Source organism: Dipodomys ordii, unplaced genomic scaffold (genome assembly GCF_000151885.1).
Source record: "Dipodomys ordii isolate 6190 unplaced genomic scaffold, Dord_2.0 Scaffold16, whole genome shotgun sequence".
Lineage (NCBI taxonomy): Eukaryota > Metazoa > Chordata > Mammalia > Rodentia > Heteromyidae > Dipodomys > Dipodomys ordii.
Genome location: NW_012267232.1, coordinates 7,724,995 through 7,797,083, shown reverse-complemented (window position 1 = coordinate 7,797,083; position 72,089 = coordinate 7,724,995).

Sequence of the window (72,089 nt, the reverse complement as noted above, 5' to 3'; positions counted from 1 at the left end):
CTTCAATAAGTTTGATTAAGAAAGCTTAAGATAAAAATCTCTGTTTATATACAAAAATTTAAGTTATAATGTGTATTATGTCTTCATTCTTTTTAATATAACAATAATGTATTTTAATTTTTTAATCTGTTTTACCATTCTTACATATTTAGTCAAAATTTCCTTAATTTCTTATGTAAATTTTCCAAAAATAAGACTTTCATCTACATAATTTTTAAGAATTGGAAGAGATGAATACAGGGTTCACTAAAATTAAATGAACATTCTGATAAACATTTTTATAGCATTAATTATATTTGTAGTGTTTTATCTCAAATATTATTTCCTAACCTGTTAGCTCCCAAATTTGAGCAAATCTTAATTGGATTAACATTGACATATTAGTATAATTATGAATTAATTAGCATATTATTATTGTTTGAATAGATATTTAATTTCTCAAAAATATTGAGTACTAAAATACTGATTACTAGGTATCACTTTAAATTTATGAACTTGTTTTTTCTTTCTACATGTCATCAAGTGACTATATTGAATTAGAGGTATAAGTTGGTGGTAGAGCAATTTTCCAATTCTTCCTGGTTTGATCCCTAACACAAGGGGGAAAATAAACTAAGACACAATAGCTTTGGGTCATTAAACAAAGTCACACATTTTACTATTTGAAAAGGAGATATAAATATGTATATGGTTGTAGAAATGCTTTGCATGTACTCAAGAATTTTTAAGACTGCTAGTTCCCAAAAGATGCATGCATATGACAGGAATTCTCCAGTAAGCCATCACCAAGAATTTCTCTTAAATTAACATTATTTTATTTGGCTATATTTAATTTCTAGTGTTGAGAAAATACTGGAAAACTGTGGTATTAAATTGCAAAGCAATTGGATTTGTATTTTTAAATCAGTGAATAAAAAAAGTAGTTTCACAATGCCTTGCTCCATAATATGAAAGAAAACAATGAAAGGAAGATGTGAATGGCCATGAAAATGTTTGAATGTTTGCAGAAAGGAGGTTTTCACTTGTTTTGGATTATGCAGTCTGTAAATACTAGATCTATAAAGACACAAAGGGTTGTGTAAATATTTTTGCCAGAGACAGAATTGGCTGGCTTTGATGTGCTTATTTTAAAATGCTAGGAAGTCTTAACTGCCAAATACTCATGCCAGATTTGAATTTGGCTTTTTCACTGTTAAAATGATAAACAGGTTTTTTTTTTTTAACCTCCTGTTCATCTGCTCAGATAGCAGAGAATCATGGCCTACCAAGATAGTTTCATTTTTTTATATGACTTTATGAAGCCCCTTATTATTAAAAATAGAACAAAATTTCTTTACATGAGAATCAGCCATGTTTTCTTTAACTTCCAGTTCACAAACATGGGAAATTCCACTTTAATCTAGTGGTCAAACACCCTGTGAGATGCATACACATATACATATACATGTATATGCATATACACATATACATTTTTACTATCCTAAAATTAAATCTTTCATTTAGAACAAATTAAAACTATAAAAAGTAGGTGCATCTTAGACTTTATGTTTTCCAGAAGGAAATCATAAAGATTTGTTTTTCACTTTATAAAAAAGATGCGACATTTTGTTTTGGTTATCGTTTTAGAAACTTGCTTAGGAATTTTAAAACAGAAAGGATACTCGAATGGCTCTAAGTTAATTTTGTTGATCTAAAATACTAGTAATAGTAAATGTACATGTTATATAAATACCAAGGAGATTTATCAATGCCTTCATTTTGTAGTTGTTTTTTCTCTTGAAGAAAACAGATCAAATTCTAAGACATAGCTATATGCTGTAACTAAGTATTTATTATTATTATTATTATTACTTTTCCCAATCTAGGGCTTGAACTCAGAGCTTGAGATATTTTTGTTGTTGTTGTTCAAGGCTAGCACATTTACAAATTGAGCCACAGCTCCATGTTCTACTTTTTGGTGGTTAATTGGAAATAACTATTTCATGGGTTTTCTAGACTGGACTTGTTTCAAAGTGTGACCCTCAGATCTTAGCCAATTGGGTAGTAGGATTACAGCACAAGCTATCAGTGCCAGACAGAGTTTTACTTTTTTTCCCTCTAATATTATTGATAATTCTATTAAGCTGGCCACTATCATCAAATATAATTTGCAAACACCTTTTTGCGTTTTAATGGTGTTCTGAGCCTCAGCTATATACTGAAGGCTAGCATTTATACATCCAATAGTAAAAATACAATTATCAGTCATCAGGGAGAGGACTGTGTCAAGGTTGCAGAATGTTGTGTACAGGCTATCATCTGACCTCACGGAAGCAAGTGTCAAAGTGCTCTAGCTGACCCAGTCAGAATATCCAGAATTCTGATTGTCCTAAAGCAGATGTGCGTCACTGAAATACACAAATAACATGGAATCCAGCTGAACAAAATTGTTTATCCAACATTAAGCAACTGATGAGTAGAATTTAATTGTGTTTATTTTTTAATGTTGTTTGTAATATTTTAATGGTCTGGTTTTATAAATAAACATAGATATATTGTCTCAATTTAGTATCTTATGTTTTTGAACATCTTACCTCTCATTAGCATTAACTAGTTGTACAGGAGAGTTTCATTTGGACATGTCCATAATCAGTTTCAACAAACTTCACTGTTCTATCTTCACACATCTATGTAAAATATTTGACCACTTTCCCCCTCCTTGACTCTGTCAGTTTACCCTTTTTCCTTCCTCCTCTCATTCATCTCCTCATCTGAAGACCTGTTTAACATGCCTATCATTCACTTGAAGTATAAATGAATTGCTCAGAGATGTTTCACCGTGGTTTTCCACTTGTGCCTCTGTACTACTTCAATCAGATTGACTCATTCTTTTCTTTTTGCCCACTTCATTCCCAGATGCATTATATTCTCATATTGTTATCCTCTAAAATTCTCTTTTCTCCCCTTAATCTAATTCTCTTGAATAGCCCCACAGTAACAAACATGTTTATATGTACACACTTATGATATGTAATATATCCTATATGTGTTTACATTTATGTCTTTCAGTTCCCACATCCACATATGAGAGGAAACATATGACCTTTGTCTTTGTGGACATGGTTTATTTCTCTAATCATAATGATCTCTGGTTCTATCCACTTTCCTTCACAGGAAATAATTTCATTTTTCTTTATGCTGAATACTACTCCATCTTGCATGTACAACGTATCTTCTAGATCCATTTATCAGCTTTTGGGCTTCTGAGATGCTTCCATAGTGAATAGTGCTACAATGAACTTGGATGTACAGGAGACTCTATTACATGCTGACTTAAATTCCTTCAGATAAATTCCCAGTAGTAAAATCCCTGAATTGTAGAACATCTCTATTTTACTTTTCTGAGGAACCGACATACTGATTCCCATAGTTCTTTCCCTAGTTTACACTGTCCTCGAATTATGTATGAATGTTTTTATCTTCACTTCTTTACCAGCATTTGTTGTTGTTTGAATTCTTAATGATAGCCATTCTGACAAGTTAAATGAAATTCTCAGTGTTGTTTTAATTAGCATTTTCTCTGTGGCCATGGATGTTGAGCATTTCTATCTCTATCTCTTACCTAAAATTCAAAATGAATTTTGGTAATCTTCCTTAGGGAAAGGAACTCATTTGTAAGTTTTCAAAATAAGTCAGTGTGTTTTTCTGTTTACCAGTACATGAAGGGATATACTGATTGGGTAGCTAAATCACACCTGAAGTATCACATTTGAGAATAAACTTGACAATAGACTTGGCAAGCCTGTGGTTAAAAATAAGGGATGGCCCGGGGCCAGTGGCTCATTGATAATCCTAGCTAATCACAAGCCTGAGGTCTTATGATCATGGTTTAAAGTCATGGGCAGGAAAGTCCATGAGATTTTTATGTTTAATTAATCACCAAAATGTCAAGAATGAAACTGTTATTCAAGTGATAGAGAGCTAGTTTTCAGCACAAAAGTTCAGGGACAGTGCCCAGGCTCTGAATTCAAGCCCCAAGATGGGCACACACACACACATACAAACACACACACACACACACACACACACACTCACACACACATTGACTTTCTGGGTGGCCTTGTTGCTTTTAGTTCATATTGATCAAATTTGGAAACGCTTTCTAATGGGGCAGATGGAAATGTCACAGTTTGGGGTAATATTGCTTTGACTTGATATCTGGTTTTTCAGGTCCAATTTTTACCACTGGCAAAAAGGTTATTTCTTGGAAGCCAAAGGGCATTACTAATTTTTTTAATTCAGTGAAAAAATAACGTACCCAAATTTGTAACACACAAATACTGAAGGTGAAAGATGGCAAAAATTTTTTGATTTTTTAACTTCAAGATGGAAAAGTTAATTAAGAAAGGCCTTTCCAAAGCCCATCTGATATTTCTTATTAATAGTTTCAGACAAAATTTTTTGACACTTATACTTGATGTGTATTAAATGGCTTTAGATTTGTTTGGGTGTTTAATTGGAGACAAAAGACTCATGGAAGACAGGTACTGGTGGTTCACAGCCATAATCCTACTTAGGAGGCTGAAATCTGAGGATTGTAGTTCAAAGGAAGGAAAAAAGGAAGGAAGGAAGGAAGGAAGGAAGGAAGGAAGGAAGGAAGGAAGGGAAAAGAAAGAAAGAGAAAGAAGAAAGATAGGAAAGAAGAAGCAAGGAAGGAAGGAAGGAAGGAAAGAAGGAAGGAAAGAAGGAAGAGAAAAGAAAGCAAGAGAAAGAAGAAAGGAAAGAAGAAGCAAGCAAGGAAGGAAGGAAAGAAGGAATGAAGGAAGGAAGGAAGGAAGGAAGGGAAAAGAAAGAAAGAGAGAAAGAAGAAAGAAAGGAAAGAAGAAGCAAGCAAGGAGGGAAGGAAGGAGGGATGGAAGGAGGGAAAGAAGGAAGGAAGGAAGGAAGGAAGGAAGGAAGGAAGGAAGGAAGGAAAGAAGGAAGGAAGGAAAGAAGGAAGGAAAGAAGACAGACTCACAGACTTTCCTGCTCTGGCTGACTTTAAACTGTGGTACTAAGGGCTCAGCCTTTTTGAATAGCTAAGATTACAAGCTTGAGTTACTGTTTCAATGAAAGTTATTTATTTTTAATTTAAACTTTTTCCTTATTCTTAAGCAAAGTTTTTATTTGGTAGAATTCTGTTTTTTTGGATATTTGGCAGTGATTATACGATCTTGTAAAGCTGGCTGCTAAAACTTGGTCCATAAAAATCTGATCTGCCATTTTTATATTACTTGCTGCTCTGCTGATGTTGCATGCCGTCAGAACTCAGCTAGTATGAAAGCTGTCACTAAAGCTAACACTATTTCAAAGTACTCAGAGAAGTTCCAACTAATCCCAAAGGACTTTATTTTAAGAATGCATCTCTTATTTAATCCTTGAACTTTGTGAAGAATTGCTGGAATAAGATCAATCATTTCCTCTGTAATTTCATTCTCATCCTAGTCTTTTCATAAATATTATTTATAAATTTTATAAATATTGACTGTTTCTACAATGATATAATTTCAAATGCAACATGAGCATGAGTTTGAGAACAGATATTTTCATTTTAATAATAAAAATATTTGTATTGCTATTAATGGGAAAAATATAAATCAATATTCTCAATTTTCATCAACCTCTTAATGCCCCAACTTTTAAATAAGAAAATAAAATTTAAAAATATATCTTTAAAATCATAGAAAAGCTGCAAGCCAGTGGCTCATGCCTATAAATCTCAATTATTTAAAAGACTGAGATGTGAGGATTGCAGTTTGAAGTCAGCTCAGGCAGAAAAGTCCATGAGACTTGGCTCAAGTGGTAGATTGTGAGCCTTGAGCAAAAGAAGCTCAAGGACAATACCTAGCCCCTGAGTTAAGTCCTAAAATTGGTACATACACAAAAACAATCACAGAAAAGTCTCATTTTTCATTCTCTATTAATTATAATCTCCAATTTCAATTCATTTTTCCTTGAAAATGAATCTGTTAAGTGCTGTAATTTCAGGATACTTATTTTACACTATAAGAAAACAAGATCTTTTATTTCAACAATTATCTCAATACAATTGCCAAAATTTTAGATTGAGTATTGCATCAAATTAAAAAAAAGAGCAGTACTATGATTGAGTATTGAATCAAATTAAAAAAAAAGAGCAGTACTTCTTTGTATTTCATCTGACAATGGCCTGTGTTATATCATAAAAAATGTACCTACACAGATAATGCAACATCAATCATATCATATATATATAATATAGTATAAATAGGCTTATTAGTCTGCAAAATGTTAAGAATTTTCTTTTTCTTTTTAAGCTCCCTAATCATAATTATAATAAACTTTTTTGTGATTATAAGAATGCAACAACAGTTCCATTATATTTTGCTTACTATGAAAATGAGGGTTAAACTAACTTCAAGGCCACTGAAAACAAGGACTTTTGAAGTTATTTTCATAGCAAAACAATATCTAAGTAGTTAGTTTTAATAAAATATATTTGAACCAATCTGTCGGTGATTGGAGAAGACAAAGACCTGCTGGTACATGTGGGTACTCTAACTTAAAGGGTTGGCAACCTTACATTTTTGTGCCAGATGGTGACACAGGAAGACATTTGGACTTGTAACCAGTCTTTGGCAGTAGCTCAACTCCCTCTGTCTTTACTGCTATTTGGAGTTATTGCTTCATTCCTGGCCGCAGACATAAGCATGACTGGCATCAGTCTTGGATCACACAAAGTCACCATGGCCTCCAGTTTACTCTGTCTATTTTAAACTCTGTGATTGTAAACAAAATAACAAAGATCATTATTCTGAAGAGAATAATTTTTAAACATTTTTATTCTAACTGTAAAGTCACATAATATTTCATGTGTCATTTAGTAAAATCCTCATCAAATGTTTAGTGCTTATCCTGCCACTTCAGGATAAGTAGTTTGACAACTACAAAGGTAGGAAACTGAAGGTAGGAAACTGACTACATTATGCAAGCATAGTCTATCTTTTTTTCAAAAACACAGTCGATCTTGTTTTTCTAAATTATATTTTATTATCTTTAAGTAGTTGTAGAAAGGGTTTACCATTAATCATACCAATTTACAATTAAAATGCATATTGATTAATACCATCTCTTTCATCATCCTTCCCTATCCTTCTCAACACCATCCAGCCCCTCAGTTTTCATAGTTTCATAGGATTGAATATTATAAGTGCATTCTCTCCACCTTCCTCCTTCATTCATCTATTCATTCCACTTGGCCTTCTCCTTCACATCTCAAGTACCAAGTTCTTGATATTCATTTTGTTAGACTGTGAGTTCATTTTTCTAAGGAGTTACACTGTTTGAATTCTTCCCTGCATATTCCATATTTCACTTAATATGGTTGTGGAAACATGCATGTGTATTTACTTATATAGTTATAAGTTAGATATAATGTCCATATATGAGAAAAGACATATTTCCTTTGTTCCTCTGGGCCCGATTTGCTTCACTTAACATAATTTCTTTGAAAATGATCAAATGACCTAATATCATTCTTCTAATGGACGAGTAAACTTTCATTGTGTGTGTATATATAGATATGTATATATGCATGAATTTATATATATATATGAATGTATGTATACATGCACCTATGTGTGTCACATTTTCTAATCATTGGCCAAAAGCAATAGAGAGTAAGAAAGACAAAGTTGATCTTGAGGTTTCTACATATAATGGCTACTGTCATGTGGATGAATTTTTTAACATGTATGAGAGTTTTAGAAATACAGTCACTATAAGTAATCAATAAAATAAAAAGGAAATAACAACTTTTTTATCAAGGACTCATTGTGCACTCTCCAATGTTTGGCATGTCACCTTAACTACTCCATTAAAATTTCCTCCAAACTTGTACTGACCTTTATAGTGTTTTACCTTTCCATTGCTTCCCCCATTTAACTTTCAATCACCAATTTCATATGAAAAATTTCTGAATAATGAGAGAGAAAAATGATAAAATTCACATGAAGGAACTGAATTTAAATAAAAATTGTATGTGTCTCTTAGGAAAAATGAGCCAATGGTAAGTTTTAACTCTAGTTATTAAAAAATTCTGATTGAATAGTTTGGGTGACATATTTTCCCCCAATTAATTAAGATTCCACGTAAAATTGCAAAATGGAAGAATATCTTGTTTTTGTTTTTATTTTTAAGTTTTATTTATATATTTATTTTTTACAAATACAAACCTTTTTTCCTTTTTAGAAATATGATGTTCTCATAGGGTGACAAACGTGTGTTTCACCTAACATAGAGATGAAATGAAAGCAGTCATCTAATCCATTTTACACCTAGAAGCTAGACAGTTATTTATAGAAGGTAAGCAAGAACATTATGCTCACTAAAACATGGCAATGATGGTTTTTGCACTTGAAGAAAATTTCTTATCATTCTATACAGGAGTTCACATAGAATTGTGCTTTTTATTTCTTCAACCTTAACTCATAGGAAAAACTTAAATCTTGACTGAAGTCATACATAATAAAAGAATGAGATATATATAACAACTAAAACAGAATTTTGCCATAGAGGGATTTTTTTCCATAAAGTAAAACAACTTTTTGGTGCAAAAACCTCCAGAACTGAAAATTATTTACTCAATATGTCTTCCTCAGGAGAAATGATCCCTCTATTAGCATTAATAGGTTTCTTACCTGGATTCACTAAATTTTTTACGCTTTGAAGTTCATTTAAAACCTCCAACTATTTCTGAAAACTCTGTTTCTAAGGAACTTGGCTCATGATAATCAACTCTCTACCCAAAAACATGTTCCACTTAACTTTTCCTTCAGAAGCAGTGCTCAAATCTGTTAGAGCAGGTATATCTTTTAATGCAGTAATCAATAAAGCATGGCTTAATCAATAGGTTATTTCGGTGATGATTTAGGAGCTTACATTTTAAACCCAAGTCATAATATTCTACTTCATTTTCCCTCTCTCTCTTTCTCTTAATCTCTCATTCAATGCCCACCATACATCACCATCTATATATTTCCTTTCTAAACTTTTGTTATTTAAAGTGCTGTATTTACTTCATTAATTATTTACCTTTGGTTTTCCTTCCTGTAATTGTCAGAAACTTATGAACTATCAGGTTATTATCAATAAAGACACCTTTAATGGATCAAGAGGTAAATAAAAGAGAGAAAGAGAGAAAGGAAGGAAGAAAGAAAGAAAGAAAGAAAGGAAGAAAGAAAGAGAGAGAGATTGGGAAAAAAGGAGAAAGGGAGGGAGGGAGGAAGAGAATGGAAGAAAGGAAGGAAAGAAGGAAGAAAGATGGAAAGAAGGAAGGAAAGAAGGAAAGAAAAAAGGAAGGAAGGAAGGAATTAAGGAAGAAAAATGGGGGACAATAAAGAAAGTGAGAAGGGAAGGGGGTAGAAAGAGGAGAAAGAAGGAGGGAAAGAGGAAGGAAGGAGGGAATGAAGGAAGAAAAGAAGAAATGAGTTAGTTTCTTGCACTAAATACAAAAGATATAAAATATGACAGAAATCTCAAAGAAAAGAGAAAGATGGAGAGGAGTATCTGGGAGCTAAGTGGAGGAAGATGGCAGAGGAGTAGCTGGGAACTAACTGAGCTCTCATGAAGAAGCCAGTTTCAGTGTTCCAGTGAAAAATCGAAGACTAGAGAATCACACCAAGTGTGCCATCATAGTACAGATAGTTTGGCCAATGAGGAAAAATTCAGGCAGCTTGTTTAAGGAGACAGATTCAAGCACTTACAGGTGATCATGGCTGGGGCAGCGGTAGCTGCTGCTTCCACCAACAGAGTCTGGAACAAAGGCGCCAGAGATGGAGTGAGAGTGGCTTTGACTCACAGCCAGTGCAAACCAACAAGGAGCAGAAATCTTCATCCTGCTGAGCATATTTTGACATAGACCGCTGATGGTCTGAAAACCAAGGGAAAGGTGTGAGTACCCCATGACATAATCAATCCTTCTCACAGAACAGGGTTTGGAAGGTAGCCTCTCCTCTACCACCAGAGAAGAATACCATCTTTGATACTGGGCCAGAGCAGCTAGCATATAACTCAAGTCTTCAAAGCAGACACTGACTGAGCTATTTTTGAACAGGACAAAGGAACTTGACCAGCATGGCTCAGCTCCACCCAGGGGGAAGTTGCCCCTTCCAAGTGGTGGAAGCTCCATCCAGGGCAGTGCAACTTTCTTCATGGAGTAAACAGAGCCAGAGGTGGCCCCACCTTTCTGCAGCATGGACAGCTCTCCCAGCTGCAGAAGGTTAAAAGAAAAACAATTTGAATCTGGATATGGCATCAATCCTGAGAGTGGTCCCAGTCTGGGCTAAAAGAGTGTCTCAGGAGCTAGCCCCTAGGGAAAAGCTACTGATAGCTGAAAGGCCACAACTCCACCCACATTCAAGCTCCCTGGCAACGACTCCAAGCTAGAGGAAGCAGCCATCTCCCTCTTGTGTGATACACAGAGCAGATTGCCCTTCCACTGAACTAGTCTAGAGGAGGGTCACAAATTCTCCATGCTGGTAAGAAGAGCTTCAGTCTGCCTGCTCAAACAAACTGATTTAAGATATAAACTAAGCCACAGGAAAATCAAACACAACAAGCAAATCAGAGACTACACCAACAGACTAGATACAGACAGACTAGATACAGGAGACTCAAGATCCCCCAGATAAATCAAAGAATTCTTTACCTATTTTTTTAAAATTTTTTCTTTGTTTGTTTTTTTTCCCCCTTTTTCCCTTTTGGTCCTGTTTCTTTTTGTTTGCTCCACTTAATTGCTGTTCTGTTCATCCCCAGATACACACCCATCTTTGATTATTAGGCCTTATCCTTCATTCTGCATTCTTAAATCAAACATCAATTACTTAATTCAAACTTAATTCCTTTAATTGTAGTATAATTTCTTTAAACACATATTTTTTAAGCTTTTCATTTTAATTTTTTTTTATTTTTTTTCCTTTTTATTTTGTTTCTTCTGATTTCTTTCACCCTTTTTACTCTCTCTGAATTTAGGTCTTAGTTATCTTCCCTCTCTTCCTTTTTTTCCCTACATTCCTTATCTTATTTTCTCCTCATAACTTGCCTTATTCGTATTAATTTCTGGGTCTCTGACACCTTATCTATTTTCTTAGTCCATTGAGCACTAATGGTTTGTTGTTGAACTAGTTTGTAACTGTACTCATTTTGACCATGCCAAAAAATCTGTGCAATTGCAAATTTATTTGTTCGTGCTTGCCTTAAAATATTGTTTTAGTGTGTAATTGGTTTTACTTTCATATTCAAATGGGCAGAACAAGCTTGAAAAACACATGAAAAATGGCAGGCCTAAGAACATCATCTGCTGCTCATAATAAAATGTCAACAGAGCAGTTAATGAATAATCCAGAGAAGAGTTCTCAAAATGATCTACAAACACTACTGGTAAACATGTTGAATGTAAAGATTGAACACCTGCAAAGGGAACTGTGTGAGTGTGATAGAGCAATGCAGGAACATGATGAAGCTAACCATAGATTAATAAAGGAATTGCCTGAACATGAAAAGAATAACCAAAAATTAATAGAGGAATACACAAACCTAAAGCTGGAGGATTCCATGGAGTCTGCAAATGGAAAGCTGAATGCATTCCAACAGAAGGAAATGGAGACCAATGAAAATATAGCCACTCAAATAATTAATTTGAGAGTGAACACTGAAAACCAAGTGAATGAAGTCCATACAAAATCTGAAACAAAGTTCCAACAAAGAATTTGAAACCTTCAAATCTGACCAAGGAGGAAGGAAAGGAAATTAAAAAAAAAGAAATTGGAAAGTCTTGACAGTAGGATAGACCAGGCAGAAGATCAAATCTCTGGGATTGAAGATAGCCTACACATTACAAAGAAAGAACAAACAAGCATTCAATACAAATTCAAGAACTATGATAGATCCATTCAACAGATAGAAGACACCATCAGAAGGGCTAACACAAGATTAATGTAAGGGCCTAGAGACAGAAGCTAAAGGTCTAGGAAATTTATTTAGCAGAATCCTAGCAGAGAATTTCCCAAATATGCAACAAGTTAGGCCCATTCAGATACAAATAGAGCATAACAGAATAGGACATTCTACCATCACATTGTAATCTACACAGGATCAATAGAGACCAATGAAAGGATCCTTAAAGCTCCCAGGGAGAAAAGATCAACCACCTATGAAGGAAAAACAATCAGAATAATCACTGATTTCTCAACAGAGACCATGAAAGCAAGAAGAGCCTATAAATCAAGAATAATGTACCCAGCTAAACTCTTTCATAATGAAGCAACAAATAAAAACCTTCCACAGCAAAGAAAAATAGAAACAATATATCTCTACCAAAACCACCATTACAAAAGATACTTAAAGATGTCCTACACATAGAAAACCAAGAGCATGATAAAGACCAAAAAACTAGAGAATATAATCATAGTAAGATATATAATTGTATAATCATAATAAGAACCCAGTAGACACAGCCCCTGAGAAGGTGGATAATATGGCAAGAACTACCAAACACCTTTCAATCCTAACTATGAATATTAATGGACTTAACTCTCCAATAAAGCAACACAGATTGTCTAGTTGGACCAAAAAGTAAGATCCTTCTATCTGCTGCATACATTCTGAAAGTGAAAGGCTGGAATAAAATCTACCAAGCAAACAGCCCCCATAAACAGGTGGGAGTTGGAATCCTAATATCAGATAAAATAGATCTCAAATTAAAGAAAGACATTACATACTAATAAAGGGATATCTCCTGCAGGATGATATAACAACTCTAAATATCTAGTCACCAAATACAGGAACACCCAAATTTATCCTAAGAACATTACTTTTCCTACAATCGCACATAGATTCAAATACATTAATTGTTGGGAACTTTAATATGCTACACTCCCCACTAGATAGAACAACATGGGAAAACTCAACAAACCTCAGACATAAACAACTGTATAGACTAACTAGACTTAACAGACATCTACAGTATAATCACCCAGCAGAATGAGAATACATGTTCTTCTCAGCAGCACATGGAACATTCTCCAAAATAGACCATATTTTAGGTCACAAAGCAAATCTATCCAAATTCAGAATCATTGAAATTATTCCCTGCATTCTCTCAGACAACAAGTGAATAAAATTAAAACTCAATTCCAAAAGCCACCAAAGAAAATCTTGTAACACATGGATACTGAAAAACACACTGTTGAATCACCAGAGGGTCATGTAAGAGATTAGAAAGGAAATTCAAAAGTTCATGATATTTAACAAAAATGAACATATGAATTACCAGCTCCTCTGGGATACAACAAAGGCAGGGCTCAGAGGAAAATTTATAGTTCAAGAGTTCCTACATCAACAAATTGGAGAGATCTGAAACCCACAATTTAATGACACACCCAAAGTTCTTTAGAAAAGAACAGGTAAAACCCCAATGCAGTAGACAGAAACAAATAATTAAAATTAAATCAGAATTAAATGTATTAGAATCTCCCAAAAAGTATAATTTGAAAAAAATTTACTAAATTGACTGACCCTTATCAAATCTTATCAGAAAAAGAAGAGAACACACCCAATGAACAAACTCAGATATGAGAATGGAAACATCACCACAGAAACAACCAAGATCCCTAACATTATAAGGGAATGCTTCTCAAACATTCATGCTAACTAATTTGAGAAGCCAAAGGCAATGGAAGAGTTTCTAGCAAATATTGATATGACCAAAATAAACAAAGACAATTCAAACCAATTTAACAGACCCATATCTGGTATCCAAATAGAAATAGCAATAAGATACCTCCCATCCAAGAAAGACCAGGACCAGATGGATTCACAGCTGAATTCCACAGGCCTTCAAAGCAGAACTCCCACCAATACTCCTCCAACTCTTCAATAATGCTGAAACTAAAAGCTGACTACCAAACTCTTTCTATGAAGTCATCATAACCCTCATCCCCAAACCAGATAAGTATTCATCAAAGAAAGAGAACCTTAGACCCATTTCTTTGATAAACATCAATGCAAAACTTCTCGACAAAATTCTGATTGAATGACTTCAAAAATTCATCAAAAAAATCATAAACTATGATCAAACATGATTTATTTCTGGGATTCAAAGCTTGTTCAATATACACAAATCAATCTAATTCATCACATCGACAAGATCAAAGATGACATGATTATCTCAATAGATTCAGAAAAAACATTTGACAAGATACAACACCCCTTTTATGATGAAAGCTCTGGAGAAACCAGGAATCCATGGAACATTCCTCAATATAATAAAGGCTGTGTATGACAAACTTACAGCTAGCATTATATGTAATAGTGAAAAGCTAAAGCCGTTTTTTCTAAATTCAGGAACAAGACAAGGATGACCACTCTTTCCACTCCTCTTCCATTTAGTATTAGAATTCCTAGTTAGAGCAATGAGACACAATGCAAACATAAAAGGGAACCAAATGTGTAAAAATGAAATAAAACTCTCCCTCTTTGTAGATGACAAGATCTTGTACTTAAAGAACCCCATGGACACAACTCCCAAGTTACTCAAATGGATTAGAAACTTTGGCAAAGTAATAGAGTATAAAATTAACCCACAAAAGTCAATGGCTTTCTTGTATGCCAATAATGAGAAGAGGGGGACTGAAATCAGGAAAGCAAGTCCTTTTGTAATAGACACACAAAAATATAGGTTGTCCCATTGTAACAATGAGATGTACAACACACTATGTTGAAAAACAAACTTTACAATTTAGGTAGGGGGTTGTTGTGGAGGTGGGAGGGAAGGGATGACAGGGGAAACTCAAAGGAGGAGTCAACAATGCTTGATAAGAAATGTACTCATTACCTTGCTCATGTAACTGTAATCCTTCTGTACAGTATTTTCACAATAAAAAAACTTATCAAAAAAATAAATGGCAATACTGCCAAAGGATATTTAAAAATTCAGTGCAATACCCATCACAATTCCAATCTCATTCTTTAGTGAAATAGAAGAAGCAATCAAAAAATTCATATGGAAGAATAAAATACACTGTATAGCAAAAATAATCCTTAGCAGAAAGAACAGCCCCGGAGGAATAACAATACCAGACTTTAAATGCAAAGACAGAGCCAGAGAAATCAAAACAGCTTGGTACTGGCACAAGAACAAACCTGATGACCAATAGGATAGAACCAAAGGTCCAGAAATGAGCCTGCAGAACTACAGGCACTTAATCTTCTAGAATGGAAGAAAGACAACCTCTTTAGCAAATGATGCTAGGAAAATTGGTTAAATACCTGTTGTAAACTAAAGTTAGACCCTTGTGTATCACCATGCACCAGAATCAACTCCAAATGGATCAAAGACCTCAGAGTCAAAGCAGACTCCATGAAAACATTACAGCAAGAAGAAACTCCAGGGCTCCTTGGCACAGGCCAAAATTTTCTTAATAAAGACCCAGAAACACAACAAATCAAAGAAAGGTTGGACAAATGGGATTGCATGAAGCTACAGAGCTTCTGCATGGCAAAGGACATAGCTAACAAGATCAATAGAAAGCCCATGGATTGGGGAAAGATCTTCACTATCCATACAGTGGACAAGGGTCTCACATCTAATATATATTTAGAACTCAAAAATTTAAATCCCCAAATACAAACCCTCAATGAAACACTGCACCATGAAAAAATTGGCTAAAGATTTAAAGAGAGACTTCTCTGAAGAGGAAATAAGAATGGCCAATAGACACATGAAGAAATGCTCAACTTCTCTAGCCATAAAAGAAATGCAAATCAAAACAACATTGAGATTCCACCTCACAACAGTTAGAATGGCTAGAATGAAGAAATTTAACAACAACAGTTACTGGAGGGATGTGGCCAAAAGGGAACCCTACTGCACTGTTGTTGGGAATGTAAACTTGTTCAACCACTCTGGAAAGCAGTATGTAGGTTCCTCAAAAGACTCCACATAGAGCTCCCCTATGACTTCTGGACATTTACCTCAATGATCACAAACAAGACCATACTAAAGCTACCAGCACAACTATGTTTATCCCAGCTTTATTTACTATAGCTAAGATATGGAACCAACCCAGATTCCCCTCAGTAGATGAATAGATCAAGAAAATAATATATATATATATATGAATTCATATATTCATATATATATATATATATATATATAAATTCTATGCCTTCATCAGTAAGAATGACACTGCCCTATTATACTAGTAAGCCAGGCCCAAAGAAACATAGGTCCCATGGTTTCCCTTATTTGCAATAACTAGTATATGTCTAGGATAACTTTACCAGACAAGTAGAAAAGGTCAAAAGCTATGTACATATGACCACATAAGATGTTGCTAAGAAAAATGAACTCAAGCTAGAGACACAAGAGGGTTTATCTTTGTTTCTGTTGCTTTCAATGTACTTATAATTTACTATGTGATCTCTTTTGTTTCTTTTATATATTCTTCCCCCATGGTGTAACCCTCCTTTTTTTAATGCATTTGATTCTGGTACCCTGCATCTTGTTTATACATTTTCTAATTTTGGAGGGGAAGGGAAATAACAAAATGCTGAAATAATGATACAGGTTGACCCATTGTAACAATGAGATGTACAAGACACTATATCGAAAAATGAACTTTACAATTTAGGCAGGAGCGGGGAAAGTATAGTTGTGCATGTGGAAAGGAAAGGATGGTAGGGGAAAAACAAAGGAGGAGGCAACATGCTTTATAAGAAATGTACTCATTACCTTGCTCATGTAACTGTAACTCCTCAGTATAGTAGTTTCACAATTAAAAAAAACTTAAAAAATACATTATGCTGAAAATTACCTATACGACTTGGTGGGGGGGGAGGGTTAGAGAGGTAGGGAGGGAAGGGATGGCTGGGGAAAAACAAAGGAGGGTAAGCCAGGCCCAAAGAAACATAGGTCCCATGGTTTCCCTTATTTGCAATATCTAGTATATGTATGAGTCAAGCGGAAAAGGTCAGATAATGTGATGTCAGGAAAATGAACCCTTAGATATGTATTTTAATGTTTTTTTCTTTCATGCATGTGTTTCTAACGCATTTATAAGATTATCTCTTTGTTGTTTTGTATGTCCCTCCCCCACAGTATAACCCCTGCTTTCACTATATTTGATGTCAGTATAACTTGTGGAGGAGATGGGGAAAAACCAGTTGTTTAAGGATACAGGTGGACCTGTTGCAACAATGAGAAGTACAATTTGTCATGTCCAAAACGAGCTTTACAAAGTCGGTGGGGGGGGAGGGGAAGGAGAAGGGTTGGGATTGGGGGGGAGGGGGGAGGCTGGGAAGGGATGTGAAGGGTAAACCAAAGGAGGAGGCTGCAATGCTTGGTAAGAAATGTCCGCATTATCCTGCCCATGTAATTGTAACCCCTCTGTACAGTATGCTCACAAATAAAAACAAAGGAGGGTATAACAATGCTCATTAGGAAATGTATGCATTACCTTACTCATGTAACTGTAATCCCTCTTTACAGTATTTTTACAATAAACAATTTTTTAAAAAAATTCGATGATAACCTTAAAGTATTCTATGATAACTTTAAGAAACTGTGGAATGCTGAGCCAGTAGATTCTTGAGTATATCTTGGTAAAATTTCAAAAGGACTTTGGAAAGTGAAACTCTCTAGAAATGAAAAATTGGGAACCTACTGATCTGTGGATATGGCTAAATAATATATAGATTAAAAAACATCAGTGAATATCTGCCAGAGGGGAGGAGCACTCTTTTCCTCTGATTGATAAACTTAGTGGAAATGCATTATTCCTAAGACAAAGCAAAAGTTGCACTGCTCTTTTATGGCACATAGTTTATACTTAATACTTACAATGAATAAAATTTCAGGTACTACTAAAAAAAGAAAACGTGATATATATTTATGTATATATGTATATATAAATTGGAATTTTATGCTTCCATCAAAAGGAATGATACCTCCACATTTGTTAGGAGATGAAAAGACTTGGAAAAAATCATATTAAGTGAAGTAAGCCAGATCCAAAGAAATATAGGTCCCATGGTTTCCCTTATTTGCAATAATTAGTATATGACTAGGATAATCTTATCAGATGAGCAGAAAAGCTCAAAAGCTATGTACATATGACCACATAAGATTCAGCTAAACAAAATAAACCCCGCGATATAGACACAGAGATGTTCTTTGTCATTGTTTTTAATATGCTATGTGATTTTTTGTTTCTCTTTTATGTTCTCCCCCCTATGTTATATTCCCATTTATCACTGTATTTGATTTTGGTGCCCTGCATCTTGTATAAACATTTATCTAATTTGGGGAGGGGAAGGGGACTAACAAAATGCTGAAACAAGGACACAGATGATATTCACAAGACACTATATTGGAAACGAACTTTACAACTTCTGGGGGGTGAGGGAAGGAGTGGGGAAATGGGGAAGGGAAGGGATAATAGGAGAAAAACAAAGGAGGTGGCAACAAACTTCGATAAGAAATATACTCATTACCTTAGTCATGTAACTGAAATCTCCTGTACAGCATCTTTCCAATAAAATAGAAATTTTAAAAAAGAAAGCTTAGATATTGAGTAAAGAAAATAATTTACTATTTTGTGGTCACATGTACAAGTATTTCAAATGTATCAGAGTAAAAGTTTCTCCTAATCTATAGAAAAATTATTAAGTGTAAGTATTAAGATTAATGTTAGACCAGAAGAAGAAAAATGGGTCAAGGGTTGAAGATATGTGGACAGAATTACTTCTAGTGTTTTTACCATAAGGATCGAGGTCATAATGATCAGTCTTTCCTAATGCATACTAAAAGTCTTAGTTTTACATCTGGTAATGTTGTGAGTTCAATTTACTTTACAATTCAGGGTCTTCTTTGTCAGATTTCATTGCCTGCTTTTCCTTATGCTTTTCCCTCAAGTGATGTAAGATCACTTGAGGGTAGCTATTAAAAAGAATTTTTACAACTCGCCTTGAGGTACTGGTAATTTGCGATTTTCTTTCTTCACTTAATCAATTTCTACCATAAACATCCATTCCTTCTTGATTCTGGTAAAATACTGCATTATTCAGAAATTAGTGTCAGAAGCAAAGAAATGACTATAGCTATTCTAAGTATGATAGATAATTTGGCATTCACAAAACTAGTGGGTGTTTCCCAAGAGAACAGATTTCTTCTAAGAATGATCCAAAATAGATGCTGAGGCCTACCTAGGTGTGGTGCCTAAGGCAAGAAACTCCACTTGTTCGTAATAAAACCTCCAGTTCACCTGGGGAACAAAGAAGTGCTGGCTTTAATGTGTGCTGCTGCAGACTTGCTTCCTGTCTTCTGGTTGCTAACCAGACACAGTGGCCAAAAAGGGAGAAGGTGTGGTCAGGAGGTCAGGAGGCTGGCTAGGAGACACAGAAAGCAAGAAGATGCCGGAACACATCTCTTCCAAATCTTGGAAGAGTACATTTAGTCATCTGAAAAGAAGCTTGGTTTATTTCTAGTCTCTCTCTCTTTCTCTCTCTCTCTCTCTCTCTCTCTCTCTCTATATATATATATATATATACATATATATGTGTGGGTCATGGGACTCAACTCTGGGCCTGGACACTGTCCCTGAGCTCTTCAGCTCAAGGCTTGTTATTTTTTCTGGTTATGTGGTGCTAAGGAATCAAACCCAGGGCCTCATGCACACAAGGCAAGCACTCTACCACTGAGCCACTTTCCCAGCCCCTCTCTAAACATTTGAAAGTGAGAATGGAGAGCAATCTTTAGCTGAATTCCAAGATACCATGACATAGGAGAATTTATGAATCATACTATTGTTATTTCTTCATAACATATTATACTTGCATTATAATTGCCTTTATGGTCATTTTGTTTCCAGAATTCATACATCCAAGCAATTTCTATTATAACATTAGCTGTAAATTATATATATATTATATATATATATATTGGACCCATTGCATATATATATATATATATATTGGACCCATTGCAACAATGAGATGTACAAGTCATTAGGTTGAAAAATGAATTTAACAACTTTGGTGGGGGGAATGAGGGGTGTGGTCGTGCAGATTGGAGGGCAGGGATGGGAAAGGGAAACGAGGAGGCAACACTGCTTGATAAGAAATGTACTCATTACCTTGCCCATGTACTTGTAACCCCTCTGTACGGTATATTCACAATAAAAAAAGAAAAACTATGTATACATATATCTTTTATGTCAGTTATACAGTAATGCCTCTGCATAAATCTGAATATCTTACATACTCATATTAATTACACAGTTTTGTTACTCTGTCATTAAAAAATTATAAAATGAGTTTTTATAAGAGTTTTTAAATACAATACCTATTATGATTTAAAGTGTCATAAGAACTAGTTGTTCTCAATTGTATTTATAGGTACGCAGTTTATATTACTTTAAAGCATCAAAATACATTTTACAGTTTTAAATGCAATTGCCAAGTCTTACTATATCAGGAAATTACACATAATGACATAGGCAGATTATTCATAAACTATTTATATACCAATGCCTGAATATCCTTCAATGTTAACACAAAATCTGGTTTAGTTACCCTTAATAACAAGTGGATTGATATTTGCCAGTACAATGAGGGGCAATGTGTGGTTCATTAATAATTGTTGGTAAGCATATTATTTCAGTAGACTTCACAACATATTCTTATTCAATTAATCTAAATCCAAATAACATGGAGAGAATGAACAGATGTGAAGAGAAATGATCCAGAAATGATAATGACAAATAGTTGTGTTCCAAAGATAGAAGAAAACTATATTTTATCAATTGCTAGGAAAGATTACAAAAATGTGTCTCTATGATTCAGAGAAAATAATGAAAAAATGTAATATTATTTCACTTGAAAAATTAGCTTACAGTATTTTGAATGTTAATGTTGCTTTTAGAATATTTCTTCCTTAAAATATTCAGCAGAGATAAAGGCATGTTGAAGTGTTCACTAAGTTTTTCCCATTTCTCAGAACAGTGAGAATTCAGAAAAGATATGTGTTTCTAAATTTTGTTATTTCCAAGTGTGTGGTTTTTTTACATAAATTTTAAGTTGAAATTCTGTGAAAGAGAAATACTGTATTCATTCACACAACCTCAGGGTATTTGACATCATTTGTTGACATTTCAATATTTTTGCTTTGTCTCATTGAAACATTAACAGGACAACTCCATTAACAAAAATTCTTTTGGCCTGAGCTAATGGAAAGTATTGGTAAAATGATTCAATGGATTTATACTGATTTTTACGTCAAAGCCTTTTTCATTTCATGTCTTATTATTATGTTGTGCCTAGAAAAGCATTTACAGAAAATGAAGTAGATTGAATTCATGTCCAAAACAGTAGATGACATGTATTTCTCAAATGAAATAACTAAAGGAAAAAAAATCTCATTAAATGTGCTTTTTCATCAGAGATTAATGGAAATTTGGGTTTTTCAGTGTACTTTGTAATCTCAAGAAACTGCTAGACACAAAGTCATTTAATTTTAGTGTTAGAATTTGCTGCCAGTTCCATGGTTCTATCAAGAAATTCATGTCTCTAGAATACAATGGTTTTAAATTTTGTATTCATATATAAATTAAAAGCCAGATTTAATACAGAAATGATGTTTTATGTTCTTGATCCTTCTGAATTCCTGTTTGTAAGTATTTTATTATTTTGGGCTCAGAAACAAATGTACTTCACGTTCTATACAATTTTAATCTTAGAAATGATGCTTCAAAACCTGCACTAACTGAAAGCTTCATTGTTCAGGGTCATACATAATCCCTAAATCCATTGGCACAAAGGGTGAAACTGGAATAGCATGTTGTAGGATTAGGCACATTTCCAGGAAATGGTAAAAATGATAACTAGATTTCAATATAATTATTTTGAGACTTTAAAATGCAAATAAATTTATTACCCATGTACAATGATATTATCTCGCTAGCCTAATGGTTGATCCATTGCCATAATCAGATGTACAAGATGCTATGTCGAAAAACAAACTTTATAATTTGGAGGATGGGGGAGTGTAGTTGAGTAGGTGGAAGGGAAGGGATGGTAGGAGAAAAACAAAGGAGGAGGCAACAATGCTTGATAAGAAATATACTCATTACCTTGCTCAGGTAACTGTAACCCCTCTGTATAGTAATTTCACAATAAAAACTCATTTAAAAAATACATTATCACTCACATCTTTATTTGGAGTAAAAATGTACATATATGATTTTGTATTTTGTGGATTTATATACTATCATATATTTTAATTAATTCTTCTCGAAAAATCTGGTTAAATAGTGTTCTATGACTTTTACAAAATAAGTTGATTGAGAACAAGAGAAAGAGAAAGAGAGAGAGAAAAGTAAATGCAACAAGTAGGAAATGAGGTTTGATGGAAATAACTTCTACTCTGGGATACATATCTGAGTGTATTACACTGTAGTTTTATCATATATTATTTAAATTTCAACATATGTTTAATTGCCTAGCTTTTGGTCTCAATTAGTGTTCAGTAGCATGTCAGGAAGTTGTTCTATATTTTTTAAATAGATATAGTATATACCTTTCCCTTGAAGTCTTGTCCTTTTCCTAGAATATAAGAGGTACATATTGTAAATTTACAATTGGGTGATAACTGGTTATCTACTGAATAAGTTAAGTGGGGATAAGAGTCCCATGGACTTTCCTGACTAGGCTGGCCTTGAACTGTGATCATCACATCTCAGCCTCCCAAGCAGCTGAAAATATTTCAAAATATATTTTCTGTATGGCCAAGAAGTTTTAAAGTGACTTATCAATAATATTATTCCAGGTCTAGGTTTCCTGAGACATTACATTCTTAAATTTTATATCAAAATCTTAGAAACACTTAATAACTATTATATGATAAAATACATGATATGATTATATGATAAAAATGCAGCTAACAAGAGTAACAATATGTTGATGAAAAGGGCCATAAACAAATACATGTGCTGTAAATACATTATTTAATTCATCTCAAAATTTTATATAACTCAAAATATTCTAATTAGTGTTAAGGAATGGCATACATGCTTGCGTTTATGAAAAATACTTTTTACATCAAGAAAACTTTCAAGCAGACTGTATAACTTCAAATCAAATTTAATACAAAATGAAGAAATAATTATAATTGTAAAGAAATGTCTGGAAAGACAAAGGTTAAAATGGGAATTGACTATTTTTATGGTAGTATAGATTTTGATCATTTCAGTTTCTTCTTTTAAGGTATTGTCTTTTTCCCCATTTGTATAATAAAATATTTCTATAGAAATTTAAACCTACATAATTAGCATATAAATTGTAAACTCTTACTGCACAATGAAATGTGATTTAAGAAGTGTTTTTTGCTTGAGTATACCATGTGCAAAAATTACCTAAAGTATGTCTTTGTCAGTTGTAGTGACTCAGGTCTACTATTTGGAAAGTAGAGATCTGGAGATCAAAGCTTGTGGCCAGACCTTGTAAAAAAAAATTGGTGGTACTCCATCTTGACCAATGGCTCCACAAATGTATGCCTAGCATTCTGACTAATGGAGTACATAGTGACTGGGGAAGGTGAGCTAAAACTGCCAATCTAAGTAACACAGGGAAGAATGAATAGTAGGATCCCAGCAGGAGGCCTGGGATGTGAAAAGAGACCCTGTCTGGAAAAGTAACCACTAACCAACTGGAAAAATGTCTGGAGATAGTAAGTACCAAGTCTAGTGTTCAATCCCAACTACCTAAAAAAGAAAGGTGCCCAGTATCTTGTATGTACATTTTTCTAATTTGGGGAGGGGAAGGGAAATAACTAAATGCTGAAATAAGGATACAGGTTGACCCAAGACACTATATTGAAAACCAATATAGTGGGGGGAGGAGTTAGGGGAGTGGGGAGGGGAAAAACAAAGGAGGAGGTAACAATGATTGATAAGAAATGTACTCATTACCTTACTCATGTAACTGTAACCCCTCTGTACATTATCTTTACAATAAAAATAGAAAAAAAAGAATTGTCTTTAATTAGTTTGGGTTTTGGTAGGAAATATTAAAACTCATTTAAGAGCAGATTATCTACAATCATTTGAAAATATGTATAAAAACCCTGTTTTCTCCCTCCTCAGGCCCCCAATTAAGGAAAAGATTCAAACACTGTTTCATTAACATCTCTTTTATGTTAATTCAATGCACTTTTTGTTTGTAAATATTAACCCTTAGAAAATTTTCCTCTTTATATTATTTGGTAGAAAATGTCAGCAACTGTTTGATAACCTCAGGTCAACTAGGCCTGGAGAGATACAACTCAGTGAGAAGAAAAGCATAGATGATGTGGTATTATTTATTAAATACAAATAACAACAAAAAGGCTTTCAATGTCAACTCAACAAAGCATCAAGTCTATCAGTGATTGAAGTAAATCCTGAATACTTTAAGATACTGCAATCATTATCTTCAGAGGAGTTCAACATGAAATATCATTAGATTTTCCACCCAGTTAGGAAGACTACTCAACACCCAACAACTCTTGTAATGTAGAGAGACAATTATCTCAAGTGCTAATGAGGGTTAGGCTTTAGTGCTTTTAATATGCTTATAGAAAGAGTTTACTTTCCTGACTGTCCTTCCAGTTATATTAGATACATGACAGTAATTTCAAAAGATAAAGTGAATATCTTATTAAATTGAACATAGTGTTATAACTGTTAAATTGGCTTTCTAAAGTGGCCAGATGGCAGGGTTTTCTTAAAGTAATCGGTGAGTAACTGAAGAATATGCACCATCATAAAAAATATTGGAAGTGAAGTGATGTATTAAAATGAAATGCATTTGGATACGAAGATTCAAGGTCATGTGCGCTTTTATTTGACAAAGATGGGGCTGTGTTCAATAATGTAGCAGGACAGTCTGTCAAATGCACTCAAGTTTGCACATGTATCTCAAAAGAAGTTCTGACAATATATAAGGAAGTGAGAATGGATGTGTTCCAATATAAATGTCTTCCTTTAAAAATAGTAAATACTGGATTGAGAACAGAGGCTCATAGATTACAAAAGCAAAAGGTCTGGCTTATAAAGTTTCAGCATGTACTAAACTGTAATCCTATATAGTATAACTATATATATGCATATATAATCAAATATAGTACCTTAAGACACAAATCCAACTATCCTCCATCTATCTGTTCGGTATTAAGCAATTCAGACTGGTCGGGAGACTTGCAAGGATCAAATGAAATAATTCACAGACCCTCTCTCCCTCAGATCTGAAGTGACTTTGCATCTGATATTCTATTGTGTAGAAGAATTAGGATAACGATCAAAATAAGCAGAGAAATGAAAGACTAACACAAGAATAAAAACTTTATAATTATAAAGACAGAAGTATAAACATTCTGTCTTTCGAAAAGAGAAGCTTGAAGCATTAGTTGTTGCTAACATTCACAACAGAACCTTGAGGACCTTTGACAAGCGGGGAGTGGTTGTTACTGAGATGCTGGTTCTGCTCTCTGAGAAGAACTGCTTTGTTCCTTTGTGATCCCAGGCTTTCTATCTACCTGGGAAAATCTTCCTTTTCTATTAACTAACATAGCCACAGATGAATAGGACAATCGTATTGCATGACCTCCTAGGGCCACATTGCACACATTTCATAATTTTTTTTTCAGGTTTGGGTCCTGAGGTTACTGTACCACTGGAACTATGAGGATTTTTAGGCCTTGTTGGCTGGTGTCATTGGAAATGGAAACTGTCTTATTAGTTTGCTTTCAGTTACTTCCTTGTGAATATAGCTATTGCTTATGATTTATAATAACTATAGATTTGTCTCTTGTTTAAATGACAGAATTATTATGTACCCTGGCCTTCTACCTTACAGAGATACTGTGCTGTTAGAGGTTGTCATTGCTGTTTAATGGTTTCTCAATCAATTGGTATATAATGTGTTCAGTATATATGAGTAGAACTGAAAATGAAAATTACACTGAAACACAGAGCTATAGATGTCAAAAGTAAAATGAGTAAAAACATAATATAGGTTGTAATATTTGCTTGTGTTGTTTACAGTATAACCAATAATTCATTTTTGTTTTATATCACAAACATATATGTATATCACTAAATTTTCAATAAATGATATGAACTTTAATAAATGAGGAGTTTGTACAAATTATAGATAACTCAATTCCCTCTTAAAAAAGGAATAATCCAGATTGATCAATGGCTATTGTTCTCCAAAAATTGATAGAAGTCACCTATCACCAATAAAAATTATTGGCAATGCTAATATTTGTAACTTATTTTGATCAGCCCTATCTATGTACTATGTTGTGTAGCAAGAAATTAGGGAGCAATGATACAAGTTTAACTTTACATGCTAGGAAGAGGGACACAAGGATAAAAAAATTTAATATTTGAAATGGGAAAATATTCCATTGGCTACACCAACATATCCACAATGTACTGAATACACTTGACCTACTTTGAAAACTTTTTATTACTAAAATTTATATAGTTTGGAGATGTGGACTTTCAAGACAGAACATAGGATCAAGGACTTCCAATGCCATTATCAAGGACTTTCATTGAATTGTCAGACAATTGGAAACAGAGACCTTGCAGACTGAGAGAAGAAATAGTCACTTTTGGATTTAGGATTTTTTTAAAAAATGAACTTTATCATGCCTCAATAGAGGAATGTGGGTTAACTCTGTGAATGAAAATGAAGCAGTAAGTTTCCTTTCAATGGTGGCACTAGATGAGTAAGTAGAGGAGATTACTACAACTGTTGTTGAGTTTTGGCAGAATCTTAAGCTCAAGCGTGTACCTCTTATGTTACTTTTTTTTTTCAAAGTAATTGTCACCAACTCTATTTCAATGGATCCTCCTTTCATACTGACAGGCTTTGAATATCTTGGCTTCCTTTCCAGAACTTCTGTTATGGTATGTTATTAGAACAATCTCATTTCACTGAGATTCCACCTCACCCCAGTTAGGATGGCTATTATCAAGAACGCTAATAAAAACAGATGCTGGAGGGGATGTGGACAGAAGGGAACCCTACTGCATTGTTGCTGTGAGTGTAAACTTGTTCAACCACTTTGAAAAGCAGTATGGAGGTTCCTCAGAAGATTCCACATAGAGCTCCCCTATGACCCAGCAATCCCACTTGTGGGCATTTACCCAAATGTTCACAAACAAGACCATCCTAAAGTTACCAGCACAACTATGTTTATTGCAGCATTATTACCATATCTAAGATATGGAACCAACCCAGATGCCCCTCAGTAGATGAATGGATCAAGAAATAGTGGTCTATATACACAATGGAACTTTATGCCTCCATCAGAAAGAATGACATTGCCCCATTTGTTAGGAAATGGAAAGACTTGGAAAAAATTATACTAAGTAAACCAGGCCCAAAGAAACATAGGTCCCATGGTTTCCCTTATTTGCAATAACTAGTATATGTCTGAGACAAGCAGAAATGGTCAGATAAGTTGATGTTAGGCAAAATGAACCCCAAGATAAGGATTCAAATGTTTTTTCTTTCTTGCTATTGTTTCTAACATAATTATAAGATAATTTCTTTGTTGCCTTGTATGTCAATAGTTAAGACTTTATTTTCATACCATACCTTTTTTCTCAATTGAATGCTTGATCTTTGCCCTGCCTTGGTGCAGGATATTTTAACTAGTTATGTCTCTTTGAATGGTAGAGCCAGGAGCGAATGTTTTAGGATACATTCTCTTTCTTTACTAGGCTTGTGTTTCAGGCTGAAGCAGAAATCACAGAAAGAAAAACTAAGAAAAGTCAAAGTCTTCTGCTCTACTACTAAAGTCCCTTTCTGGTAAAATATGACCTAAAGAAAACTATAGGAAGTGGTGCTGTGGCTCAAGTGGTAGAGCGCTAGCCTTGAGCTGAAGAGCTCAAGGATAGCTCCCAGGCCCAGAGTTCAAGCCCCACAACCCACAAAATAAAGAAAGAAAACTATATTATATATCTTCATATATAGCTTCTGCTGAAATGCTTCTATTAAATCAGTAGCTGTTTAGAGCCCAATCCTCCCTAGCCACCCTTTTAGTTGTAGAGTCATAGAGAGAACCTTGTTGTTGTTACCTACTATTCTAATATATAAATTTAATAATCTCATAGCTTAATACAAAGCTTCCTGAATGTCCTCAGAAACAATTGACAAGCACTGGTCTTATCTGGGCAGGAATTGGTGAAATGGCTTCCCAAGTTCAGTAAGCATTAAGTTGGAGACCAAAGTGCTGGTAACACTACACTTTTTGAGATGTTGCAAGTCATTTTGCTGGGATCACTTGGTTTTAACTCTCTCATTCTCAAACCCTGTACTCCTCAAAAGGTTTACAAGGTTCTCAGCAATATTTTTATGCTAACTTCAGGGAGTGATAGAAGTAAAACAGAGTTATTAACCCTTTTATGTAACCTTAAGAAAAACTGGCTGATCTCTCCTGCTCATGGCAGTTTTATCTTAGACTATTTGATACTTGGTAATTTTGATGTGAGCTTTGGGCCATTCAATTAATACTAGGACATCAGGAAAATTCCCACCTTATATTCTATAGGTACTGTCGGTTAATGGAGAGGAGTCTGCCTGTGACTCACCCCATTAGCTATCACATGTGGTAAGAGGGTAGAGATAGTTATTACTCATATTAAAGCCCAAGGAAGTAAGTTCATCATCTTCTCCTTTTCTTCTCAGAGCATTTAAAATTGTTTAGGATTTAGAGGGTACAGAATTCTGTGTAGTCTCTTCAAAGGAAACTAATGGAAGACAAGGGTAACAGGGAAAATAATTTCAGTGGGTATGAAAGGAGAGACAGCTCAAATCATTTGACAGCTGAGAGAGACTTATTTCTTAAAATCTAATCATTAAATCTCAAAATGATGTATATCAATCTTACTTTACGTTGAAGAAAACTAAGAATTAAAGAGAGAATATAAGGAAGTTTTTCATCTTTTATAAAAAGGTAAGAATAGGAAACTGGATTTGTCTGACAAGTAGTGATTTATACAGAATTTTTAAAGCTATTTGCCAAACTTTCCAACAGTTGTGATCTTAGTTATAAGTTAGTAGTGTTCAGCAGTGAGATTCTACATAGAGTTGATGTGTATATAGGATAGTAGCTAAAGATACAGGAGAAGCAGGACAAAGCTTGCTTCACTGGAATATTCACTCATGATTAAAAAACATGAAAAATTGTTGATATTGGTATGCCAAGCAGTCAGTCAAATATTGTTCAGCATCTGGGCCAAGAAGAAACATGAATGAGATTCCACTACTATCTTTCAGGCTTCATAAAATTACTCATGTCAGATAAAAACCAATATATGATTTTCATTTCTTCAGTGTACATCTCCCAATACTACTCATCCCCACTCAGTATCAATAGTAAAGATATTAAAGATTGTGAAATAAAAGAGCTCCTTTGTTAAATTGCTACCAAAATATCAGAAGATCCCCACGTTATTCTCATTATGTAGATAGTAGAGAAAACAAACAGCATCTTCATAAAATAAAATCATGTTTTAACATTTCTTAAATTATTAACTTGAAATCATCCTAGTAAACATTTTTATTTACTTTCCCTTCCTTTCACATCATTCCCTTAAGCAATAACCATCATCCAGAATTATTTCAGACTTGGAAATAATAATTTAGTTATATGTTCTGTCATGACAAATGACCAGCTTTAAGATGGTACCTTTTATATTGGTTATAGTCTGCTCCAAATAATAAAGCTATGCTCTAATGAGATGACAGTTCCATTGCCCTAAAGAGGTTCTGTAATTAGGCATCTAAAAACACTGGTGCAATTCTGCAGGTGTAGTTCTTTTTAATTGCTTTGTTTCTAATGAGAAAGCATTATGGATTAACTTGACACATTTATAATGTGAGAGAGAAACATCCTGATAAAAATAATCTCAAATATTTTCCTTTCTCCTGAAATAAGTAAAAGAACATTAAAAAATTAACCAAAATTAGGTTTCTAGCTTCATTTGCCTATTCAGTTAAAATTTAGGTCTCCATGCACCATGAAAACTGTTCATTTACCATATGAGTAAAATTTCTGTGAGCATTTTGGATGACTATATTGTTGACAGAAAAATGACAGGAAGCTACAAGAATTTGATGTAAGAAGAAATGGCAATCACCCAGTTTCTAGCATACTTCAAGTAGCTATTATGTGTGAGGATGATACATTTAAGTCCAATTTACATTTATAATGGAGGTATGAAAAAGTTAAAACCAAACATGAAATGAGACACCTTTCAGAGTGGCTTCTAACTGTTGAGACACTACTTAACAAGTCCATTTAGATTCTTAAATTCAGGCTTCTTGAAGGTATCAAGTCTCAGTCCTTCCAATGCACATTCAGAGGATGCTTGTATCAGGCTAAGTAGATAGGCTGATAAAGCCCTCAAGACTACCTCCAGCATGAGTGCTGAGTTTATGGTAGTTTGTGGCAAATATAAAAGAATAGACATCTTCCCAATTTTGTCTCCTCAGTCAGATGGAATAAATCTATGCAGCAATCTGTGTTATTCTTCAGAGTACAACAATTAACATAAGGCATAGTTATGTGGGAAGAGAGGTAGATGTATATGAGAGAGTGGCACATTTAGTATAGGGAGTTGAATTATGTACTTATAGAGCCTGAAAAGTCCCCAGGTCTGTAGTGCAAAGGGCTGAGACCAAAGAAAATAAATGGTGAAAATTTCCAGTCTGAGTCTGAATGCAGGAAACAATCGATGTCCCATTAAAAAAAATCATACAAAGGAGAAGGTGTTCTCCCTTGCCATTCATTGTTCTCTATTTAGGTCATGAATGATGGTGAAGAGGTTTGCTCATAGTGAAGAACAAAATCTTTATTTAGTCTATCAAATCAAATATTAATATCAACCAGAAAAACACTCAGGGACATATGCAGAATAATGTTTGGCCAGATATCTAAATATAGTGTTGAAACATAAAATTAATCATCACAGGTTCATTGATTTTCCAGCCCTCTACTTCTACTGTTAGTAGGAAGTTACCCTTCTGTAAGTCCATTAAAATAAGAAATAGCTTGTTTTTTCCTTTGGTATGGAGAATTCTTTATGCTTTTCTTAAAGGGAGTAAATATTTTTCTTTCTTTCAAACAGATACATGAAAAGGGTAAAATTCTGCATATAAACTATAACTGACCATATCTCACAGAAACACTTCACCTAATCCTAAAGTTGCTTCTCAAAGATACCCAAGCAAGATGTTTTTATGGAAGGAAACAAACATTTGGATCTAAAGAAACAATCATGTACAATCTCTTTGGAGTAGATTTGAAATGTCAGTCTTCTTTTAAAAAGTTTTTATTTATTGTAAAGATGCTGTACAGAGAGGTAACAGTTACATGAGTAAGGTAATGAGCACATTTCCTATCAAGCATTGTTACCCCCTCCTTTGTTGTTCTCCCACTATCCCTTCCCCCCACCTCCCTTCCTCCTCTCCCCAGCCAAATTGTAAAGTACATTTCCAATATACTGTCTTGCTTGTATCGTTGTTGCAAAGGGTCATCCTGTGTCCTTGTTTCAGCCTTTTGTTATTCCCCTACCCCTCCCCAAATTAGACAAACATATATACAAGATGCAGGGTACCAAAATCAAGTACAATGACAATGGGGGACATACTATTGGGGGAAGAACATACAAAAGAAACAAAAAAATCACATAGTACATTAAAAATAATAACCATGGTTTCCCTCACTTGGAATAATTACTATACATCTAGCAAAATTTTATCAGATGAGCAGAAAAGCTAAAAAGCTATGTACATATGACCATGTAAGATGATGCTAAGTGAAATGAACCCCAAGATATGGACACATGAGGTCTTTCTTTGAAATGACAGTCTTTACCTCTCTCTTCAAGACACCATATTTTGAACCTAAAATTCAGGTGCGAAGTCAAGGATTCCACTTCCTTGTAGTTTCTAGATGTTTTCTTGGAGTAAAAAGTCACCTTGAGCTATGAACCAAGAAAATTCTCAAAAAATAGAAAATACAATGTGGGATTTTCACTTCATAGATGTATGTTCCCAGTATTACTCATGCTTACTAAGCAACAACAGAAAAGGCTTTAAAAGTTTCAGTTTGTTTCAGTTAGGGTACAAAGCCTACATTACTTTTCTAATTTAAGATTATGACTTGCATTCATATAGCATTGTAACCAAAATTCATGGTAGACTGAAGTGAATATAAAATATTACAAACAAAATAAAATAATTAAGAAAATGCAACACAGTAAGGCTTGTTTTGTTCCTGGTACTGTATGCTTTTTAATTAATTGACTTTAGGAACAGAGTTAGAATATACTCTTCAATTTTTTAGTAGTCTGCTTCTTAGATTATTTGTTAGTATTTTACTGTCTCCTCCCTATGGCTTCAGTTTTAAATTAAGCTATAATTCCCTAGGTGAATTGTTGCATAATTTACTTTATAGAACATAGACATGAAACAAATATTCATAAAAATAATACAATACCAAATAAGCTCCAAACATTGTTCAAAATCCTATTCAAAAATGTTTTGACAAAGTATCTCTTTTAAGCTTAAAAAATATTCACCAGAATGTGACCCAACCCATCTACTTGCTTTATGTTCCTGACAAATTAGAAAACTATCATATTAGGAGGATAAGCTAGGTGCTAGCCACTCTGGAGTTGGAAAACCGTAAGTAAATTCCAAGGGGCATGATTCCCAGTGCCATGGTCTTAACCACAAAATACCCAGTTTGAACATCTGGCTCTTCCCAAACTTGCTAAAGTAACTGTGATCTAGTTAAATAAACATCATACAGCTAGATAAGAGGCAAATGAGGAAGTCACCCTTTTTCTGGTTCAGAAATAATTTGAAGTGTTTAAAAATATTCCTAAATTATTTTAAAAACATAAGTTCTGCCAAATCTACAGAATAAAATAACCATTGCTATATAAATGCGGGTAAAATTACAATCTTATAAAATAATTAGTAATTTAACAAATGAGAAAGTGGAATAGATTATCCAATGATTGATGGTCTGAAATGGGAGACAGGGGCTTTGTTTCCATAGTTACAAGTTTGCAAATGGGATTGGTGCTCATTCATCTCAAGACACTACTGGAGCAAAAGTGAACAAAGGTCAAAGCAAAAATGTTTGTTAAAGTGAAGAACTGCGAGACTATTGTAGTAATGGAACAAAATTTTGCAAAACAGGAAGTTAATAGAAGAAATTTAACAGGAAAAAATAAAGTAAGAGTTATCCTAGGATCAGTTATAAAATAAAGAGAACACAAGGAAATAGGAGCTGGAATTCTATACAGATACTCAGATTGAGTACACACACACACACACACACACACACACACACTGCATATACACAATCCATGTTAAGCTTGTAACACTATTCATTTTTATTTGAGTGCTTTCATTATTTGTATCTCAAATTTGTTTAGTCATTACATTCCAATTTTGAGTTTGCAAGTTTTATTCAACTTTTAGGATTCTAATAATGTACAAACAATAAGATTTTTATGATGAGTTGAGTATTTATATATCTGAAGATATTATTTAGTTTGTTGCTTTTGCATATGAACTTCTTGTGGCTGTAATACCAACTCAAACATACTAAACAAACTTTTAGTAGCTACTTCATCTTCCTAGGCATTGTAGCATAAAGTAATCTCCATTCAGCTTTATACTCTGTCGATAAACTCTTTTATTAAAACCATTGCTTTGCTTGTTGATTTTTCCTTGTATATGGAACAATTTATTGGATTAGTTATTTGTTTGGGGGAGTAAAATGTGAGTATAAGCATAGATCTCTTTTTCAGTAAACATACTCATAATATTATGTGTGGCTTCAAGCATGGCTTTTTGTTAATTTAAAAAGGCTTTGCCTTATTCTGTCAGTATCCACTTGATTTGTATATCTTTCCTAAAATTTTTTTAAACTTAAGATTTACTTTACCACAACATAGATTAAGTTAATTTTGGCATTTTGTATATGGGAATTGTGAAATAATTAAATTTTTATTTAATTATCATAATATATCATACATAAATATATACTTTGTATATAATATATCACAATATTATATAAACATAATAATAGTGATATATAATATAATAAAAACAATACGATGTATTGTTATATAATAAATATGATATAATAATGTAAAATAATATAAGTATATAATATATAAACAGATATTAAATTTAATTGTATATCAGATACTATATATGATTAAATAAATAGTATCTTATTATCACACACATATATAGATAAATAGATATATACATACATACATACATAGATCAAGATAGATAGCAGATACTATATTTTTCACCGCCAATTATTCTCAGGCTTATCCAGTATCAATGTCAATGAAAACCAAAGCATGTTTGATCTTCAATAGTCATTGTAAATGGCTGAATAAAAGCAAAACCCATGATATGATCTGACTATCCCACTACTGTGTGTAGATACAAAGTACATTGCTGAAGAGCCATCCTTACTTCCTTGTTCACTACAGCACTACTCTCAACAGCCAAGATACGGCAACAATCAAGTGTGCCTCAACTAATGAATGGATAAAGAAAATGTGTACATACATAGAATGGAATACCATAAGAACATAAAAACAAGAGATGACTGTCATCTGAAACCACATGGATGAAACTGGAGATTACTAAGTTAATTGAAATCAGCCAAGCACAGAAAGACACTATTACATGACCACGATTATAAATCGAAGTTTAAAAACTTGATAATATAGAAGTTAAGTGGAATGTCATGTCTTCCAGAATCTGGAGTATAAGCGTGGTGGAAAGAACATAGGAAAGTGAATGATAGTTAAATAGGACCAAAGGTTCTTGGGATCCTACTACACAGTGGAGACAATATATAATGATAATATATTCTGTATTTTCAAAAGCTAAATGATAAGAAAAAGATGTATTTGAAGAGATGGGTATGGTAACTAAAACATTTAAATATTTCAAAATACATAGTATGTATATAAATATCAGAGTTTCATGAAACATATAAATCCAGGTTTTTCTGTGTCACCTAAAAATAATTTTTTTTTGTCAGTTGGGGGACTTGAACTCTTGGCCTGGGTGCTGTGCCTCAGCTCTTCAGATCCAGATTAGCATTCTACCACTGGAGCCACAGCACCATTTCTGGTTTTCTAAGGTTTATTGGAGATAAGAGTCTCAAGGACTTTCCTGCCCAGGTGGGCTTTGAACCATAATCCTAAAATTTCAACCTCCTAAGAAGCTAAGATTACAGGCATGAGCCACCTGTGTATGGTTTGTTTTTAATGGAAAAAGAAGCATTCTTATAAATAGAGCCATCACTTAATGACTTGAGAAGAAAACCAAGAATTTGTGTGTGCAAGGGGAAATTGGACATGGAGAACAAAAAGTAGTAAAAGGAATGTTGCAGACTTTCTGTTTGCTGTAACAGTTCCCATGAAAGCCAACTTTCAGTTATAGAACTAAGAAGAAATATGTGTAATGGGCTTGATGGGCTCTAATCCATCATTTGATAAAAATTAATTTTATTGTAAAGGTGATGTACAGAGTGGTTACAGTTACATGCATTAGGTAGTGAGTAGATTTCTTGTCAAACTTTTTACCCTCTCCCTCATTTTTCACACTTTCCCTTCCCTCAACCCCCTCAAGTTATACTGTTCATTTCCAACATATTGTCTTATGAGTATCACTGTGGAATTGATTTTCCTTTTGTCCTTCATCTCACCATTTTGTTTTGCCCCTTCCCTTCCCTAATTCAGATAAACATATACACAATACACCAGGTGCCAATAGGGGATAAGCCATAGGAAAAAACAAAAAAAAAAAAGAAATCACATAGTACATTAAAATAATAACAAGAAAAAAAATCTCTTGTTTCCATAAGTGAAATAAGCCAGACCCAAAGAAACATAGATCCCATTGTTTCTCTCATTTGTAATTATTAGTATATGTCTAGGATAGTCCTAGCAGATGAGCAGAATAGCTTAATAGTTATAACCATATATGATGATACTAAGCAAAATGAGCTCAACTCTATGGTTTTCCTATACATCTAACATTTATCTTATGGTTCATCAGACTTCATCAGGTAAGATGTAAGCTTTAGTGATAACCACTCTTTCCTCTATGCTGCTTTTTTGATACTGTAGATTTATTTCCCTAACTAGAGCACTCATAAGTTATAGCTGAAAATAGGGGAAATACAGTCTATTATCAACTTCTCTAAAATTTGCTTCAAGATAAATGAAGGTTTTGTGAAAAGGTCACACAAAATGGGTGCCAGTCATTCTGATAGTAGTGTCTCAGAATATTTCAGTACAACACCCTGATTGCAACCAAGTCTGTATTAACTACATTCCATCGATGGGAAATGTCTTACCACTGTGAAAACACAATGAGCAATCAGCTTCTGTGATGATGTGTGGGTGCCTACAAGATAGCTCATTTGTAATTACCACAAACAATTGTTATTACACTGCCAAAATTACATTGGCCCTTCTTGCTAGTTAAGCTCATAAATATCTTTGGCTTTCTGGAGAAAGAATCCTGTGAACACATTATCATGGAATGTTGACAAAGAATCCAGATTGCGACCTAAACTGTACAGAATACAAATGAAAGCTTCCATATCTGATTATGCCTGGAAGAAAAAGGAGCCTGTTGTATGATGCATATCAATGAATCAAAGTATTGAAAACATAAAACAATTTCAACTGGTTAAGTGCCAAATCAGATTGTAGAAACACAAAATGCAGTGAGAGAAGCATGTTTAATTAGAAAATTAATGTCATGAGTTTGAAGCTGGAGGCAAGATGCACATTTCTTCAAAATTCTTGGACTCCATTGCTGAAATGTGAGTGCCTTGGCATTTCATATTCATATGAGCATATGAATTTATCTTCTCAATATTTACCACAGGCACTGATTATTTCTTATTTGATTTCTACCAAAATATGCATTTGGCAGAAATGGGTGCTGTTCCTTTTGTAAATATATACAATAAATACACTAATTCCAACATATGATATATGTATATTTAGAAACACGGTGGGAGGATTTCTGCTATTTGAGACTGTAGATGCTTCACTGGTGTTTCAGAATTAGACTTTAATAATTGTGAAAAATGACAAAAGCTGGTCATTTTGTCATTAATCAGGAACATTGTTTCTTCTTTTCCTTACTTTTAAGTTTTCTCCTTTAACAATACCCATAGAAGAAAAGGTACAACAGTAGAACCAACTACCATTAATTGATCTTGTAGTTGAAACAGAATTTTAGAAGCTGTGTGATCTTGAAGAAGCCTCCCATTTTTACACAACACAAGTGAGTTTTAAAGACATCAAATAATAAAACTTAAATCCAGAGCTTATACTTTTTATCACTTTGCAAGACTCCCACCCTAGAACTTCTACCCTAGGAAATGTTAATTGCAGTAACTAGTCATATATCTATTTTTGTAATGTTGAGCTAGTTGGTCTATACCATGTATTTATTGCAGTCTACCTATTTTCCAGATGGCAAGATCCCATGAATATAGTGAACAAGATGAAATGATTTGGTCCTTCATGAGCTTAAAGGCCAGTACCATAGAACTCCAAATTATTTATTTCTTTGCTTACTCTCTTTTTTTGCCTTATTAACTAATTTGCTAAACATATATCAATGAACATCTATCATGTAACAAGTCCTATGCTACAGAAATAAAATATAAGGTGAAGTCCTGCTTGTTCAAAAGTTTCAAATTCCTAGTATCTCAGGATGATGAATAAGGTAGTGGCACAGTGCATGCTGTGCTAGAGGGATGCAAAGACCATGACAGAAGGACTCCTCATAGAGCTGTTCAGGGACAGATAAGGGAGCTGAGGCTTGAACAGTGAAAGACAAATCTAGGGAGAAGAGAGCATTGATAGGTTGTTTCAGACAGAATAAGTAATACATGCAGATATATTGAGACAAGAGAGAAAAGAGTGGTTTGAATAGTGAGGCCAGGAGTAGGATGCGTAAGAAAGAGAGGCAGAAGTCTTGAGGAAATTTTGTGCCACGATAGGGAATTTGTCCTTAAAATGACAGGGACAGTTGATTAATATTGCCGAGGAGACAGATATGATCAGCTCTGCATCATTGCAGTCACCACAGAGACCAGATTAGATGCAAAGAATGAGGCATGTATTCCAGGCAGACTGGAATTCTAAAAAAAGGAACAAGATCTATTGCAATTAGACCAAGAATTAGGGTTTAAAGACATTTCCATTACTTTATCGTTCATGTCATTTCACTGGGCTTAGAACACACATAGATAAACACAATTTGACATGGCAATAAATCAAGCAAATGTTGAAACTACATATGACAATGCTGATTACATTTATCCACCTAATATTTATGTGTATTATGTTCCATTGTGTCTGAATTTTAAAATGAAAACTATAAAATCCATTGTTTATTTTCTTATACACCTTGAATGAAACTAATATTACTTTCTATTGTTTGAGTAGAATAAAAAAGCTTTGGAAACAATTATATTGTATGAAGATTTAAATTTATAATTAGAGCATTATCTTACATTAAAATGGTGAGAGAAAACTTGAAGCATTGTTTAAATAATATGAAATATCACATCTTAATTGAAAAAATTTATGGAAAATCAGATGTTTATCATAGCTCTATGAAATTACCTCATTATTCTGATGTATTTAGTAAGTTTATTTCTCTGACTTCATGAAAAAATAAGAAATCTACAGAAGGGCCTAATTATTTTACCAAATATCCATACAGTCAACAGTCTCTTATCATTATTAGATGATTCTACTTTGGGGCTGCCTGAAGTTAACCAGGATGGGCAAACTCTTCCTTTACTTGTGTTCACATATGGAACTAAAGTGCAGGTAATAAGACAACAGTATGGAAAAAATAAGAAAAGGCGCTCTCAGAGCAAGATGTGTGCTTATTAAAAATTAAAGGGTGTATATTTAGAAGGCAGCCAACTTGGGATATTCAGATAAAAACCTCTGAGGGAGAGGAGCAGTGAAAATTGAGGAGGAAAACTCCCAGGAAAGTATCACAGGAAAGTAGCAATATTTCCATTCTGTGTAGAGAAGAGGAAAGCCTCAGCCTTCTTAAAGACAAAATGTCGATATGGGCAGAGCACAGAATTGTGGAAAAATACGGACTGGAAATATGGGGAAGGGGCAGGTGATTCTGGAGACTGAAAACTGAACAAGACCATAGAGGAACTCTGTGCTTAATTTTGTTCTCATTGCAACATAAACCATTTGCAAGAAGAAAACATTACTTAGTGTGGATCATTTCTGTCTCTCTAGATACATATACTGGTCTACTGCTGGGCTTCAGATTTAACTAAGATTAAGTGACAACCAAACCTCAGAAGTTTGGTCAGCCCTGAGCTGACACTGTGACCTGCAATCTGAACAGGTTACAGATGAACTGGAAGTAACTTCCAGTATAAGTGGAACTTATTTTTGCACCAAATAACGTGCACTTAAATGTACACTTTATTTTCAACTACATTTCTCTCTGTGTGTGCACATGTGTATATGCACACACACATGTCCAATTTATTTTAACATGGTGGATTTTTGTTTCATTATTTTACTCTGAAAGCAGCTCCCAAAAATCTACTAATTAAATTCATAACACTACAAAAGGCCTGTTGAAAGATGTGGAAAGAGGAAAAAAAGTTGGCTTCCATTTTAGTTTCTTATGTGTAGCTAGGCTTGCCTGTCAAAGGGTAATAGCTGCTGCATTGTGAAATGCAGAGGAGCTTGATGAGAAGCAGGACTCAAATTCCACCCAGGTCTTCGCCTCCTTAGGGAGACTTCTGTCCCTACTTTCAGGACAGCTGCCGCACATTGAATGTTAATAATAATGAGTTCAGTCACGTCCTAGGCAGGGAGCACTTAGCCAGCATGGAAGACCTTCATAACCATTTTGCTGTCTCCCTAGAAGTGTACACCTGGCCAACCATGTCATTCTCCTACTCTCCCCACCCCCACATAGATTTATCTTTTCCTGCCAGTGATTATAGACCTTGCCTCAGAGGAAAGGCAGCCTGGGGAAGACATGATTTTGGTCCCTTTTATCTTTGCTCTAGATCACAGTATGGGACTCTCGCTCTTGCACAGGGATACAGGTGGGAAAAGTTGTTGATATTCTTCAAGTATAGCTCAGTCAGAAAATGGCAGCAATCATGAAATCAAGCATGTCATGATTACTTTATTATAACTAGGTGACAAGTTCCCATTTATCTTGTGACACTAAACTGATAAAATGGATCCATTGTCTATAGTCTGAGTTTAGCAACTTTAGAAATTATAATCAAACTGTTATTAAAAAGATGTGAAGACAAATTTTGCCTATTATTTCTCTTATATTTAAAAATATATAAATGCAAGAAATGTGTATATATTTGTCTCTATATATACATGAATATATAATGTATGTATGATATATTGTATATCTGAACCAAAAACAGTAATACTAGCTACTGGAGGGGAAAAGATCAGGATGTTTGTTGGTTCATGTCCAGCTGGACCAAAAAGTGAACTCAATGCTATTGCAGTAAACAAGCCAGGTATGGTATTTTTTCTTACTTTATTTTTTTTTAAACTTTTTTGGTGGTATTGGAGTTTGAACTCTGGGCTTCATGCTTGCTAGATAGATCCTCTATCACTTGAGCCATACTCTACCTATTTTGTTTTGCTATTTATTTTTAGAGCCCAATGTTTTTGTTCAGGAATGGTCTGCACCACGATCCTCATGCTTACATCCTCATTGTAGCTATGAATATAGATATGAACTACTATATTGGATATTGTTTTTAAATTAATTTACTTTGTTGCTATTATAGAGCTGATGTACAAAGAGATCACAATTACATGAGACAGGTATTGAGTACATTTCCTTTCATATCGTGTTTTCTGTTTCCTCTCCCAGTCCCTGCCTCCCTCCTATTAATATCCAGTGAGCTCCACTGCTGTACTTTTTCACCCTTTTTCCCTTGAGTTCTGTAACATCCCCCAACCTTCCCAAAGATAGACATGGAACTATTAATAAAGAAGACAGAATAACCAAAAAATCAAAACAAAAAATAAAACATCTTTTGTTTCTATATCTTGTATTCTGTTCATATTTTATATCAGTATAAAGAGACACTTAGGCATTGTGCCTTTGTGTTTCTCTCCTAAGAGTTTCTTCTTTTGGTCTCCCTGTGAGTATCTAGAATCTTGTGCAATTTGTCATATCCTGATGCATTTTAGATCTAACTTCCACATATCAGAGAGAACATGTGCCATTTTTCTCTTAAAATAATTTGTTCTAGTTCTATCCATTTCCCTGCAAATGACATTATTTTATTCTTTATAATGGCTGTGTACAATTCTATTGTGTATAGATACCACCTTGTTTTAGATCCACTTATAAACTGTGATGAGGTCATTTTTGTCTCATCAACTTTTCTCCTGGGCTAGCCTTGAAATGTGATTCTCCCTAGTTCTACCTCCCAAGCTGAGATGATAGGAATGATCCACCACATCTGAGCTAAAATTCATTCTTAAGCAGCACAGTGAATTTGAAAGGATGTTGTATATCATCTCCCTGAATAGTATATCATGAGTTATATGGAATAAAGACTGTATTTCATGTATTGATTGTTATTGTTTGAAAATAATAATTTTAGGAAAACTGGATGTATAATATAGAGTATAATAATTACAATAATTATTGCATTTAATTGGGGATATTTTTCTGTCTCATGAGGTCAAGATTACTTATACTACTTTATTTAAAATATTTTTTAAAATGTACTACACTAGAAATTTGGAGTGACTATGAAATGCTTCAATAGGAAATCCAGACTTGGAGTTCTACATCTCTACCTGATGGTAGAGTACTTGCTTAGCATGTATCAAGGCCTTAAGTTCCATCACCAGCACTGAGAAAGACATCATGATTGCCAGATATAGTCAGTCAGGATATCATTGTTTGATCATATTCTGAGTTTGATCCCTCCTCTGTGTTAATAAAATGATAATTTTTTTAAAAAAGTGAAGCAAAAAGTACTCAGATGTAAAGCAGCAATACATCACCTAGGCATCTTTAGCTGAGAAAAAGTACTGAATACAATTCTGTGCAGAAAACAGAAATTGGAATTTTAAAAGGGGAGCTGAGGGCATAGATAAAGTTGGTAAGGGTCCAGAAGGTGATTTTTGTTGTTGTTGTTGTTATTCTATGAGTCTTGTGGGTGCCATTTAATCCATTGTTCCACATTGAAGACTGCACCTCCTTTCCATCAGGAAACCTCTAAGTGTGATCAGAGAGAACTGGTAGCATTCATGGGTGGGGACTCAGGAAATACAAAAGCTCATGCTTTGGAATGTCTCTGCATTCTTCTCTTTCAGAGACTTTCACCTTTTCTTGTGGCAGAGTTATTTCCCAGAAATTTTATCCCCCACCCCAAACCAGAAACACCCTTCCATACCTTATATAAAAAAACATTTACATGATAAGAATTCAACACTTTGTTTTCATATACTGATACATTTTTAATTCTCATAGAATAGTTAAAAATCTTTTTGATCTGAGAACACGATGTTACTTCTCCTTAGTCTTTGAAAGAAAATGCATCCCTAAGTTTTAAATGTAAGTAAGATGTTGTATGCAGTTTTTTTAAAAAGATATGATATATTTTGTTGCTGATAGAGAATTAAGGAATTTGTCCTGGGTCACACACATCAGTAGAAAATATGGGATCCCATATTTTGATGTTCAATTAAAACCAGTAAAGCGTGTTCTCTCCCAAATGGTTTCGACTAAGATGTAATAAATGCATTCCCCACCTCATGCACAAGCTCAATTTTGATGAAGTTAATTTTCTTTACTACATTAAATCCTCGATAAGTGATGGAAGTCATTGCGCTCTGATAGCAGTTCAGTAGTTTATGTCAGTGATCACAGGCCAGTTCCTAGTATTAATGTGTGTACATGATGACAGTTGTCAGGGAAATTAATATGAATGAGTTACCCTGGCTGGAAAACACAGGATAAAGGCCAAGCATAAGCAACTATGAACAATGAATTCTATCCAACTTCCGTGTGTCATACATGCCTTCCTGTTGGAATTAAAACACCCCAGCAAGTGGAAAGATTTCATTGTCATTACATATTATATATTTAGAAAACTGAAAAGTTTAAATCTAGATGGTTAGAGGCCTTTCATACCTCATAGTACATGCTTCAGTCAATGCAAGAATTCACTTGGCCAAGCTACTTAAATGTCAGGAACAAAGGGCAATTGACAGCACTTTGAAACACAGTTTTTGGATGCCAATAGACGACCTGGTATACACACCTCATAGACGCGCACAATATCAGACACCAAGTACAGAATAAAACCTTCCTCATGTTAATGTTAGGAAAGCAAATTTCCAAGCACAGACATACACTCATGTGCACGCACATACATAAAGGATAGATATGCAGGAATTTGCCGAAGTCTACTCTTTATACAGCTACTATGTGGAGTTGGAATTCCATTTGGAAATTCCACAGAGAACCCTCCCATGTGGAATTTCAGAAGTTAATTGTCCTGGAGGTCCATAAGAAGAGTTGTCTCTGTGACAACCCAAGAGAAAGGGTAAATTAGTTAGGACCCAAGGTCTCTGGGCAACATCTTGGCCTAGCAATCCAAAACCCATGCAAAACAGACACTGTTATATTTTGTCTCTGCATATCCCCAACACCTTCTAGTTATGATACTTTCCCAGGGCATCAGTAAGAGCATTTGTAGAAGGAACAGGATCAGTAATTAACAACCAACTGGAATATTGTGAGACACAGCTAATAAAGTATCATCTTCCAGAATACCTCATTATAACTGAGGAATCTAATCAGAGCTCAGTCCAGGGTATAAAACCCATGGATGGGCCCCCCTTCCCCCCCTTCCCACACACACAAGAGAGACAGAGACAAAGACAGAGAGATAGAACACCATACTTCTCTTCTGAGTAAAGCCCTTCACATTCACTCTCCACTCTCCTAGAATTCCTGAGAAAATAAATTGAAAAGGCCACAGTGGCAGTAGCAGCAGACCCTGGATCCGTAATACTAGCAAGCATTGTATGCTGCTGATCTCTAACACTAAATAGTTATTGCCTCCTGCTAGGCTGTAACCCTAGTAAGTATTGCTTGCTACTGAGCTGCAACCCTAGTGGTCTCTGTTGTTCTTCTCAGGTCAGAGGGCTGTGTGGGCTAGCTCACAGCCACCAAGAGCAGAAAATTCCATATAATAGGCGCCATTGCTTCCATAAATGTTTTTAAAGTTCTACAATATCTAAAGTATGCTTTATGGAAGCAATATCCTCATGACTTAAGGATTGCTTATATTATTTCTGCCTTCCAGTATTCTAAAATGTCAACAACCTTTCCATTCATCAGTAATTTATCTGCCATCTATAGAGAGCCATAGTGTGTGCTCATGTACTCTGGCTGAACAAGGCACAGAAGAGGACATTTGGGGTTGGAGCTGAGGAGAACCATCAGGAGGCTGAATTGTTGCAAAGTGGCTTTCTGGAAAAAGCTTTCAAATTCATAGGTGCACCAAACATTTTCCTTTGAAAAGCTAATTTTGTTTACCCAGAATGTCTTTGCTGTTTTCCTGGTACAATTTTCATTATTTCAATACAAATTCATACGACAATGATGCCATTTTTAGTGATGTGATGCTTTAACTGGACTGCCTGTGAATTGTTTTAATGTGAGGTCTACAAAACATTTAGGTGTTATTCATTTGGGGAGGGGAGAGGTATCTAATTTTTTTAATTGTAAAGGTGATATGCAGAGGGGTTACAATTAAATAAGTAAGGTAATAAGTACTTTTTTGTCTAATAATGTTACCCCCTCCCTCATTTTTCCCTCTTTCCCTCCCCTCTTGGCTACTCTTCCCCCAAGTTGTAAAGTTGATTTCCAACATAGTGTCTTCTGAGTATTGCCATTGCATTGGTTCACCCTTTATCCTTTGTCTCACCTTTTTGTGATCCCCCTTCCTTCCCCCAAATCAGATATATGTATATACAGAGCACCAAAATAAAAAACGGTGACAACAGAAGATAAATCAAAGGAGGGGAAAAAAACAAAAGAAAAAAGAAATAACTTCACACAGCACATTGAAAAACCCTCTTCCATATTTTGGAGTTCATATCTACTAGCAACATTTTATATGGTCATATAATGGTACATAGCTATTGAGTTATTAGACATATACTAATTGTTACAAATAAGGGAAACCACATAGCCTATGCTTTTTGGGTCTGGCTTACTCTAGTTAATATGATTTTTTTCAAGTCTTTCCATTTCCTCACAAGTGGGGAGATGCCATTCTTTCTGATGGAAGCAAAGAATTCTATTGGGTATATTCACCACATTTTCTTGATCCATTCAACTACTGAGAGACATTTGGGTTGATTCTATATCTTAATGATGGTAAATATTGTAGCTTTAGTGTGGCCTTGTTTGTGATTATTTAGGTAAATGCCCCAGAGTGAAATTACTGGGTCATAAAGGAGCTCAAAAAATAACACCTCAAAACAACGAAACAACCTCCCCATTAATTAGTGGGCTAAAGACTTAAAGACAGACTTCTCTGAATAAGTAATAAGAACGGCCAGTAGATACATGAAGAAATATTCAATATGTCTCACCATAAAAGAAATGCAAATTAAAACAACATTGATATTTCACCTCACCCTAGTCAGAATGGGTGGTCATTAGCAAGAAAATTAATAATGGCAGATACTGGCATTGATATGGTCAAAAAGGAATGTTACCACACTGTTGGTGAGAATATGAACTAGTTTAACCACTCTGGAAAGCAGCATGGATACTTCTCAAAAGTCTAAACATAGAGCTATCCATTTTTTAAGACATTTAGAACTCTGACTCTATGCTATTTAAATCATTATCTTCAAAGTTACACTACAGTTTCTCTTATACCTCAAAAGTAGAGTCTAGAGTGTGCCTATGTCTCATGCTGTATTCTTAACTACTTAAGAGGCTGATAACTAAAGATGAAGGTTAGAAGCCAGACCTGGTAGGAAAGTTAATAAGACTCTTATCTCCAATTGACCACCAAAAAGCTCGAAGTGGAGCCATTACTCAAGTGATAGAATGTTAGCCTTGAGTAAACAAAGCTCAGTGACTAGGCACTGAGTTCAAGCCCCAGCGCCAACACTGAAATATAAATATATAAAGAAAAAAGGAGAAAAAAGGAAGTGGCACTGTGGCTCAAGTGGTAGAGTGCTCGCCTTGAACTGAAGAGCTCAGGGACAGCACCCAAGCCCAGAATTCAAGCCCCACAACTGACCAAAAAGAACGAAAAAAAAGAGAGAGAAGGAGAAAAAAGTAAACAATCTATCTATGACTGAGACTGTGGAGTATTTTAGTCATTTTCAAATTCTAGGAGATTTATCAGTTGACAACCACTGGAAGACAGCACTTGGAAACCCACTTCGCAAGCTTCAGCCTTTTCTCTAGCTTTGTATAACCAGAAAACTAGGGCAAGGAAGGGAAAGTTATGCATAGTTAAAACAGCCCCAAGTCATAGGTATGGCTGGTTAACTATTTTCTCAGTCCTTATAATTTGTAACTTTGTTCCTGAGAAGTCGCAATCACTTATCTCTTGGGGAAACAGGAGCAGAGTAATCAGTTGCTGCAAGGAATTCTGTCCTGAGCTTTTGGCCACTCTCTGCGGACAGTTTTTTTGCTACAAGATGATAAGATGACATGGTTTGTCTAAGGGCAGTCTGCTTTTGGTCCACAAGATGCTCATTCTTAAATCTTTCCCTTCCTGGAGCCCAAGGTAATTACTGCCAGATAGCATGGCTCTAATCAAGAGGCACAGATTCATAGTGTGAAGTCTGTGATACCAAGCCTTTATCTTAGTCTTAATTAAATTGTGGCCCTAACAAAAGCAGTTTTTAGTTTTCTTTTACATGACTAATTTCGTTGCATGCACATACCATCAAAATTAAAATCTGTAGGATAGGCAGAGTGACTCACACTTGTAACCCTAGCTATTTCCTCTGGAGGTCTGAAGTTCTGAATGCTAGCAACTCCTTCAGAGGTCTGAATGATCATTTTCCCAGAGACGTCCAGAAAAAAGTTAGTAAAAAAACATCACAGACAATAGCTGGGCACTGTGGTCACATACAGCAGTCATCCTAACTATTGAGAAAGCATCAGTAGGAGGCTAGCAGTCCAGGCTTATCCAAGGATAAATAAGGGACCCTGTCTTCCAAGTAATTAAAGCAAAAATGGCTGGAAAATGGTTGAAATGGTAGTATGCCTGCTTAGCAAGCTCCTGGTTGTAAAATCAATCCCTGTACAATATCAACAACAACAAAAATGATTTTGACCTTACTGTTGAGTATTTGGTGGTTCTCTAAGGTAAATTTGAAGAGTTATATTCATTTATTTGGAATTACAATTCATTACTCCAACTTTCTCATTTAAAAAGCATTTAGGCTCAAGAATGATTGTAATAACTTCATTGTACTCAACAGATTACTTTCTTCCTACAGTAGATGTTAATAACTACAACAGAAAAGCAAGATGGTATGTAAAAGTGAAGAATACCTACATAGAAAGTAGGTGAAAAGCTTAGGAAGTACTGAAAATGTTATCTAAATGGAATAAATATATGGAATCTATATAATATAGAATATCAACACTATATAATAATATAATATAATGTTATAACATAATAAATGGAATATATAAATATATACATATATACATCTCCATAATTAAAGTATGGAGGAAATTACTGTTCACTCTTGAAATAGAAAACAATAGTTTCATCCACAATTTCCTCCATTTTAAAAGATACCTTAAACATAGTTTTCTAACTCTCTAATATTTATAATTCTTAAAACACAGAAGACAAAACATATACCTTTGCTGATTTTATTTACCAGTCTAAAAAAATTGAGTAACTATAAGGTATAACAGTATCCACAGGCTATCAACATGTACAAGTTTTGTTATTATAAACATTATTAGATGATGAATATGAAGACATTTCTCAAGTGATTAATTGCTTTCTGAAACGACACTTCCAAATGACAAGTATCTTCAAACTTGGAAGTAAATCTGTTTTCTCTCTCTTATTTGCTATACTCAATCTGTGTCAAAGGGACTCAAGTTTAGTTTTCACCTAAATAACATTTCAGGGAACAAATCACATTAACTTGATGAGATTTCTTTTTTACTTCATACCACTGTTTTTCAAAATTACGAATTGCCTGTCTTGACTTTAAGGTATCCGCAATGATTAACTTGGCTGTTTACTCAATCCTGTCTAAAATTAGAGACTTCAAAGTGCTTTTATATTTAAATGACTAACACTCCAGTAACACGACTGATCAATCATTTCAAGCTAATGATTAAAAACAGTAAATGTTCTCTTCTCCCCTGAACTGCTCTAAATAGTGTGGCAAATTCTGCAGGCTCTCTTTATTATCACTGGATCTTAACATGGACTACTAAATACACCACAAAATAGATTACACACTGGTCAGAGACTTGATATTCTTCACTAGAGATCTTATTTGAATGATTTAGAAAAAGAGGTAGTTTATAGTTAAAAAACATTATTTAGGATGCTCTGTTATTTGGGAATTTGTGTCTCCCTAGAAATAAATTTCATTCTTTGAAAAGTTGCAATTTCATTATCTGCACAGCAGAGATAAAATGATAATTTCCTAAATAATTTCAGAAATCTCTTCATTATTTATAGAGAATAATGTGTGCAAAAGAAAAGGAGAGAGTATTGCTACATTTCCATTTAGGAATCATAATTTAGATATTATACCAATTCATGTACTTTAATTAAAATTTAAAAATTATTAATGCAATCCAGGAATGGTAATAATCATATGTTGAAATAGTACAAAATACAAAAAAAAACAATGAGTGATCTGGCCTGAACAATGAAGATGTCAGTCAGCTGCCTTATTAACATGGCAACTTTATATGTCTTCTCACTTTCATGACATTCATTTCAGGGCCTCCTCTTAATACGTAAATACATACAGACCTTGCATCTCAGCTAATTGCTCCCACTCATTCCCTCTTCCTTCTTTCTCTTTCTAACATCTTCACAAGGGTATATACCAAGAATAAGTTATCCATCCTTCTATATCTATACCTTGTCACTACCTGATTTCATTTCACTCCATGTCTTTATTTCAACCCCTTTTGACACTATATATATGTAAGGCTATGTTAGCGCTCAAATCTTTTTTTTCTTTCTCTGTTTGCATTCCATTGGCAAAAATCATGTCATAATAAACTATTCTGTTACTTGTAGAGTGTATCAAGACTCCTTAATCTTTCCAATCCTCTCCCCTCTCCTCCCTTCCCCTCCCCTTGCCTCTATTCCCCTCCTCCTCCCCTCTCCTCTCTCTTGTCTTCTCCTTTCCTTTCCCTTTGTGTGCCAGTTCTGGGGGTTAAATTCAAGGCCTGGGTGCTATTGCTGAGCTTTATTTGCCCAAGGCTACTGCTCTACCACTTTAACCCACAACTCCAATTTGGGCTTTTTGGTGGTAATTGAAGGTGTCAGGATTTTCTTGTCCAGACTGGCTTGGAACCATGATCTTCACATCTCAGATGCCTAGGTAGCTAGGATTACAGGAATGAACTACTGGCAACTGGCAAGAAAAAATATTTTCAATGCAATGAACATCTGTTTTCTCAAGGTGAATTTAGATTTACTTTTCCAAATTTGAGACCTGTGTTTCCACATAATAGAGAAACACTGGGATTTTCCAGAAGTGATTTGGAAAACTGCTTAGACTAGATCAGTTCCCCTGATGGCCATAAGTAGTAACAAAGTTCTGTGTGGTGTCCAGAAGTTGCCAATTATTACCTTCTATATTTGTTTTCACAGTAACTTCAGACTTTTGCATGTTTCCTGAAAAAATAACACTTTAGAAGTCTTCCTCTTTTCCTTGAAAAACAACTTATAAACACCTCCATCACATTTAAGTTCAAGTTTTAGTTGCTCAGCACAAAACAATTGATCCCTTCATGCCTCTGGAACCATCAGATGCAACAACTTGAATCAGAACTTGATTCGTAGCATGCCAGGTTCCCTCAAACTGCCGGAAGGGCTAAAAAGCTTTTTACTTTTCTTTTTACATGACTGGAAGGTCAAACAACCAAGCTGGTTCCATTCAGAAAAAGGTGCTATTTATAGATTCTAAAAGACTCTACACCATAAGCCTCGTTAACCAAGTCATTTGGTGGAAATAAATTTCTTGATATGTGGATCAAACTCTTATAGAGGATATAATAGTCTAGTTTCTTAGTACACACTTTTCCTCATCACCATTTCATAGACTGATAAAAATGACCCTGAACAAAGTAGCAATAGCCACCCACACACACATAAATCAAACTACTTTGCTCATTGCTTCAAATTATGTATTGATATATTTTTATTTTATCTTCATTAGCTATTGATCAACCAAATGAGCAACTCTTCTTAGAAATTTACCAATAGTTTGCTACATAAAAGTCTCCTTGTAACTGAGTTCTCCTTCTTGGTTTAAAGACTTTGGAAACTTCTCTGAAGAGGAAAGAGGATGGCCAATAGACACATGAAGAAATGCTCAACCTCTCTAGCCATAAAAGAAATGCAAATCAAAACATCATTGAGATAGCACCTCACCCCAGTTAGAATGGCTAAAATAAAAAACTCTAATAACAACAGATGCTGGAGGGGATGTGGACAGAAGGGACCTTACTGCATTGTTGGTGGGGAGTGTAAACTTGTTCAACCACTTTGGAAAGTAGTATGGAGGTTCCTCAAAAGACTCCACATAGAGCTCCCCTATGACCCAGCAATCCTACTTTTGGGCATTTACGCAAATGTTCACAAACAAGACCACACTAAAGCTACCAGCACGACTATGTTTATTGCAGCCTTATTTACCATAGTTAAGATATGGAACCAACCCAGATGCTCCTCAATAGATGAATGGATCAAGAAAATGTGGTATATATACACAGTGGAATTCTATGCCTCCATCAGAAAGAATGACATTGCCCATTTGTTAGAAAATGGAAAGACTTGGAAAAACTTATATTAAATGAATTAAGCCAGGCCCAAAGAAACATAGGTCCCATGGTTTCCCTTATTTTCAATAACTAGTATATGTCTGAGTAAAGCAGAAAAGGTCAGATAAGTTGATGTTAGGGAAATGAACCCTAAGATATGTATTCAAATGTTTTTTTTTCTTTCATGGGATTGTTTCTAACACATTTATAAGATTATTTCTTTGTTGCTTTGTATGTCCCTCCCCCACACTATAACCCCTGCTTTCACTGTATTTGATGTCGGTATAATTTGTGGAGGGGAAGGGAAAAAACAAATCGTTTAAATAGGGATACAGGCACCCATTGCAACAATGAGATGTACAAGTTGTTATGTCAAAAACGAACTTTACAACTTTGGTGGGGTGGGGGAGGAAGTTTGGGGGGGCGGGGGGAAGATGGGAAGGGGAAACAAAGGAGGAGGCTACAATGCTTGATAAGAAATGTGCTCATTATCTTGCCCATGTAATTGTAACTCCTCTGTACAGTATTTTCACAATAAGAAAGAAAAGAAAAAAAAAGACTTTGGTTTACCTCTGAGCTGCCATAGCTAATCCTTGATAAGTGACATTATTTTCCTCATGTATAGTCTTCATTAGTTGGGTACTCCTTCATTCCCTCTTCTACAGGTCTTTAGCCTAAATATCTCCTGGACTGATACAATGTTAATATTTTCATGTATCTCACCAGATATTTAAATCATTAAAACAGTGATCATTCATAATTTACATCACTGGTACAGATTTAAGGGAAGTAATTCTACCTGTTGCACTTTAGGCTGTACCTTCCATGGCATAATATCAAATTACTCAAAGTCATCTCAATGTACAGTTAGAATATTTGGGGAACAGAGACTGTGTGTTCATTCCTTCAGCTTTTTTAAATTAACTTAATAAATTAGTATTGACCTTATGACAACCATAGTATTGACATTGTGCTAGAGACTATATATCTCAACCCTCGAGAATATAGTCTGTATATATTTGGTATTTAGCAAATACTGAAACATTGCTGAGTTCATAACTACTATTTCAATATCACAAGAGATTCATCAATTAAAAAGAGCTTTCCACAAGCTTTGGATTGAAAATAATGTCAATAATCAAATCTGAATTTTTTAAAATAATTTATGCATATGTGAATACGGACTTCTATAGTTTTTATTTAGAAAAAATAGACGAACATATCCAAAACTAAAAATTATTTGAATCTCATTTCACTTTCTTTCAACATCTTCAACCATGTTTAAGTATTATACAGCTAAATAAAATTATTGTAGACTGTCAATTGCGGGCTGGGAATGTGGCTAGTAGAATGCTTGCCTAGCATGCATGAAGCCCGAGGTTCAATTCCTCAGATCCACATAACCAGAAAAAGCCAGAAGTGGTGCTGTAGTTCTAGTGGTAGAGTGCTAACCTTGAGCAAAAGAAGCTCAAGGACCATGACCAGGCCCTGAGTTCAAGCCCCAGGACTGGCAAAAAATAAATAAGTAATAAACAAATAAATCAATAAATAAATTTGTAAAAAGACTGTCAATTGTTTAGACACAGTTGGAGATTATGGTGTGTTCTGAGCCCATTAACTTACAGAAACACACTCTATGCACAAGTGTTTTAATAGCAAATGTATCTAGGAAAGCTTCATAATATTCTGTATCTTCTCTTTATAATGAAAATACATAACACATTTTTTAAATGCAGACAGAAATCTTTATATACAAAGCATATGATTGTGGAAAATGTGTATTTAACAATTTTTAATGCATTCCTACCAGGTGCTGCTTATGTTGTTGGTCCTACAGAGGTGAATTATTCTGGTAAGTTCCTCATTTCTATAAAAATTATTTCCCATTAATTAGTCAAGTCAAGTGATATACCACTACTAATAAAATTTTAAAAGGATAAATAGGATCGACATTATTACCAAATCACCAGGTTTTAAAAATGTAACACTACTGCTTCTGGATTTACATCTGTGTCAATTTGTACCAGGCTATTGAATCCAGGTCTGAATATGGTGAGCAAGAGTGCACGTGATAGCCCCACTTGTTCCGAATATCTGGAAATGATTCTTCTAACAATGCTCACCCATCAAAGGAAAATTCATTTCAAAGCCTTTTTGAATTAAATTAAGTATTTGAAGCACTGCAAAAAAAATGCCCTTCTAAAAATAATGTATGCTTACTGAATTCTTTTCATCTAATATCATGTCCTAACAAAAAGGTAATCTGGGTTTTCCCTTACATAATTTCTCCTCTGTCTCATGCCATATTATTAGTTATGGTTCTGCCAGACTTTTGTGCTTCTCTTTTCTCATTTTCATATTCTATTACTTGAAACAGGATTTTATTCAGGTAAACATGAACATTGATATGTAAAATAAACAAGACTTTAGAATGAAGATACTATTAAGAAATTAAAGAAGTATATATTTATAAATGATATTACATTGCATTTGAGCACAAAGAAAGCAAAGAATAAAGGAAAACATGCAAAATGATAAAAAAAACTTTATTCATTTTAATATAGGTAAAACTCATTTAATAATATATGGTAATAAAAGCATTTTGTTGGTGAGTAAAACCTATATCTTTTATTTCAGTGACTAGAGAGTTCTTCCCTACAGTGTCATTTTGATAATACCATGAAATCTCCATCATTCTAAAATATTTACCAGGGACATAATCAGAGTCTGTCAGGTAAAATTATCAGTTGCTAGAAGAAATCAACATCAATGGAAAAGAAACATAACTTATTTATAGATATCATATTGAGCATTTTATACAAACCCTTATCCTCCACTATATTTTTACATTTGAGCAATTCAAGATAATCATATCTATGAATACTAAAGAATATATAACTTGGCTATTATAAAAAACATGTAGGAGATGCAATATAATTTAAGAATATGAAGCACATATGAGTAATATCAGAAAATATTTGTAATTATGAAAAAGGTATGTATAACTTATAAATCTATATACAGAAAACTGCACACTACATATAATGTGTATATAACATATTTAAAATATTTTATATTGTATACTGTATAAGTCTGTTAGTTTCCATCTCACAGTTTTGATAGTTGAGCATTTCAGGAGAAAGTTTTATGCCGAATATTTTAAGTGAACTAAGATCAGAGTAGTTAGTTCCATGCCAACTAAAAAAATGACACCTAAAATTCTATTTTGTGTCATTTATTACTGAGTAAAACTTAAGCTTGTATTTGTAAGTAATAGCTGTATCTTTAGTTGAAAATTAGTATCTGTCAACATCAAGTACAATAATATTAAATTTGCTTTCTTATTAGCTATATCTCCAGTTTGTCACTGGTTATGCAGAGTTTGCAATATTTAGTAATTATCTTCTTTTAAGAATGAAGTAAAAGTATATTTGACCTATCGGATTGTGAACATATTAAGAAAAAGAAGAGTGTAAGTAGGAACATGATTTATTGAGAGGCATCTATAATTGTATACTAGTTAATAATAAAAATACTCAGATTCAACCTATGATAGGCTAAAGATTAAAAAATATACCATGTTTCTGGTCTAAGGGGGGAAATAATCATAGGTTTATATGTGCAAAATATCAGCATGGAACATGCATGGCGCTAAATTAAAGGTGACATATAATATGTCCCTTGCATACAAAGTATCCTTCTACCAATTAATGTCTTACTTTTAAGTGTCACTGAATGCTAATTTTAAATGATGTTAGGGTCTTGTACATTTTTATTGATGAATGTGTCAAAGGGGTACAGGTCTTGAATAATTGTATAGACTTCACTGCACTACACACAAGAGCTTGTAAAGCAAAGAGATTAAATGTCAGCTTTGCTTCAATGCTCCATCAAGAACGGAGCTCTGGTTTGAACTTATGTGATATCTAAGCATTGGGATCTCAGCCACAGCCTCTGGTCTTACTTATTTGAAAAGTTTGATGTGTTAGACAATTTTCAAATAAAAAAAATTGGATTAATGTATAGGGAACAGACAAATAAATATTTTTACTCAGTTGTTTTTATTTAAATGTTGCTTTTTTATTACTAGAACTGTTGTTCTGCTTTCTTTTCTTTTCTTTTTTTCTTGTAGAATTATAAATATTTCCACATTCTACTTTTGTTACACAGACATTACTTGTAGTCAATAATGGATGTAAACTGATAGAAATATGAAAACCCAATAGTTCTATTTTTAGCTATGTACTCAATACTAGTAAACAGCTTAACTTTGTTAATTAAAATACTCTTAACACATTGCTGTTATGTCTATATCAATTATTCATGATGCAAAAATATTTTATTGTTATCTTTTACAAAACATTTTTTGAGGTGGGGCTGGTAATGCCATTCCTAGGGCTTGTACTCAAGTTCTGGGCACTATTCCTTAGCTTTTTTGTTCAAGGCTAGGGCTCTACTGTGTGAGCCACATGTCCACTTCTGGCTTTTTTGTGTTGTTTATTTTGGAGATCAGCGTCTCATGAGGTTTCCTGCCTAGAGTTGGCTTCAAACTGTGATCCTCAGATCTCAACTTCACAAGTAGCTGGGATTACAGGCCTGAACCAAAAATGTTTAACAAGCCTGAACCACTAATGCAAAGCAACTATATTGCTTTTAGAAGTGATCAGACAAGCCAGGCGCTGGTGGCTCATGCCTGTAATCCTAGCTACTCAGGAGGCTGAGATCTGAGGATTGCGGTTCAGCCCAGGCAGGAAAGTCTGTGAGACTCTTATCTCCAATAAACCACTAGAATCCCTGAAGTGGCGCTGTGGCTCAAGCAGTAGAGAGCTCCACTTGAGCTGAAGAGTGCAGCGACAGCGCCAACGCCCAGAGTTCAAGTCCCATCACTGACCAAAAAAAAAAAAAAAAGTCATCAGACAATAGTTTCAAGTATTTCCCCAAGATTTTCAACCCAAAAATCTTTACCTGAAAATCACCCTTTCCTGTTTGAACCCCATTCCACTTTGCAGCTCAAGTGATGTTTTACCAGTGGAGAAATGATCGTGCCAGGATGCTCCTTCAATGATTTGACAGGTGTGATAGGTCTTAGAATACCTGCCAAAAGTCTTCCCATTAAGGTCAAGTCAAGGTCTTGTATTACTTGTCTGTGCTCACTTGGTTTATTCCATTCTGTTACGCTCCAACCACACTGGCATTTCAATTGATTTGCCATAGATTTTCTGACATAGGTGATTACCTACTAGCACTGTGTTCTTTGTCTACACCCTCCCACTCACAGTAGTCAATCACCTAATCACAAGTCACTTTCCCTTCAGAGTTTAGATAACACTTCGTAAAGAAGCCACAGCTTACCCTGCCCTCTGCACCTTCCCCACTCTGTTAGCTTTTTGCTCTGATAGTCTCTTTGGCACTTATTTCTTTTTTTTTTTTTGTTTCTTTCTCCAGTACCTACTGAAGTGTTATTCCACAATATAGTTATCAAATAAATATGTTTAATATGTGAGTAGATTAAAATGATTCAGAGTAATATCTTAAGAGCTTCAATGAAGCCTGACAATGCAGTTACAAACAGGTGATTTTTCTTCCCTTTCTATCTTACTGTTTTTTTCTTACTTATCTTCTACAAGGTATTTTTTCCATTCCAATTCTCATTTGATATGATATTTAATAAAGATTACATGAAATTCTTTGACTTGGAAAAAAACAACCGTAGATTTTAATATAAAAAAGGCCCCAAAGCACTGACTCCTTATCCTATCCCATATCATTGATTCCTACATGTTGTCCAATAAACATTTTCAGTGAATGCCTGTATGAGTGCATTGTGCTCTAGGCTGTTAATCCTTATGTTGAAATGGTTGAGTTTTATTGACTTCCACTCTGCTCAGGTAAGGCTAACTTTGCCTGCTGAGAGCACCACTATTACTATGGCAATACCACCACTCCCATACTGGCTCATACATTGGGGTATGCATTTGAAGCTTCAAAGCTCTACAAAGGTTGGCTATCTAGAAACAATGAACTATGTAGAAGAGTAATTGTACCTTTAAACTATATAGAAGAGCAAACATTTAATCAAACTATATTCAAGGAAACCCGTAAATTGAGAGAAAATTTCAAAAGGAATGAAACAGCTGTCAGAAATTTATGCCTAACTATATATTCTGAGACTTTTCCATTTGCAAGTGTCACCATGTCCTCCAAATGGATGAGAGACTTCAATCCATTCTCTACAAAAGGCCATTTTCTCCATCATCTAATGACAATTATTTTTTTTAGCATTAGTGGACATAATTCAGCCAAATCTCCTTTAATACGATTTCTGTCCCTTGATAACATCCGTGTTCAGTAATGTCCTTGGCACATAAGATTTTTAGAGTTTTCACCAAGCTTTCGTCTATCAGTGATACATGAGATTTATGTGCAAAAACCCTATTAATATTAATAAGATTAGCTCTTATAAATCTGATGTTACTGCTGATAGAGTAGATTTTGGAAACAGTAAAATTCTTTACATTAATTACAGAACAAATTGAGTTACTTTGTCAAATGTTTAAATATATAAAATAGTTGCGTAGTGAAGTCATTAGCATATGAGTAATTGGTCAAAGTCATGAAAATTCTAGTAAGTGTGATAATAAAGAATTTAAAATAATTATCCTTTTCATTCTGAGAACTCTGCTTTTCTTCCAAGCCAATGGCTGAGAAGCTCAACATTAAGTTAAGTCGTCCAGCCTATCAGGATGTTGTATGGACTGGCTGGTAATGTGCAGTCTTTGCTGGCATAGTGTTGAATAAAATGAGCATGTGATTTTACCTCAGCCTTCCTGCTACTTCTTATCATGACATCTATAATTCTTTGTCATCCCCAATTCAGAAGTTTACATCTCTACATATTGTTGCTTGCTGTTGGTTATTCCTCTAGTACAATTTATTGGTAGTCTCAGAGAAGATAAAGAATAAACATTTGACTACACAATAATTGATATTCATTGATCATTATTTATTATTGCTCCAACAAGCATTTATTGAGCATTTATTTTTGTAGCATCTGAAGATAATAAACAATTGCAGTGCCTTAAACCATCACAAGCTAACAATGACATGAAGTAGTAGTAGAACTATGCAGAGTTGATTATATACAGTGGAAAAACAAAGAATAGTTATTCCAAAAATATTTAATGCAGATAACACACGTGACCTGGAAAAGGTAACAATCACTGAGAAAGAGTCCAGGTGTATCCCTCTATTCTAAGTAACTGGTTCTGAGGGCAAAAAGAATTTCAATATATGGGAAATGATTCATCAGATAAAGAACCCTAAAAGTTGATGTTTTCCTACATTGTATCATGCAACATTGTAATCATTAACCTTTTTCATGTATAGGAAAGTTGCACACAGCAATAATGTCGAAATTACAGGGTCTGTTTAGGGAAAAATAAAAGAGTCTAGAGGATGAGTCTGGTGAGACCATGCTGTTTCTGAGCCCTCCAAATAGAGTAAAACTCTCCCAATCCCAGCTCTGTCTCTCATCCTGCCTTTCTATCACTCTGACAAATACATGTCCAGACAATGCGTATTCGTCTGAAACTTCTCCTGGCTCTTCACTACAAAAATCAAGAACTTGCAAGGCCTTCCACGTCTTCAAATTGCCTTCCCTGCCAATAATTTCAGGCTTCATCACACTCTGCTTGCAGGAAATCTTTTACCCAACTGAACTAAATCATGGAGTCTGGAAGTCTTTTTTAATGCTGATACAATGACAGCTACTTTCCAAAAGCAGTTTTTGTTTTCCTTGTAAATGTGCATTCTGTCTTCAAGTGCCAGTTCCAAATCCGATTACCCATTTCTTTTCTTCTGATATAACCAGTTGTCACAAACCTGGAGGCCTAAAATAAGAAATCATATTATCTTGCATATTTGAAATTAGAGACCTGAGATGGATCTTGAGTTAACAGGTGTCTGAGGAGATGAATTGCCTGTGGAAATTCTATGAAGCAATCTTTCCCTGTGTTTCCCATTTATCTTGGCATCACCAGTACACCTTGGTTTCTTTCTTTATCTTCACACTGAGCTCTCTTCCAAGTACCTATTGCGGAATTGTTTCTGTGGCAACCATCACACAGAGACAAAACTATCACTTCCAGGTTTCTATAGTTCATGTCTGTAAAACTAGTTACTTAGGAGGCTGAGATCTGAGGATTATGGCTCAAAGCCAGCCCAGGTAGGAAAGCTCTTGAGGCTCCTATCTCTAGTGAATCACATAAACAACCCAGAAGTGGGCTTGTGGCTCAAGTGATGGAACCCTAGCCTTGAGCACAAAACCTTGGGGACAGTGCCTAAGCCCTGAGTTGAAAAGCCCCAGAACATTCACACACACACACACACACACACACACACACACACACACACACACATACGCCAACTTGAAGATGAACCTCAAGTGATATGATTCCAGTCATGAGCAGGAAAATTGAGCAAGAACATTAGGTCCTGATTTCAAGCCTTGGGACCAGGTTGAAGAAAGAAAAATTGAGCTTTCCAAAATACTCCAGGTTAATCAACCCATCTCTAGGTCTTTAACTTAATCCATCTATATTATTTCTTTTGCTATAAAAGGGGACTTATTTGTAAATTTCAAGAATTAGGAAGCATATGTCCTTGGAGACACAGTGTGGCAAAAACAAATGTGTTCCCAAGTGGCAGAAATAAGGCCTAATATTTTGAAGCGCTAGTCTACTGTCCCACTGTGGTCAAATTGGAGGTAGTACCTACAAGGAGATGATTGATATTATCTGAGATCATATGGATTGAGCCCTGACCAATCAGGACTGATGCCTTTAGAAGACATCTAGTCAATGTTGTAGTCATATTCTCTGTCTCTCTCCCTCTTTGTCTCTGTCTTTCTCTGTATCTCTGTCTTTGTCAGTCTGTCTGGCTCTCTCTCTCTTGGCAAATTAAGACTTGAAAAATCTACTTTCATTTCAGTGCTGCTTCTGGAGGTATGGTAAGAAAACATTATCCATGTGTATTTTAAACTCATGGCCATTTGACCTCTTAAATCATATTGATATATGAATTTGGTAAATACATAAATAAATTGAAATAAGAAAATGTCCTTCCTCAAATATTGATCTTGGTATAGTAAGTATTAAACTATTGTAAAGGCAAATATTGCTTTTGAAATATGTAGCCTAACCTTTCTTTTGAAATTTGTCACTGGCTTTCCCACATTAGTTCTTCAAGCATTTTGTTTGCATCATGGTATCAAAATAACCCAGATATTTTCCATGAATACTAGACTTAATTGCCAAACCTACAAAAAATTTTAAACCATACCTTTACTTTGTAGCATATAGTCAGTTTTCTTTACTAACATTACAATTTCCATCCATGTTTATTAGAATTATTCTTCTATCCATTAATTCCCAAAGACTGTTACATTACATATACATAAAGATTCACTTTTGAAATACCTAAAAAGCTTTTTGCTTTCTTCTTATTGTTGTTATTATTATTTTGTTTATGTGGTACTGAGAAATCAAACCCAGAGCTTCATGCATACTAGACAAGCACTCTACCACTAAATTACATTCCCATTAAGCCACATTCCCGGATCTCAAAGGTATTTTCCCCAAATATTTGCACTTTTGCTTTCATAATGTGTTTACCAGATTATGTAAAAAAACAATTTTATTGCCTAATAGTTACATTATATTTATTCTAGTTCCATTAGCTTTTCTTTTTTAAAGCAACCCCTTCATAGGAAGTTGAATGGTGACATCCCAACAACATATGCCCATATCCCAGTCACTGAAACCTAAGGATAAAAACATGAAAAAGGACCTTCTGGATTTTCTAGTCAGCCCTTTGTACAAGGACAAATTTCCGTATGAAATAAGGATCAAGGGAAAGTTGAGGGAGAAAAAAAAAGGAAAGATACAGATCAGGAAAGAAGGCAATATGAACATGCAACTAGATACTAAAGTCATTAAATAAACATCCATACTGTCAACAACATATACTATTGGTACACCCAAAATCTTGAAGGATCATGGAATAAGTTTTTGACAGCACACACAGAATAAACCAAACCTGTCAGAATATTTTGATCAGACTTATGGTTTCCAGAACTGTGAGAAGACAAATGTCTGTTCAAATCATCCAGTTGACAATAATTTGTTGGGGGCAACTTTATGGAGTTAATCACATCTTTGTTTGCTATTTTGGTAAACACACTGTGGATTCCATCAATCTCTATTTATCGGCTGAAATTAGAGCTCTCAAGAATGCTGAATGGGGAGAAAAGAGGTAAGATCAGCACCCAGAGCTTAGTACTGTGTATTTACTGAGAAATGTCTGTATTATATAAGGACATTAACTGGTAGTTTTGGGTAAAAGAATGTAAGTGCAGAATTACTATGGTAAAAACCATACGGTTATATTTTTCCCACATAAAACCTATCCTCTCTCTACATGAAACCTCCCTTGTGTAATAGTTTAAAGAAATCTATTAAAAGTCCATTAAGTGATTAATGGATTAATTTATGACCCTAATTTTGAGATTAAACTTCAACCCATGCTGCCATTTATATATTTTTCAAGCATAATTGAACTATGATGGACAAAAATTGTATAAATGTATAATGGACAATGTTATTCACTAAAAATAATATGAATATATTGTGAAATGGATTACCATGATCAAATTAATTTATCTCTCACTTCCCATAGTAACCTGTTGGTGTGGTTGGTGAGAAGTCTTAATCTACTCTTAAAAATGGCACTGTGGCTCAAGTGGTAGAGTGCTTGCCTTGAGCTGAAGAGCTGAGGGACAGTGTCCAGACTCAGAGTTCAAGCCCCATGACCAACAAAAGAAAAAAATAAAAAAGAATTCTCCATGAAAATCTACTCTTTAAAAATATTTAATCAATTATGGGTGAAACAAAACATAATATTTTTTGAAATCCTGGATTCACCAGATGAATTTTATTGCATTTTATTTAGTGCACTATTCTCCAGACAAATTTAGTAAACACTCATTATAACCAAATTACCAGACAAAGGAATTTCCTTCACTCTTCTACCAAGGCAATAAATTGTGTTATCTTCAGTGTGCCAACAAACGATGTCTACTATTGTCATAGATTTTAACAATTTGTCTGTTCTTGGAGTGTAGCTACCAATGCACATAAAATAGAATGGTTATTACTACTATGCAGGTTTAAAACTGCATGCCAGCATATCTTTTCTATTTTGTTCTATGAAGATAAGAAGGCACAGATGGTTTCACAGATATTTCATGTTAGATTTCTAAAGCAATTTTCACGACAAATTATTATTAACAGTCTTCTGTTCTGTATACTGGATTTGGTTTTAATGCTAGTAATTTATTTTAAAAGGGTATTCTCTATAAAATTACCTTTTAAATCAATATCCAAATTCCAATATTTTTAAAAACTATGACAATTTGATATAAAACCAGTCTTGCATGTGATGGAGACTCTACTTTTCTAAAAACACATAGGAGAGATGCTTTCAGTAACCTTTAAATGTAAAGACATAGATTATACCTAGGCATTATATACTCAAATACTTGAATGTATTTCAGTAACATTCCCACAACTAGATCAAAATAATTAATAACTGTATTTGAACTCTAACCAGGGTTAGTGAAGATGCCAGAACACTGGATATATGAAGATGAAATAAATGGAAATTTCCCTTTAAAATGATAAGAAAGACAGGGGGCATGATTCATTGTTAGAGCACCAGCCTAGCAAATGCAAGACCCCGAGTTCAATTCTTGTGGAATGTCTTCTCTTTTCAACTTTTCTATTATTTTTTTAATGTGTTTGACACGATGCATACATACATGAAGTAGAAAGAAGTAATATTCTTGAAGAGCACTTTAACTTTGGTATCACAATCCATACATGCCCTAAGTATATGCTTAACTCTTCAAGCTACTTCCATACAATAGATTTTGCTAGGGATTATTTTTTCTTTAAACCAGATCAGTTGAGAAATTTTTTTCCTCCTCAAACAAAACAAGTATTAAATAAAAATTGAGAACCTTCCTTTCTAAATAAAATAAATGTTCAAAATTTTAATTTTACAATGGGAAATCTGATGTACAGCAGTTGTTATGAAAACAGAAATAGTAATAGATAAGCAAAAGTTACTTTTTACTGTCTACAGAGATTGGCTATCAATTCAGATGATTACATGGGAAGGAATTGCTTGTTACAATAAGTTTCTTAATCAGTATTTTTTTTAATTTTATATTATTTGTGAACATACTGTACAGAGGGGTTACAATTGCATGGGCAGGATAATGCGTACATTTCTTGCCAAGCATTGCAGCCTCCTCCTTTGTTTACCCTTCCCATCCCTTCCCAGCCTCCCCCCTCCCCCCCATCCCAATCCTTCTCCTTACCCCCTCCCCCTCACCCCCTACCCCCCATCCCCCCCACCCCGCACCGACGTTGTAAAGCTCGTTTTGGACATGACAACTTGTACTTCTCATTGTTGCATCAGATCCACCTGTATCCTTAAACAACGGGTTTTTCCCCATCTCCTCCAGAAGTTATACTGACATCAAATATAGCTTAATCAGTATTTTTGAGAACACACACACACATATATCAAGTATATATATGTATATATATATATCATATATATATATATCAAGTATATATCAGTTAGTGAGACCGATGCATCTAGGTTAATAAAATGCTCCTGACCTGTTTATATTTTAGTAAAATATAATACACAAACACACCTATGATTTAAATATATGTGTGTGCATTTAATTTAAGAACATTGCAAGCATTAACAGAGAAGAAAACCTTTGGAAATATTGAATGTAAGTTTGGCAGATGCCTCATTATCATGCCCACAATCCTGGGATCATGTGATTTCAGTAAGCTAGAACTCAGTCATAACTTTCTGTCTGAACCTGCTTTCCACGGCTCCTTTTTTACTTGAAGAAAAGAAAGGGTACATATTTCCCATGGCTAGCAGACACAACAAATAATCCTCAGTTAATAGCTAGGGAATGTATATAGACCCCAGGGATTTCCTTGCAGATGGAAAAAATGCAGAGATGTGTGTTTTACCCTACGCCCAAGTGTTTATTAGGTCCAGGATATTCTTGGACAATGCAGCCATTATTGTTCTTTCTAGGACCTTCTACCCATTTTGCTACAAGTTTCTGTTTTCAAATAAATTATTGAGCTTAAGCCCTTTCTCAGGGACTGCTTTTGGGGTATATTGGGTCATTCAAATATTTACAAGTAATTAATACAAATAAGCTAATAGTTTGAACACCTATCAGCCAGATGCCAAACAAATCCTCTGGAGGAGAAGTAACCCCTGTGATGCTAAAGTCTTGAGGTAATAAGACTCCTATATGTGGTGAAACAGGATGAAATACAGATTGTAGAAGCACCAGATTATGCAAAATCTTCAGTATTTGAAAGCTGTCACAGTACTAGGAAGTCTATGGATTGGAGTTGGTTTGTTGGTCTCAATGAAGATAATACCCTGAAGGAGAAGAGGACATTCGGTTCATATGAAAGCCACAAGACCTCCCTCACAAAATTTAGCAAGAATCTTGTCTCCTGAACCCAGAGCACAGATTTGTTGAAAATCTGGCGGGGATCCAAGCTAGAGAGTAGAAATACAAAGAAAAGTCAAATAGAATCCTCTAAAGTTGCTTCAGGTAAACAATACACTAACCAAAATGTAAAATTATGTACTATTTACAATATACATTAATGCCATACTACAAAACCCAAATTGAATATATGACACATAGTGCACTATGAAAACCTTCCTCAGAGGGCAGTCACAATTGCATCACGTGAAGGCAGTAATATGAAAATGCATGGTGGCTTAAGTGAGTTGAATAGCATCACTTGCCAAAAGACATAGGTAACTCAACATCCTTTGGGATCTGTGAACGTGCTTCATTGCCTCGTTTGGAAATTAACTCTTTGTAGATGCAGCTAAGGTAAGATTTGGGATGAAATCATACTTACAATGGGCCTTCAAGCCAATGGGAATCATTTTATAAGAGAAAGAGAAGGAATCACAGAGACACAGGAAAATAGTCTCAAGAAGGTAGAGACAGATTCCAGTTATGCTGACAAAAAGATTGACTGGAAGCCTGCTGAAGCAAGGAGGTCTTCTTTGCCACCTTCAAAGGACAGGTGGGGCTGCTGATGCTTTCACTTTTGATTGCTGGTCTCTAGAAATATGAGAGAATAAATTGTTATTCTTTTAAGCAGAGGCAGAGAGTTTAAGTCTCTCTAAATAAAAGTATAAAGCTCTGAATGATAAAATAGCTGTCGCCAACTTTACTGATATCCCACCTGACTCTTTGGAATGTTTGAAGGAAACCAGTGCAAATGTTCAGGTTTTGAAGATGAGTGTGCATAATGGTAGCAGGAACACAGTACCCATTCTAATGTGAGATTACAACTTGGATTGAAAACTTGGATTTTATAGACACCGAAAATTAGAATTCGCTGAATTTTTTATGTTTAAATTTAGCTTTAGAACTTAGTTGTGATATTGTTATTACAGACTAGTTATATGTAAAGGGAAATAACTCACCTTTCTTAAGCCTGAGTTTCTTTATATACAAAGCAAGAGACTTTAAAAAGCAAGAAATACTCTTTGCTCTGAAATAATCTTTCTAATTTCCAAACTTTATACATAAAAATTAAATTAAAATTGAGTTGATAACTAAAAGTACACATATAGGGTCAATCAATTCTATTTAATTAATGCCATGGAGATTCATTAGTAAGTTCTGTATTTTAATTGCCTGCATTGTATTCTATCTACTCATCATTTTTCTTTTGTGAGGTCCTAGTAAGGTGATTCTAACATCAATTTCGTTAGTATTAGCAAAATTGTATGTTGATTTGATGCTTTTCTACTCAGTGGTTTGACTAGATTAAGTTCAATACCATTGATTCCATGACCTAATTTACATATTCATTTATGATATTAACTACTAATAAGCTTTGCAGTTTTCAAGACTGAGATGAGAAAGTTGTTTTGACTAATTAAAGCTTTATTGAAGACCATTAAAAATCTCATTGATTTTTTCCCTTATTTTAATGAAGTGAAAACACTTGTATTTGAATACCAAATTTGGAAAATGCTCAATAAATTGAGGCCATCTCAATTGGAAATCAAGTGATTGAAAATACATAAGCTGCATTAATTTTTTCAGTGATTAAAGAAATCGTTGCAATCCCATTTTGGGCATTTACCCAAACGACCACAAACAAGACCATACTAAGGCTACCAACACAACTATGTTTATAGCAGCATTATTTACTATAGCTGAAATATGGAACCAACCTAGATACCCCCAAATAGATGAATGGATCGAGAAAATGTGGCATATATATACATATATTTCTGTAAATATATGTATATATATATATATATATATATATACACACACACACAATGGAATTCTATGTCTCCATAGAATGACATTGCCCCATTTGTTAGGAAATGGAAAGACTTGGAAAAAATTATATTAAGTGAAGTAAGCCAAGCCCAAAGAAACATAGGTCCCATGGTTTCCCTTATTTGCAATAACTAGTGCATGTGTAGGACAAGCAGAAATGACCAAAAGCTATGTACATATGACCATATAAGATTATGTTAAGGGAAATTAACCCCAAGATAGGGACACAAATATCTTTTTTCTTTCTTGTTATTGTTTCTAATGTATTTATAACGTACCATGTGATTTTTTGTTGTTGCTTTTTATGTTCCTCCCTCACAGTATAACCCCTATTTCCACTGTATTTGAGTTCAGTGCCCTGATTCTTGCATATACACTTCTCTAATTTGGGGAGGGGAAGGGGAAAACAAAACGCTGAAATAAGGATACAGGTTAACCCATTGTAAAATTGAGATGTACAAAACACTATGTTGAAAACGAACTTTATAACTTTGGTATGGGAGGGTAGTTGTGGAGGTGGGAGGGAAGGGATGGTAGGGGGAAAACAAATGAGGAGATAACCATGCTCAATAGGAAATGTCCTCATTACCTTGCTCATGTAACTGTAACCCCTCTGTACTGCATTTTTACAATAAAAAAGTACAAAAAAATCTATAAAAAAATAAATTGCTGCCCATTTCTTACAAAGGAAGCATCTCCAAATGTCTCTTAGCATTCCTTCTTTTTTCTAACTCACTAAAGTGCTTGTTAGTCACTGCATATGTAATTAGAAAGATTTTTGTCTAAGAATTTTAAGTTTTAGTATATAAATTTGTTATACAGACTATATATAACTATATATAACACAAAATATACTTAAATATATATCTAGTATGTAGTATATTTAACTATATACCATATTATATATAACGTATACTTAGTATTATACTAAATATATTTATATTATGTATTATGTATAACACACAAAATATGTTTATATTATGTAATGTATTATACAATGTTGAATGGTATGTACCAAATACAGAGCAGAATGTAAAATTTAGAGTGTAGAAAAGAGGGATATTATCCCAGTAACTCGAAGTTGATTGTATGATAAAATTTTAATATTTGGGAGTGGAGTCCATGGGATTCTTTAAATACAAGATCATGTCATCTGCAAAGAAGGAGAGTTTTACTTCTTCTTTCCCTATTTGGATCCCCTTTATGTTTGCATCTTGTCTTATTGCTGTAGCTAGGCATTCTAATACTAAATTGAAGAGAAGTGGAGAGAGTGGACACCCTTGTCTTGTTCCTGAGTTAAGAGGAATTGGCTTTAAGTTTTCACCATTAAGTATAATGCTGGCTGTAGGTTTGTCATATACAGTCTTTATTGTATTGAGGAATGTTCCATGGATTCCTAATTTTTCCAGAACCTTCATCATAAAGGGGTGTTGGATCTTATCAAATGTTTTTTCTGCATCTATTGAGATAACCATGTGGTTCTTATCCTTGCTCTTGTTGATGTGATGAGTTACATTAATTGATTTGTGTATGTTGATCCAGCTTTGCATCCCTGAAATAAATCCTGTTTGATAATGGTGTATGATTTTTTTGGATGAATTGTTGAAGTCGATCGACCAAAATTTTGACCAAAATTTTGTTGAGAAGTTTTGCATCAATGTTCATCAAAAAAATTGGTCTATAGTTCTCTTTCTTTGATGAGTCCCTGCCTGGTTTTGGGATGAGGGTTATGATGGCTTCATAGAATGTGTTTGGTAGTGAACTTTCTCTTTCAATTTCATTGAAGAGTTGGAGGAGTATTGGTGTGAGCTCTGCTTTGAAGGTCTTGTAGAATTCCACTGTAAATACGTCTGGTCCTGGGCTTTTCTTAGCTGGGAGGTCTCTTATTGCTGTTTCTATTTCAATGCTTGATATGGGCCTGTTAAGTTGGTTTAACTCATCTTGGTTTAGTTTTGGCATGGTGATATTTACTAGGAAAAAGGTCAATTTCTGCCAGAAGAGGAAAGAAGGATGGCCAATAGACACATGAAGAAATGCTCAATCTCCCTAAGCCATAAAAGAAATGCAAATCAAAACAACATTGAGATACCACCTCACCCCAGTTAGAATGGCTATAATCAAGAACTCTAGTAACAACAGATGTTGGAGGGGATGTGGCCAAAGGGAACTCTACTGCCTTGTTGGTGGGAGTGTAAACTTGTTCAACCACTTTGGAAAGTAGTATGGAGGTTCCTCCAAAGACTTCACATAGAGCTGCCCTATGACTCAGCAATCCCACTTTTGGGCATTTACCTGAATGATCACAAAAAAAAAAAACCATACTAAAGTTACCAGCACAACTATGTTTATTGCAGCATTATTTACCATAGCTAAGATATGGAACCAACCCAGATGCCCTCAATAGATGAATGGATCAAGAAAATATGGTATATATACACAATGGAATTCTATGCTTCTGTCAGAAAGAATTACATGCCCCATTTGTTAGTAAGTGAAGTAAGCCAGGCCCAAAGAAACATAGGTCCCATGGTTTCCCTTATTTGCAATAACTAGTATATGTCTGAGATGAAAAGAAACAGGTCAGACAAGTTGATGTTAGGTAAAATTAACCCCAAGGTAAGGACTCAAATGGTTTTCTTTCTTGCTTTTGTTTCTAACATATTTATAAGATGATTTCTTTGTTGAGTCGTATGTCCCTTCCCCACCATATAATCCCTGTTTTCACGGTATTTGATGTTGTTATAATTTGTGGAGGGGAAAGGAAAAAACAAATTGTTTAAATAGGGATACAGGTGGACACATTGCAACAATGAGATGTACAAGCCGTTATGTTGAAAAATGAACTTTGCAACTTTGGCCAGAGGGAAAGGGGGTGGGAGGAGCAGGGGGGCCAGGCAGGGGATGGGAGGGCAGGGATGGTAAGGGGAAACAAAGGAGGAAGCAACAATGCTTGATAAGAAATGTACTCATTTCCTCATGTAATTGTCACACCTCTGTACGGTATTTTCACAATAAAAAAAACTTATTAATAAAAAATTTTGATATTTGTTCTCTATAAACTTAAAATACAGTATTATACTAATTTTATTTATTTTTATGCTTTTCTTTAAAATGTGAAGCAGGAAATATACATTTGTATGCTCACATGTATAGTTCATGTTTGTACGTCATGTGATTTTTCTGTTGATGATTGTATCTAATTAGTAAAGGTCCTACAGTACTTTAAGCTTGCTTATAAGGAAAGAAAAGGCTAACACTTACTTAGCACCTATTTGTACAGTGCTGTATCCTAAAACTTGTAAAAATGAGACTTCTCTTCTAATTGAAACAATTTTATTGTTAATATTTCTAAAGTTTGGAATTCTAAAACTAAAATTTGAAGATCATTTGTCCAAGGCGTGCAGAGCCCTTAGATTTAAATAAATCTAACAGAAAATTTCAACACTGATTGTCCTTCCCAGCATTTGTTTTGCTCTTCATCATAGCATATTCACCCACTTGCAACTATATGTACCATAAGACTAAGAGCTTGACATAAAATCAAGCTGCAAGAAATCTTCCTCAAAAGGAAATTAATGTGAGTCCTTTGCTTTTTCCCCTTGTCCCTTTTGCCTTGAATCAGAGTATGATGTTTGAGCTGCGGTAGAATGTAGCATATCTTGGGGGGTAAACCTACTCCTATGAAAATAGTTATAGTTAAGGTGAGTCAGGCTGACTTGAAGTCCCAGAGATTTCATGGAGGAGAATAAGCATAAAAATCTCCACAACAGCTAACTTTAGATTTTAACATATGAGAAAAATAGAGGCAAATATAGTTTAAGCCATTACTATGTTTGGTCTTTTATTATTTTTAGCTAAACTCAGTTACACGCTATACCAATAGTAATTAAATAACTTTTAAAGGAGAAAGAAAACCCACTTGTGAAAGGTTTCAAATTTGGAAATAAGAAGAGCCTTAAAAATAATGAAAATATGAGATCAAGAAATAAGAATAATACCCCTAAGGTATTTGTCAGGCTTTCTGCTATGATAAGAATGAGAAGGGGTAGAAAAAAGGATGAAAGACTGCAAGAAAATATAAATGACAAGCAGTAAGATTCAGGCTGACACATTTTCTTTATGATTGTACATGAAACCCTTTTCTCTATATCTCAGAGATACCTTTCAATTGTATCTTAACAGATGTTAACTGATGCTCAATTTTCTATTCCAGCCTCATCTTAAGATCAGAGATGGCATAAATGTGCCTATAAGCAGTGGATATAGTCTCTAGACAAGGACATAACTGGACTAGATGCTTTATTAACCTGAAACTATCAAAAGGAAAAATATGGGCAGACAAAAATCCTTAGACATGCGCTGTTTCAATTATGCAATCAAGGGCAATCCACAAAGTATATGAAATAAACTTTTCATTACACACCATAGCTCTTTGTGAGTCAGGATCTGAGCACCGGTATAGTGATCTACAATGATGGTGAGCCAGGTGCAAAGTGGGAACAAAATGGAGACGTTGTTGGTTTGATTTTGCTACAGGATTAAGACTTGTTTTCGCTTTGCCACTTTCACATGTCATTTTATCATTGAAGATTTTCATTAAACTTTCAGCTAATAGGCAAGTGATAATATCCAACATGGAATTAGTTCGTGCGTAATAGAACCATTGTAACAATGAGTCCTATGTTGAAAACGAACTTTACAACTTTGCAGCAGGGCGCGGGGGAGGGGGAGGAGGGAAGGAGTTGGGGAGGGGGGGAGGGAAGGGATAATAGGGGAGAAACAAAGGAGGGGTTAACAATGCTCCATAGGAAATGTACTCATTACCTTACTAATATAACTTGTAATCCCTCTGTACAGTATCTTTACAATAAAAAAAAAAGAAAAAAAGAAATAATTACTTTAGAGTCTCCGCATTTCTAAGGCAGAATGGTATTGAGAAAAAGTTCTGTCACAGGGCATGTGTAGAGCTGGGAGCAGACTGCAGATTATGAACTCTCCCCTGGAACTTTCACATAAACCCAAGACCTTCCATTCAACACATTCATTTATTTAAGCCATCTGATCCTCTTCAGACTCAAATTGAGAAAACATAGACAAGCATAGAAACGGACCACCTGCAGAGGCTTTGTTTGAAATACCAAATTGCTAAATCTTAAGTTTACCAAATCTATTTAGTGTTTTTAGTTATTAAATTACCACAATCCTTGCTTGCTAAAATAGTTTCCCTCATTTTTACTAAGTAAAACTGCTCCTTAAAAAAAAAAAGTATCAAAATCAATAATAGATAAATGTAAAAAACTTCCTTGGATAGTATTTT